The sequence below is a fragment of the Rutilus rutilus genome (assembly GCF_951802725.1).
Source record: "Rutilus rutilus genome assembly, chromosome: 23".
Lineage (NCBI taxonomy): Eukaryota > Metazoa > Chordata > Actinopteri > Cypriniformes > Leuciscidae > Rutilus > Rutilus rutilus.
In genome coordinates, this window is record NC_140233.1 from 4,096,665 (window position 1) to 4,167,500 (window position 70,836).

A 70,836-nucleotide genomic window follows, 5' to 3' on the forward strand; every position below is an offset into this window, starting at 1 on the left:
AGTGTGTGTGTGTGTGTGTGTGTGTGTGTGTGTGTGTGTGTGTGTGTGTGTGTGTGTGTGTGTGTGTGTGTGTGTGTGTGTGTGTGTGTGAGACCTGGAGGCGTGCTGGTGGATGAAGTGTTTCCTGTGCTGGGGAGGATGAAGAGGGACTGGATGAAGGAGCCCAGAGCGTTGACGATGTCTCTGAAGACTTTGGTGGAGTGTTGCTTCATGTCATACGACTGACAGAAAGACCTGCACACACACACACACACACACACGGTCATCAGATCTTTATGATCTCCAGAAGAAGTGAAATATCTCATGACTGCCAGCAAACCCAAAACATTATGTTGTAAAACTTGTTTTTAAATGATTACGTATGGATGGGGATGTTTAGGCACGTCACGCAAAGAATTGTGATGCAATTGATAATACATTTTTTCTCCCACCCCTATTATTAAACCCATAAAATATTACATTAGTATTACAAGACCTATCATAAAACATTCAACACAATTTTAGGTTAAAATGTATATGAATCTATAAAGGAAAGAGTTTTATTAGACGGTATACAAAAAGAGGCATTTTTAGTCACGCTTCACTAGTTTAAATGGTTCTGTGGTGAAATTTTTAAAAGTACAAATATTCTAGAGAGTGTGTGTGTGTGTGTGTGTGTGCTCACCGCAGTAAATGTGGCTGAACACACAGTCTGTGAACGGACTCCACGGCCACGGCTCTTAACCACTGCGGCTTCTCTCCGTCCAGAAACTTCACCAGCAGAGACAGGAAGATCTCACACTCCGTTACCTGCAACACACACACACACACACACACACAATGACAGCTGTAAACGCAGAAATCATTATTTCACAACACACCGATGCATCCAAACATCATCAGCAACTGCAGTGTTTGAACTCGAGAAAATGTTTCCCAGTGCAGAAACGCACCGCAAACACACATATGAAAATGCATGTGCAATAAGAAGCATTAAATAAACTAAAGATTTTAAAGGGGTGAACTGGATTTTCGTGTTCACTATTATGAGCACATTAACATATGGCAGCCTATACTTGCATATCAACACCTTTTTATTATTTGTGAACATTATGCAGTGGGTAGCCAATCATAAAAGAGCTAATTTACAAAATTTTATTTGCAAATTTTTAAGCAATTTTAAAGCCACTCACCTCAGGTGAATAGGGTAAGAAAATATGTAACTAATTAATATCACCTTATTTTCCCAGTTGATTGAATACATTAAAAATTGCAAATGTTTTTTTGTATGGCAAGTTTTCTGAAATGTTATGTGTAAATGATGCTTATCTAATTTAATATGCACCAATTTACATACATTTCCATAACAGAAATCTGATCATTGGATAAAGCCAGATTCCAAACAAAATCATTTTGTTGACATCAAAGGTTTTGGATCTCTCTTTTTCTCACTCTATGAATCAGAAAATCCTGAATAAAATCTAAAATCTAAATAAAGTGGGGTAAGAAAAATAATCTTAATTGAAACGGAAACAAGATTTTATTTCTTACTCCATTGGCGGATAATTTTTCTTGTTTTAAGCAAAAACTCACTTCATTTTAATTGTTTTCCCCCCATAAAAGAAGACATAACATCTAACAGCATTTTACTCATCTAGTAAATGCATTTTGATTTAAGTATTTCGACTGGAAACAACACAAAAATACTGAGTAAGAAGATCATTTTTTCAAGGTTTCTTGCAACCAAAAAGTCCTAATATTTCATTCATAATGGGCATTTTTTTCAGTGTGTGTACGGGCCGTGAGTGTGTGTACGGGCCGTGAGTGTGTGTACGAGCCGTGAGTGTGTGTACGGGCCGTGAGTGTGTGTACGGGCCGTGAGTGTGTGTCTCACCAGCAGGCTGTAGAAGTGTTTGATGAGCACTGAGACGACCCGCAGCAGTCTCATGCAGATTGGGAAATACGGTTTCTCCACGGGAACCGGAGACGCCGCGCTGGAACAGCTGCCCTGCCGGAACTTGATGTTGGGAGAGAACAGCTTGATGACCAGCGGACACACACGCTCCTTCAACAGGAAACTGAACTCCTGATGCTGCAGAGACGACACAAACATGGAGGTTAGGGAGCGATCGGAGGGTCAACAGCTGGGGAGTGTGTGTGTGTGTGTGTGTGTGTGTGTGTGTGTGTGTGTGTGTGTGTGTGAGAGAGAGAGAGAGAGAATGAGTTAGAGTGTTTGTGTGAGACTGTGTGTGTGTGTGTGTGTGTGTGTGTGTGTGTGTGTGTGTGTGTGTGAGAGAGAGAGAGAATGAGTTAGAGTGTTTGTGTGAGACTGTGTGTGTGTGTGTGTGTGTGTGTGTGTGTGTGTGTGTGTGTGTGTGTGAGAGAGTGTGTGTGTGTACGAGTTAGAGTGTGTGAGTGTCACTGTGTAAGTGTGTGTGTGTCACTGTGTAAGTGTGTGTACGAGTTAGAGTGTGTGACTGTGTAAGTGTGTATGTGAGAGAGTGTGTGAGTGAGTTAGAGAGTGTGTGTGGGTTTATGTGTGTGAGTGAGTTAGAGTGTGTGTGTGTGTGTGTGTGTGTGTGTGTGTGTGTGTGTGTGTGTGTGTGTGTGTGTGTGTGTGTGTGTGTGTGTGTGTGTGTGTGTGTGTGTGTGAGAGTGTGTGTGAGTGTGACTGTGTGTGTGTGTGAGAGTTTGTGAGTGAGTTTGTGTGGGTTTATGTGTGTGGGTGAGTTAGAGTGTTTGAGAGTGTGTGTGTGTGTGTGTGTGTGTGTGTGTGTGTGTGTGTTTGTGAGGGTTTATGTGTGTGGGTGAGTTAGAGTGTTTGAGTGTGTGTGTGTGTGTGTACGAGTTAGAGTGTGTGAGTGTGACTGTGTGTGTGTGTGTGTGTGTGTGTGTGTGTGTGTGTGTGTGTGTGTGTGTGTGTGTGTGTGTTTGTGAGGGTTTATGTGTGTGGGTGAGTTAGAGTGTTTGAGTGTGTGTGTGTGTGTGTGTGTGTACGAGTTAGAGTGTGTGAGTGTGTGTGTGTGTGTGTGTGTGTGTGTGTGTGTGTGTGTGTGTGTGTGTGTGTGTGAGACTGTGTGTGTGTGTGTGTGGTCATCTCCTCTTGTTTATTTGTATCATCCTCTTGTTGTGTTTTCATCAGGATGTGTGGTGTTTACCTGCAGGAAAACTTCAGGAAAGTCGTTCAAAACCGATTCCAGCAGCTCTAAGCCGAACGTGCGGGTCATCTCCGTCATTCCCACTAACCAGTAGGGGGCGTCGGCGTTCACCAACTGACACAAATCCTACAGAAAAGGGCATTTATATGTACGGTTCAGCACGAGTCCTTTTATTATAACCAACAAAGTATAAACGTGACGTCAGAAACACCAGCCATTTCAAAGCGTGTGTTTGAGACTGTCTTTGGTTCACTGCAGTTTTAAGGAGGAAATACTCAGCAATGCTGTCGACTTATGAATTTATACATGCTTTGTCTTAAAGCATATGAAAAACACCACATAGATGTATTTTCACCACAGGGGGACTTTAAGTGTTGGTGTAAATGCTAAATAATAGAACTGCCACTTTTTCTATAATGTGTAATGCGTTTCTTTCACATGGGTAGGGTGTACTTTATGGAAGCTTGTTTCCGCCACAGAATAAAACATTTTAAAAGATAATTGCGACTTTTTATCTCACAATTGCGAGTTTACACATGACTTTATATCATCTTTTTCCAATTCCAAGTCCAATTCCAAGAAAAAAAAAAGACTGACTTTTTATTTATTTTATTTTTTTACCTCAGAATAGTTTATATCTCAAAATTCTGACTTTATAACACGCAATTGCATATTATAAAGTCAGAATTGCGAGATATAAACATGCAATTCTGAGAAAAAAAGTCTGAATTTCGTGTATATTTCTCACAATTGCGAGTTTATATCTCATAATTCTGACTTTATATGCAATTGTGACTTTATATCATGCAATTTTGACTTAATAACACACAATTGTGACTTTATATCACGCAGTTCTGACTTTATAACCTGCAATTGCGACTTTATATCACGTAATTCTGAGATAAAAAGTCAGAATTGTTTTTATTTTTCACTCTGTGGCGGAAACAAGCTTCCATAGTACTTTGTACTGTTTGCCACCAAGGAAAACCATTTTTGACCCAGGAAAGACCCTGGAGTGCATGTTAAACCCCAATTGAAAGATGGCGCACCTGGAACAACATGTATGCGTCTTTAGCGCTGGGTCTCAGCGTGCTGACGGAGCGCCGGTTGCTGTTTCCCTGGACAGCAGGAGGTTCATCCATCAGACCTGCGGTGAACCGATACAAAACACATAAAGAAACAGGACACAGGGCTCGGGATACAAGAGGAAATGCAATGCAAACATTCCCACAGGCTATTAAAGTTCTCGTTCACCTTTGAATTTGTCATCCTCCGCCACCATCCGCTCAAACACCACGGTCACGACCTGTCTGACGGTGGCGGCCGCCGTGTTGTTGGTGATGTTATCTTTAGTGAAGTGCAGCCGGAAACACAGAACGATTGCCTGAGATGAAGCACAAAAGCAACGGCTGCACTTTATTTCACATGTACTTACAGCGTATCTGCCTAAGAAAGTCCCGGGGAATATAAGCAGGGTTTATACAGACACTGTGAAATGAAATACCAGGACTTTCAAGGACTTTTCAAGCACTACTTTTGGGGGTTTTCAAGGAATACAATCAGATTTGTGACCCTGGATCACAAAACCAGTCATGAGTCGCACGGGTATATCTGTGGCAATAGCCAACAATACATTGTATGGATCAAAAGTATCATTGGGTCAAAAATCATTAGGATATTAAGTAAAGATCATGTTGCATGAAGATATTTAGTAAATTTCCTACTGTTAATATATCAAAGTTATATTTGTGAGTGGATGCAGAAACATCGAGGACTTCATTTGGAGAATTTTAAAGCCAATTTTCTCAATATTTAGATTTATTTTAGGCACCCTCAGAATCCAGATTTTCAAATAGTTGTATCTCGGCCAAATATCATCCTATCCTAACAAACCAGACTAGGGATGTCAATTTTCACAAATTCCCATGATCGATCGTCGTTTCAATTAACGATCAATATGCGTCCACTGCAGTGGCATATGGCCGACAGCATGACAGGCTCTGCAAATGCAGCTCAAAACGCTATGTTCCTCACCAAATGAACGAGGTGGGTTTTTAATCTAAATAAAGGGCTAGTAGGATTGTAAAATGCTTCGATGTGATTGATCATTTAATTAAATGACTTATTTAATAATCAAATATAACGACTAATACAACGTGTCACCAACGCCGCCTCAGAAGCATGCTTGCTAGAATGTGTACACTCTTCCTGGAGCAACGCGATGAAACACGGTAGCTAATAACGGTAGTTAAAGGAGAACTCCAGTCAATTTTAACATTGAGCTCATTTTTTTGTACATTTGGAGTGCTGTCAATACAGAGAACAACGACAAAAATCGGTGTTGCCTACACCGTGTTATCCTCTTTTTAAAATTTGCACCCTGTTGACTTCAATGGGGCAAGTTTTAAACCTGCTTTTAGGCTCTTAACATCCTTGATGTGTCATTACAAGTGCACAGGTCATGTGAGTGATTCCTTCTGAGTGAACGCGGGTGAATCTGACTGCAGTAGATGTGAAAGATAAGAATAAAAATGATGTTATTTAAGCCAGCGCAAATACCTGTATTTACATCCTGTTTTCGGTCGAAGTCCAAAGTAGTCGATTGTCGAGTTCACGCGCGTGATCATAGGTAACTAAACCTATGGGCGTGACCTCGGCAATCGACTACTTTGGACTTCGACCGAAAACAGGATGTAAATTAAAATTGACCGGAGTTCTCCTTTAATAAAAGTGTTCTCATGTTATGTAATATGACAGTCCCAATCATAGTTATTATTAGTAGTGCATTAGAGATAAAGCAGATATGGATAGGCCTACGTAAAATAAACACAATATTACAACTTACATTTGCTCAAAACAAAAAGCTGCGAATGCACACGCAAACTTATAGTCATGATGATGAAGGTGTAAAATGGCCCCAAACATAACTCCGGTGTGTTCGCTTTACATGTTTTGCGGTTGAGCCGCACACACGCCCATGAACCTGCTTTTAAAAGTTTTATCGATTAAATGTAATATCGACAATTAATCGATCGTCGATTAATTGTTAACATCCCTAAACCATACATCAATGGAAAGCTTATTTATTCAGCTTTTGGTTGATATATATAAATATCAATATCAGAAAATTGACCCTTATGGTCCAGGGTCACATATCAGATTTATCAAACAATATTTTTAGTATTTTTTTATACAGCTATAAGGTATCCCAAAGCACAACTTACAACGTATTTAATAATATATATTAAATACAAAGTTTATAATGGCTATTATTGTGCAGTAAATTATATTTTATATTATAATGTTGGCGAACTTCGTATCGTGAAACGGTCTGATGGGGGTTTATCAGTTTATTTAGCATAAAAAAAAAGATTGTATTTGTGTTTTTGCGACAAAAAATAATTTAATATATATTGTATTTAAATAAGTCAAGCACTTTTCAAGTTCCTCTTCGTAAATATGGCTCTTTTCAAGGGTTTTCCAGGAATTCAAGTACATTAAGCACCTTGTATGAACCCAGTATAAGGTGAGTACGGTTAGGTTTAGGGTTAATACATAGTTATTATTACCCAGTATAACAGGTACATAGTATAGTATGTATATGGGGAACAGGACTGTACAATAAAGTGCTACTAAAGCAACATTGCTGACGATTGTGAGAGGTTTCGGGTACACTAGTTGAATAAAATGCATTTATGTACTTGAAAAACGAACTTTCCATAGTTATAAAAGGGTATTTTTGGTTTAGGACGTTCCTCCTGACATCCACTAGATCCTGCTTAGCATTAAACAGGCTTTTTTTATCCCACTGTACCTCTGAAACTTCAATATGCAAATCAGGATTCCCACAGCTTTTGAATTTCCATAATGTTTACGTGAACTTTCCTGTCATCTGTGATTAATGTTTGTGACGAATCATTATAAGTGATAATACATAACACAATATTTAAAGCTGATAATACGATAAATATTTATATTCGCTATAGAAACTTCCATGAATTTGTTTCATTCAAGATTTTTATTAACTTCCATGACTTTTCCAAACCTGGAAATCATTAATACTCCCTCATATGTTCATAGGCATATGTTTATGATCTCACAGTTGTGACATCATAATTCTTTATGATAAAATATGGAAATGAATGTATAATCCAACATTTAAATTTGTTTTGATAATTATTTACAAGTTACGTATAATTATTTATCATTATTTAAATTATTTATAAGTTATGACCGATAACCAATAAATTGCCGATGTTATAAATATATACTTACTTTGTTGTACTAAAGAAAATTTAAAGTTTATATTGTAGTTTATATTTATGTTTTATAGACTAAAAAGTTTATATTCAACAACTATAAGTGTGCTATAATACTATTAATAAATATATGCATTTTCAAATGAACATTACCTTGTGCTGTTTTACTGAAATAAACCATTCAGAATAAAAATAAAAAAGCTAATTGTGAGAGAAACTTTTATTTTTTATTTTATTTTAAAATAAAAAATAAGTTACAATGTAAACTAAAGTATTTAAAGTTGTTACAAAAAATAATTCTGAGATAAAAATGTCACAATTAAAGATTTTTCAAACATTTTCAAAAACAGGCTCAATATGGCTTCCAATAAAATTATATTTTATTATATTAAATATTATAAATATAAAAAAAAACAATAAAAAAAAAAACACTAACGTTGGTTGAAAACTGGTGCTGATATACCCCCAGTAAAAGTAATAAAAAAACTAATATCACAATTCAATTATATATTCCTTTTGATTTTTAGGCTAAATATTACCCTGACATATTGTTCCCCAATGACTTTCCTCAATCTTCCTACAAAAAAGCCCTCAGTGAAGGTCCTTTCACACTGGACGCGATTTTGACGCACGTTTTATTTTTTATTTGACGTTTTATTTTTTGATCAGCTGTGTGTGTAATGAGTGCTTCCACACCGAACGCGAATGTGTTGCGGTGAAAAGCGACTTTTTTTCGCTTCGATGTCGATTTTTTGTTACTTTTGCGGCGACAGAAAAGGCTTCAGCCAATCACACACTACAAGGACAACGATTTGAAAGATGATGTGTGGCGTAGCATTGCCAACCAACTCGGTTATCTCGACTGTGAGTGTGTTGTGTGATAGTTTTAGTCGTTGTGTAGTCCTGTGCTGTGTAGGCTAGCAGGCTAAACTACATTCGGGATAGAAAGCTAACACTATTATCGTCAAAGATAGAGACAGAGACCGTGTTTACTTTGAACATGTAATGCAGTGAGACTATTTAGGGCTGCTTTTAGTATACTATACATTCTTTGTGTGATATCTACAGTTTCTAGTCGAATGATTTTAACTTGTTACTTCGTGTGTTACACGTAATGTGTACTGACATTACAGAACGCACTGTGTTTAGTTGAAGACGCAAAAAAACTGGAAAAACCTCAGGGACACCTGTGTGAGGAAAAGGAGAGAGGAAAAGGAAACTAAAAGTGGACATTAGCATAATGCATATTGGGTGCACCCAAAACCTTCTTTTCTGTCTTTTAAAGAAATTGAAAAGCTCGTCTTCACTGGATGATGATGATGATGAAGTGTCCATGTTTTCTCAGCTGTCGGCGCGAAAGTTTTGGAATGTTGCTATTCGCTTTTTCGTTACGCGTCCGGTGTGAAAGGGCCTTGAGTCGTCTCCATCCCTCAGTGAGTGTGTGTTTTGAACAGTACCTTGGACAGGACCTCGTCATGTACGATGGTGTTGGTGGTGAGCAGCACCAGGACCGTCTGCAGCAGTTTGAGCTCCTCCAGGCCGTTCTCCATCAGCTGCCACAGCATGTTGATGATGTTCCCCGCCGCCGCCTGCACACACACACACACTCGTTAACTCAGAGGAACGCTGAGACTCTGGTGTCATTACTCTGAGACTCCAGCGTTCTCATTACTGTGGCAGTGCTGGGTATCATCTGGTACTCTGATATGCAGAACGCTCCTTATTGTTGATTTATGCTGAATATCAGCTTTAACTAGATACACAGCTGAGCTTCCTGGTGAAACTGCTTAGAAGTGTGTGTGTGTGTGTACGTGCGTGTGAGAGAGAGAGAGAGAGAGAGAGAGTGAGAGTGTGTGTTTGTGTGTGAGTGTGTGTGTGTGTTAGTTTGTGTGTGCGTGTATATGTGTGTGTGTGAGAGAGAGACTGTGTGTGTGTGTGTGTGTGTGTGTGTGTGTGTGTGTGTGTGAGAGAGAGTGTATATGCGTGTGTGTGTGTGTGTGTGCGTGTATGTGTGAGAGAGTGTGTATGTGAGAGAGTGTGTGTGTTTTGTGTGTGCGTGTATGTGTGTGAGAGAGTGTGTGTGTGTGTGTGTGTGTGTGTGTGTGTGTATGTATGTGAGAGAGTGTGTGTGTGTGTGTGTGTGTGTGTGTGTGTGTGTGTGTGTGTGTGTGTGTTCTGACCTCAGACACCACCTCATGTGACATGAGTCTCTGAATGGCAGCGAGACACAGTTGTGTGATTTTGGGTTCTTTGGTCCCGCAGCCCATGAGGAACGGCTGCACCACTTCAGAACTGTTCTCCTTCAGCGCTGAACACACAACACAACACGCTTCGTTAATCGCCACACGGGCCGCTCAGAACACACACTTCATCTACACCACATGCTCTCACCTGCCAGGATGTCTGTGTTTCTGGCAGCGATGGTTTTGATCTTGACGATGCCGGATTCTGCAGCCTAGAGACAAACAACAAACTCACGTCAGATCCTTTATGGAAAAACATGAATTGACGTATTGTTAAACCGATGTAGATAATTATGGTAACACTTTACAATAAGGTTCAGATTAGTTAACATGAACTAAGAATGAACAATACTTCTACAGCATTTATTAATCTTAGTTAATATTAATTTCAACATTTACTAATACATTATTAAATCAAAGATGAACAAACAATGAACAGCTGGATTTTTATTAACTAACATGAACAAAGATTAATAAACACAGTAACACATGTATTGCTCATTGATAGTTCATGTCAGTTAATACATTAACTAATGTTAACTAATGAAACTTATTGTAAAGTGTTACCATAATTATTTTCATGTTATGGAATAAAAAATAAAATAAAAAATATAGAAATACATTGTAAAATAAAAGAGAATTCAGAAGCGTGCTGTGGAAACATGAGTGAGTGTGTCAGTGCCGAGCCGTGATGCACACGGAGTTTAACAGGCCACAATGACTCTTTTCTCCCAGAACAGCAGGAAAACACGTCACACACACACACACACACTACGCTATCTGTTCGGCTGGCTGATTCCCTCTCTCCATTTCTGCTTGTCACATCTGATCATCCGTCTCTCTCGACTCCTCACACACTCCGGGGAGATCCACGGGCTGTTAAAGACACGAGACGCTCTGGTAACACACACACACACACACACACACACACACACAGCTGTCTGTCCTCTGTTTGACAGATCTGTGTTTGGTGTCCTCATCTGATGAGGTGAAGTGCATGATGGGCTCAAGGCGACGCGTTCTGCAGGAGAAAACCAATGTCTGATGTTTCGCAACAGAAGTTGTTCACCAGTTTATATGTCATCAACCACAGGAACCATCAATCCAAACGCAAAAAGAGCGAACATTTGCGCCAACCGTTATTTTGCATTTGTGAAAAATAAATGCAAAGACGCAATAGGTTTTTGTTTTTTATCCACTAACATTTGAAAAAATTTCTTGCAACAAAAAGTCATATTTTAATTTTTCCTTGCCATTTTCTTCTTCTGTCTGACACTTAAATGGCAGAGAATTAAACTCGCTGTATAGATTACAGCTATTATCATTAAATAACACTAAAACCATAATAAAAGCATTACTTGAAATTAAATTTAATAAAAAAACTAAAAAAATTTAGATAGTTGTTTTTTCATTTTCATTTAGTTTAAGTCGAAGTACTAAAATAGCTACAACAAAAAATACTATACAGAAACCTAAAAAATACAAATAAATGACAAAAATGCAACATAATAACTAAAACTTATTTACTAAAAATTTAAATAGAAAATCTAAAAAATAAAATCTAATTCAAATTATTGACAAAAACGGGGGTTGCAGGATTTTTGGTTGGAAATTTACCGGAAACTTCCAGCCCCTTTGCAACCTTAACACCCTAGCAACCACCCCGAGTACCCTAGCAACCACACAGCAACACCCTAGCAACCACAAAGCAACACCCTAGCAATCACCCCAAAATGCCTTAGCAACTGCATAGCAACACCCTAGCAACCACCCCAAATACCTTAGCAACCATACATCAACATCCAATCTAATCATTTTAATTTATCTATCCGTATATCTGTCTCTCTGTCAAAAATCCAAACTTTTAAAATTACTAAACTAAACTATTTCCACCTTAAAGCTGTTAAAACTACTTCAGCCGTGCTGGTCCGGCTCTCTCCAGCCAAACTTTACTCATCTAGTTATGCCTTGTGATGCATCTAATAATGCTTTGTATGATCTCATGAATAATTGTAACCACAGTTATAATACTTCTGCTACAGCTTTAATGCATTGAAATTCATGAGATGTAACAAGGAATCTGCACTTTAACTTTGGTTATAATTATTTATGGAAAGACGATGCATTAATCACAAAAACTGTCCATTTCCTATTTTCAAACTGCCATTTTATGAAGTGCCACGTGTAAAATTAGGAAGTTTCTCCTAATCTTTCATCCATCAGTCAGCAAACAAAAACCGGTCTGGTTCTCTAGAGACACAGTTGTGTTTCTCGACTCGGAGTCTCAGTGAATGAATTCATCCACAGAAATGAGTTCTGGGATGAATCTAACGCTGTTGATCGAGAGGCCGTAAACGCTCACATGCAAAACCACGAAACCATGGAGTCAGAGAAGTCAAAGCCTCTTTCTTTCAGAGGAACACAGCGTGTGTGTCAGCCTGAGATCTCCAGCAGTTCAACGGCTCCTTTCACATCTGGGAAAACCTCATGAGGTGTGCTCAAGTCCTGCTGGGAAGAGTCGGGAAGTCGTGTTTCAGTCGACGTCAGAGTCACAGGTCGGAGCGAGAGGAAGGTTTATCTTATTAATGAACTACACAAAACTACAGCGAGTTTTTAAACTTTACTTGAAGAGCAAATAACGAGCATCAGGTGTGCTCTGCTTTTTCATGTTTTTTACATAAAGCCCCTGTAAACTTCACTGTTACATATAATATTGTTGTATTACAATGCCATTATATTTAGTGCGTGCAATTCACTTATTTAGTTGTCACTCTATCACTCTCACTCACTCACACTCTCTCTCACTCACTCTCTCTCTCACTCACTCTCACACTCACTCTCACATACTCACTCACTCACTCTCTCTCTCTCACTCACTCACTCACTCACATACTCACTCACACTCACACACTCTCACTCACTCTCTCACTCACACACTCTCTCTCTCTCTCTCACTCACTCACTCACACACACACTCTCACTCACTCTCTCACTCACTCACTCTCACACACTCACTCACTCACTCACTCACACTCACTCTCTCACTCTCTCTCTCACTCACTCACTCACACTCACACACTCTCACTCACTCTCTCTCACTCTCTCACTCACACTCTCTCACTCTCTCACTCACTCTCTCTCTCTCACTCACTCACTCACTCACTCACTCACTCACTCACTCACACACACTCACTCACTCTCACTCACTCACTCACATACTCACTCACTCACACTCACTCACTCACACTCACTCACTCACTCACTCACTCACACTCTCACTCACACTCTCTCACACTCACACTCTCTCTCACTCACTCACTCACTCACACACTCACACTCTCTCACTCACTCACTCACACTCTCTCTCACACTCTCTCTCTCACTCACTCTCTCTCCCACACACTCTCTCTCTCACACACACTCTCACTCTCTCTCACACTCACACAAACTCTCACTCTCTCACACTCACACAAACTCACACTCTCTCTCACTCACACTCTCTCTCACTCACTCAAACTCACACTCTCTCTCACACTCTCTCACACACACTCACTCTCACACACACTCACTCTCACACACACTCACTCACTCTCACACACTCACTCTCACACACACACTCACTCACACTCTCTCTCTCCCACACACTCTCTCTCTCACACACACACTCTCACTCTCACACAAACTCACACTCTCTCTCACTCACTCAAACTCACACTCTCTCTCACACTCTCTCACACACACTCACTCTCACACACACTCACTCACTCTCACTCACTCTCACACACTCACTCTCACACACACACTCACTCACACTCTCTCTCTCACAATCACACTCTCTCACTCACACTCACACTCAAACACTCACATACTCACACACTCACACTCAAACACTCACATACTCACACACTCAAACACTCAAACACACACACTCACTCACTAACTTCAACAACTCAATTCATTGATTGCATTCCATCAGCACAGATATCTGGATAAATCAGTGATTTATGACCTTTGCCTGCATGTCATTCTGCTTTCAGATGATTGACAGCTGCTTTACGACACTTTGATGAACAGTAACAATGACATAACAGCCGAGTGTGTCTTTCGGACACCGTCACACAGATTTAAGGAGTGCCTAATAAACGCATTATTATTACAATAAACAGAAACTTGCTTGTCGTCGTCACACATCTTAAAACTATTTTTATTGGGGCAGAGGAAATATACTGATCTAATATAATATAAAATATAATAATCTTACAGCATTTGCTTACACCGTTATATATTAAGATATATTATTATTTGTATATATTTTTTACATGTGCATAGAAAATATATCTGCCAAATTCCATCTAATTTTTTTTTTTTTTTTTTCTAAGACGAATTTTATTTAATAGCCTATTTATTTCGCAACTTATTGCATTTGCTTAATCGTACCATTATATATGAAGATATGTTATAAATAAATTATTTGTAAATTTTTTACATGTGCAGAGAAAATATACTGGTCAAGTTTTTTTTTTTTTTTTTTTATCTAAAATGAATTGCATTCAATAATATTTATTTTGCATTTTATTGCATTTGCTTAATCATACGACATAAGACATTTGATATATTAATTATTTGTATATTTTTTTACATGTGCAGAGAAAATATACTGCCCAATTTCAAGCTTCTAATCTAACATTAATTTTATCTAATAACATTTAATTGACAATTTATTGAATTTGCATATTACGATATATATTATATATAAATTATTAACACTTTTCACATGTGCATTATGTACATACAGTCAAGCTCTTTGGAACCACAACATACACATATAGCTATTATTATTATATATATACATACAGTCACGCGTATGTAAACAGATACAGACGAACCAATAGATATAACGTCATTACATACGCATATACTCAGATATATGTAATGAATGCATATGTATATTATAGATCCACACATATATATCTATATGTACCTCTTTGACTGGAGGGAATTTCTTCTTGCACTCCATGGAGAGAGAGCGCAGATCCGCCTGCATGTTCTCCAGGAGTTTCTTCACCGCTTCAGGGCTGCTGGTCGACATCTTCACACTCATTCGACACTAATTCAACTCTTATTAATGATTAATAACTCAATTAAACCGAGCGGGATATGTTTCGGCTCCAGCGCGAGACACATAAATATCGCTCGGTGCCGCTTCACACATCAACAAACGAGTCTGTCTTCAGCCGCACGCGCTCTCGTGTGTCGCACACATGATCATAATCATGCTGATCGTTATGATCGAGAGGCTCTGTGTGATGTTTATGATCTATACGTGCGCTTCTCGCCTGAGTTTCATGTTTTTTTTCTTCATTCCTGGATCCCCATAATGCTTGTGCGGAAAATGACACGTCACGTCGGGCGTCACTTCCGTAAACACTGACCGGATCCGCAGAGAGAGAGGGAGGGGCTCTGGCGCCCCCGCGAGGCGCTCAGGGGAACTGCAATGCTTTCACAAAACGGAACAAAACACTCAGAAGTACGTGACATTCGATTATATTTTTTTAAAGTCCGATGCTGTTAAGTTTACCTCAGGAATTATACTTCAGCATACTGAACACTGAACTATATCTATAACACATTTAAACAGCTCTTAAATGCACGTAAATAATCATTATTGAGGCTATTTTCACAATATTATAATACTGAACTAAATCTATAACACATTTAAACGGCTCTCAAATGTAAATAATCATTATTGAGGCTGTTTTCACAATATTATAATACTGTACTAAATCGATAACACATTTAAACAGCTCTTAAATGCACGTAAATAATCATTATTGAGGCTATTTTCAAACTATTTACATACTTTAATGTTGATATGTTATCCTGTTTAACCTTGTGTTGCAATATTGTCATCAGAGAGATGCATTTACATTTGGATACTTGTGTCCAAAGTGACTTAGATGAGAAGTAGGGGTTAATACAAGAAATTTTACATTAGCATAAAACTGACTTTGATTTTATCCTGTTTTATTGTTGATATTGTATCACATTTAACCTCTAAATGCTATGATTTTGCTCCTTAGAGAGCATATTTAGCTTTATGCATGCTTGTGTTCATGCAAATGCAAATAAGGTTTAATTCTAAGAGGAAAAAATACTTTTAGCAAAGCACGTGCATTTCAATTTAGGGCTGCAACGTTAGGGTTAGGGTCATACTTTCATCCAAAGTGACTTCTGTGCATGAGAAGAGTACAAGTATTCACAAGGAAATTTTCCATTAACGTAAAATGAACGAAACCATTTCAATGTATGTTAATGCAACAGCACTGATCCGTTCCTGTCTGATTACAAATGCTGGATTAAATATCACGCAAACTAGCGCATACCAGTTTTTTTCTTTAATCGATGTAATGTACATGAGTAATACAGTATATCTGGCTCAAATGTAACACATTTACAAAGTTGTAAAACCAAAACTCAAGCTTTCTGTACAGGTTATATACACAAAGACTGCAGTTGGTCTGCTTACAGGACACTTCATATACGTCATCACAACATGTACCAGAGAACACACCCACATCTGATCAATCTGATTGATTTGTGCAGACGTTAAAATTTTACACATTTATCACACATTTGTTAAATTCTAGACGACAACCGTACTCTGCTTTTAATAAAGTTTCGCAATAAAAATACAAAATCGTGAGATACAATGATTTATATCCTAAAACACTCTCAAGTGCACAAAAGCATTGATCAATAACCCTGTGTAACACCGCGACCGTTTCACATCATGTATTCCTCCTCATTCAGATCTGCATTTAACATCTAACATCTTCATAGGCTTTTAATAACTAAGGCATTCTGAGTATAAAACCTCACAGGCTTTGCTGTATTTATAATGCACATCCACATGGATTCTAAAAAACACTGTTTTGCTTCCTTAGAAAGCAGATGCATTGATTGTATGAACTGAAACAGTCCTAAAGACACTCCAGTTTCGGTTTCCATCATCTATTTTGATTGCGTTCCTCTCTGCCACCGGCTGGGCAAAGGGTTTGATGGAGGAAATAGTTCACAGAAAAATGAAAGTTATGTTATTCACTGGACTCATGTCGTTCAAAACGTACTTTTTTCCCCTCTAGAACACAAAATAAAATACAATGAAATCACTGACTGGGATCTTTTGTGTTCCACTGAAGAAATGCAGATTTGGAATGACATGAGGGCGAGTAAACGATGAAAAATTAGCATTTTTGAGTGCACTTTTCCGTAATAAACAACACTAGAGCTAAACAGCTTATGCAAATCCTTCCATCCATCATTTGAAGATCCAAAAGGCTTTTGGGTGAATTGCAAAGGATCTTCCCGTTTCGATTCAAGGCATTGCGAACCTACTCAGATTGTCAACTTTTAAAAGTTCAACTTTTAAAGTGTCAATATTACTGAAAGCAGAAGAAATAAAGTCAAAGAAAAACAGGTTTGAAATTACATTATAAGAGCTGCACGATTCTGGATACATTGTTTAAAATAGAGATCACGATTCTCCCACGATTCTGAATAGACAACTAAACAAAACAGTTAAAATTTGAATAATAAAAAAAGAAAAATTGTATCGGGTTGAGTGAACGATTCAATGACTCACTCAAAAATACTTCACTTGTTTCATTACTGGGTGAATCAGCGTTTTTGAACAAATCTCTCTAATGAATGAATGATTCATTGACAAATATATTTTAACAGTCACTTGTCGCCACCTACTGGTGTAATGATGTAATTGATTCAATCTTTATTTAAAGCACCAAGTTACTTTCAAAGGGTGATTTACGCTTATAAATCAGAGGTTATATCCGAAACTATAATCTTTTATCCCAGTACTTCTGTGATCATTTGAACAAAAATTATATCCAATTAAAATTATATAATTATTATGAATATATAAAATAGCAAAAGTTACACAAATGTAAATTAAAAATGGATTTTAATTAATTAAAAATATAATTCTTGATATAATTTTGTGTAACTTTTGCCAGTATGATCAATTTAATGCAAATCCAATAAAAATTAAAATACATAATTATATAATTATTATAAATGCATATAAAGTGGCAAAAATTACACAAAATTATATAAAAAAAATGGGAACACATTTATAAATATATATATATCATTTTTTCTTCTTCCATTTTCTATATAATTTTGTGTAACTTTTGCCAGTCTGATCAATTTAATGCAAATCCAATAAAATTTATATAATTATATAATTATTATGAATATATATAAAGTGGAAAAAGTTACACAAAATTCTATATAAAAAATTGTAGAAACAATTTCTAAGAAACAATTGTATATATGTATATCATTTTTACTTTATTTTATTTTTTATATTATTTTGTGTAGCTTTTGCCAGTCTGATCAAAAAGTTAAATCCAGAATAGACATCAAACATTATGTTTTACTTTAAAATAAGTGTGATTATTTTACAGAAGTAAAACGGGTTGCAAACAGTGTTTCAACATTCTGCTGTCTATAATATTGACACTTACTGGCTTTAACCCTCTGAGCAACGAGAGCAAGCATGAAATCAGAAGGACCTTCAGATCCTCTCACAGACTCGAGAGGTCGAGGGTCATCCTGGCGTGTCGTAAGGCGTATTTGGCTGCCAGTACTGTGTGAGGTATCATGGGAAGGTTTTGAAGCACCACCCTCGGGGAAACATGCAGTGGTCCGTCACGGGACGGCCAGGCTAACAGTGCGACTCTTTCTCACTGACGGGTAAGTACCCGTCCTTGTTCGGGGCGTTTCGCTGGCGAAGAGTCTCGCCGTCGGCTGAGAAAATGGCCTGAGTTTTCTCCTGTTCCCGTCTGGATTTGGGCAGGTCCAGCGAGGGCGTGATGAGCTCGTTGAAACGCTGAGGATAAAAGAGTGGAATAACATAACAACCATTCTAATCCTGTTTTACAGGAACGTTTGCATAGTATGTAATTGTTCTCAATCAGTGTTGGGGGAAACGCATTACAAGTAACTTGAGTTACGTAATCAGATTACTTTTTCAAGTAAAACGCATTACTTTTTCAAATAAGTAACGCAACTTTTACTTTGTTTTCTCCTTTAATTACCTGACAGCTCTCTTGTCCACAGGCGTTGTGTGTGAACATGATGGTTATTGTAGTTCTAGACTAAATGTGAGCGTGCCTTTACTCATCTCACTTGCTCAAAAAAGATTCAATATTCCTCAAAATGAATAAAATCAGTGAAATGCAGAATCTGAATACTATGCAGACCTCCAATAACTAAATATGTTAAATAAAACATACATTTTATGGATTTAATCTCACTTTATTGAGGATTATTATTACACTTTGGTTGTGAAAGGGTCTTTACATTTGCCCAAAAATGTAACTTTTTTGTTATAAAAAAAACCCAGCCCAGGTGGAAAAAAAGTAAAGCAAAAGTAACGTAACGCATTACTTTTCTAAAAAAGTAACTAAATAACGCAATTAGTTATTTTTTAAGGGAGTAACGCAATACTGTAATGCATTACTTTTCTAAAAAAGTAACTAAGTAACGCAATTAGTTACTTTTTAAGGGAGTAACAATATTGTAATGCATTACTTTTTTTTTAAGTAACTAAGTAATGCAATTAGTTATTTTTTAAGAGAGTAACGCAATATTGTAATGCATTACTTTTCTAAAAAAGTAACTAAGTAACGCAATTAGTTACTTTTTAAGGGAGTAACAATATTGTAATGCATTACTTTTTTTTAAGTAACTAAGTAATGCAATTAGTTATTTTTTAAGAGAGTAACGCAATATTGTAATGCATTACTTTTCTAAAAAAGTAACTAACGCAATTAGTTAATTTTTAAGGGAGTAACAATATTGTAATGCATTACTTTTTTTTTAAAGTAACTAAGTAATGCAATAAGTTACTTTTTTAAGGGAGTAACGCAATATTGTAATGCGTTACTTTTCTAAAAAAGTAACTAAGTTATGCAATTAGTTACTTTTTAAGGGAGTAACGCAATGCCCTAAAGCATTACTTTTCTAAAAGAGTAACTAAGTAACGCAATTAGTTATTTTTTAAGGGAGTAACGCAATATTGATGTAATGCATTACTTTTCAAAGTAATTTTCCCCAACACTGTTCTCAATGCATTCCTCAAAATTTTTTGTATACAACCATAGCACACTATGTGGGACATTTCATCCCATAATGCAATGCACTTGACTGTGATTTCTGGTGTGATGCATGGCGTCGCTCACCTCTCGCAGTGAACCTTTAGCGGTGCTCAGTTTATAAGCGGCCCACAGTGGGATGCAGACCATGGAGGAGAGCGCCAGCAGCCAGCCCAGCGCGTAACCCCACCACGGGTACACATACTCGTTATTATACTTCAGAGGAGTGTATTTGATCAGGGAGAACGCAAACGTACCCTGAAAACATAAAACTAGATTAGAGCGCTGGATCTTAAAACTCGATTCAATTAAAACTTTAAAAGACAGAGTTTCTATAAATGCAGCAGTAACCAGAATCTATATATATATATATATCTATATATATATATATATATAGAGAGAGAGATAGATATAGATACATATAGATATAGATAGATATATATACATCTATAATGTAAAATGCAGATTTGATGCTTAAGAAACCTTTCTTGTTATTCAATATATTTTGCTGTACTTAAAGAAAGAGAAACTTTATTGAAATTTTTTGTTATTTTTTATAATTATTCTAATTTCTGACCAGTAGTGTGTATTTTCTGTATATACATATATATATATATTCTGTAAACACATATACATTCAGTTTGACAATGATAACGTCTGCTTGTTATTTGAAGAGGTTTAATAAAGGTTAAGAAAACCTTCAAATTCACTTATTTGGAAGTTGAATAAAGTATAGAAGGTGAAAGACTCACAAAACATGTGGCTGGAGTGAAGAAGAGCCAGCAGTACTTAATATACGGCCCAGGACGGTAACCAATCATGTCCTCGATATTGTCATAGAACCGATTAGCACCTGAGAATCAACAACAACAAAAAGAAAGAAAGAAAATGACCGATAAGAGATTACTCCTGTTTCTTATTATTTATGTAATAATTTAAATAATATGAATATGTAAATATTTAATAAATATACAGTCAAACCAAAATGTATTCAGACACCTTCAACATTTCTCACATTATCACAGTTTATCCACTATAGTTTCTAAAATGGTAATCAAATATGACAAGAACTCAGTTGATATTTGACTGGTTTTGTCCGTCCTTCTGTTAGACTGTCTCACACATGAATTATGTTGAATATCTGTCAGCTGTTGAATTTAACTACACAATTAGATAATACCAGTTTAGCTCAACCAGTGACCAAGCAATGCTTCATTTTGTTCAGTCTGTGTGTAAAAAGAGCATTAGCAATTAAAGAAAAAACACTTCAGCAAAACATGATCAGCTCAAAGTGTCGGAATAATTTTTATGAATGTTTCTGATAGTCACTGTATGAAGAATTATTTGGGTATAATATGTCACAGTTTGCTTTATTTTGCGATCCTCACTTACATAAATGAACGATAGTGTCCTGCACACACTAGTAACAATTCTTTTTTCTTTATTCATCAAAAATTGTTCACCAAATGCACAGAAAACAGAATAGCTATTATTTTTGTAATAATTTAAATAATATGAATATGAATATAAATATTTACTAAATATATAAATTTGGTATTTTTCTTGCTCTCTGCAGTAAATGCACAGCAGTGTAACAGACAATCTCACCGTATATCCAGGCAATGCAAACGGTCTCAAAAACAGCGACAAAGAGCAAACACATGCCACTGGCGGCGTAGTAATCGAACAGCTGGAACACGTACATTCCTCCCTGAAACACACACACACAGATCATAAAAATATGATATTCATAGACAGGGTTTGAAATGAACTTTTTCACTCACCGGCCAATTTGGCTACGAAATATTTAAGTTACTGGCCATTCAGAACTTCTACTAGCCAAAGGAAAAAAAAATCCAGATTAACTACATCACATATATTATTATATTAAATTATATATTATAAAATTTGGATTTCATACAATTATTTTTTATTTAAACAAAATCCTGTCATCCAGCATCTCCTCCCTTCCTCTTTCATCCTTTTCACCAAACATGTGTTTTAGGTGGACAGATCAATACAGTACAAAGAACATCAGAAACATGTAGGATGCTGGAAAATATGTTAATGTTAATGTTCTGTTCACCAAATGCTTTTTAATCTTCGCTATTGCTTCAATGCAAATGAACAAGTGCGCCGTTATTTGTTGCGTAGTGACGTGTGTGTTCAAGTAAGCCAGATATGAGCAGATTCTGCGCTATATGCTGTATTTAATATATCATGATGACTCACAAGTTTAGTATTTGCGCTAAATCTGCACAGATTTGATTTACACACGAACTTCCCCAGCAAAGTGAGTACACATAATAAGTAACACGCCTGATTGGCTCGTGATTTGACAGCGTGTTCATTTCAAACCCTGATTGGGAGAATGACACTGAAGTTTCAAGTTTGGTTTATGCTTTACAACAGCGGATAAAATAAATACAGGCAAAAGCAGTAGAAAACTAATTTCACAAATAAAATCAGAGACAATTTTCAAACTAAATAGTAAAACAACAGCCGGGGTTGGCGGGTGTTAATTTCCCAGATCTTCCCAGAGATGTTCCCAGGAGTGACACACACCTCCGTGAGCATGATGAGCCCCACGAGGAAGGACACGACGGCCACGGCGAGGATCAGCAACTCTCTGCGGTTCTTCCGGCGGAAGAAGGTCGGGTACATGTCCACCATAGCGGTGACCAGACTCTCCACACACACGAACTGCAGCAGAGGAAGAACACACACACCGCTCGACTCAACGCTCTGCTTTATGTGGACCACTGAAGTTTAATGGGCCATGATTATTGGTCATTTATTGCTTTGGACACACACTCTCACACACACTCACACACACACACTCACTCACTCACTCACACACTCACTCACACACACACACACTCATTCACTCACTCACTCACTCACTCACGCACTCACTCACACACACACACACACACACACACACACACACTCACTCACTCACTCACTCACGCATTCACTCACACACACTCACTCACACACACATACACACACACACTCACTCATTCACTCACTCACTCACTCACACTTAAACACACACACACACACACTCACACACAGACACACACACACACACACTCTCTCACACTCACTCTTACACTAACACACACACTCACTCTCTCACACACACTCTCTCACACACACACACTCACTCACTCATTCACTCACTCACTCACTCACTCACTCACTCACTCACTCACTCACACTCAAACACACACTCTCACACACAGACACAATCACTCATTCACTCACTCACACTTAAACACACACACACTCTCACACACAGACACTCACACACTCTCTCACACCCACTCTTACACTAACACACACACTCACTCTCTCACACACACTCTTACACACACTCTCACACACACACACTCTCTCAAACACACACACACACACACACACTCTTTCTCACACACACACACACACACACACACACTTACAGTACACAAACTCTCTCAGACACACACACACACACTTATAGTACACAAACTCTCTCAGACACACACACACACGCACACACACACTCTCTCTCTCTCTCTCTCTCTCACACACACACAATTACACTGTGTGCAAACATTTTGCTGTTATGAATCAGGAATATGCACACAATAAACAGTTGAAGAGCAGTGCATCTTCACACCTGACTGTCCAGCCCCAGGAGGACGATCATGAGGAAGAAGAAACAGGCCCAGAGCGGAGAGAAGGGCATCATGGACACGGCCCGCGGATACGCGATGAACGCCAGGCCAGGACCTGAAAGAGACCATGCGGAGAAACACAACAGAAATATTAGACCAAAACTTTTGTGTCATTATTTATGACACATTCTCTGGACATGTTTATGGATTTTTATGGACATCGTCTGAAACATGAACCCGTTCACATCGAGTGAGCAGAGCCGATTAAACAGACCTAGACACATTAACAGAAACGGTCATTTACAAACAAACGTGAATGTGTGCACTGGGACACAGAGTTACAGTGTGTCTGAGGGATAAAGGGCAGTTTCTAAAAATACCTGATTAGAAAAGTTTATGGTTCACTAGCGCAGCTTTAGCTTATTCTGTTTACTAGCGGCTTTAATTATTTTTTAATTAAAAATGGTAAAATACATAAATATATATATACATACAGTATATATATATATATATATATATATATATGTATGTACACATATAATATATGTATTTTACAATTTTCCTTTCAAGCTAATTAAAACCTGTAGTAAACCTGACAATTTTGCATCAGATTTTACATTTACAGATTTTACAATTACATTTTGGTATTATAAAATATATATTTTTATATAAAATTATATTAAACTGTGATTCTTGTGGCTTATAGATTTTTACTAGCTAGTTGACTATTATTATTATAAAATTTCAGGTATTGTATAAAATATATAATTTGTATGTAAAATATAAAATAAGCAAATTTAATAAAACTTGACAATTTGCATTGGCTCCAATTTATTTTAAAAGAATAATTATATAATTAATTGAAATATATATATATTAGCATTATATAGATATACAGTTAAACTAATTTTATTTAATATTTTATTATGGGCATTATATAAAAATATATATTTAGGAATATATTAAGAATATATAATAGACAAAATATTATATATATATATATATATACAGTGGTGGTCAAAATTGATGGCATCCCTGATAAATATGATAAAAAATGACTGTAAACAATAAATCTGCATTGTTTATCCTTTTGATCTTTCATTCAAAAAATTCACAAAAATCTCACCTTTCATTGAAGTAAAAGAACTGAAAGTGGAGGTAAATCACATTATGAAATAAATGTTTTTCTCCAAAACACGCTGGCCATAATTGTTGGCACCCTGTTATTAAATACTTTCTGCATCCTCCTTTTGCCAAGATACCAGCTCTGAGTCTTCTCCTATAATGCCTGATGAGTTTGGAGAACACCTGACCAGAGATCAGAGACCATTCCTCCACACAGAACCTCTCCAGATCCTTCAGATTCCCAGATCCATGTTGGTGCTTCTTCTCTTCAGTTCAGCCCACTCATCAGGTCAGGGAACTGTGACGGTCATGGCAGAAGCTTCATTTTGTGCTCCCTAACACATTTTTGTGTTGTTGTTTGTTTTGGACCGTTGTCCTGATGGAAGATCCACGGCCCATTATAAGATTTCTAGCAGAGGCCGTCAGGTTTTGATTTTTTATCTGTTTGTATTTGCTAGAATCCATAATACCATGTATCTGAACAAGATGTCCAGGACCTCCAGCAAATAAATAGGCCCACAACATATAAGATCCAGCAGTATATTTAACCGTAGGCATGGGGGACTCTTCATCCCTGTTTGCACCAAACACATCTGCTGGGTTTGCTGCCAAAAAGCCCTTTTTTTAGTTTCATCTGACCACAGAATCCGGTCCCTTTTGAAGATCCAGTCGTGTCTGACCACTGAATATGCTGGAGTTTATTTTTAGAGGAGCGAGGAGGATTTTTCCTGAAACCCTCCCAAACAACATGTGGGGATGTAGGGGTTGTTTGATCTTTTTTTTTTTTAGGCTTTCTGACCCCCAAGACTCAACTAATCTCTGCAATTCTCCATCTGTGATCCTTGGAGAGTCTTTGGCCACTCAAACTCTCCTCCTCACCGTGCATTGAGGCAATATAGACACACGTCCTCTTCCTGGCAGATTCGTAACATCTTTAGTTGATTATAACTTCTTAATTATTGCCCTGATGGTCAAAATGGGGATTTTCAATTCTTTAGATATTTTCTTACAGCCACTTTCTATTTTGTGAAGCTCAACAATCTTTTGCTGCACATCAGAACTATATTCTGTGGTTTTACTCATTGTGATGTGATGAGCAAGGGAATTTGGCCTTTGTGTTTCCGCATATTTAAACTCCTGTGAAACAGGAAGTCATAGCTGGACAATTTCATGTTCCTAGTCACCCTGGTGTGCTAAAAAAGGTAAATATTAATGGGAATATACTTCAGAGATATTTTTCTCATAAAAAAATTCTAGGGGTGCCAACAATTATGGCCAATGTGTTTTGGAGAAAAACATTTATTTTATAATGTGATTTCCCCCCACTTTCAGTTCTTTTACTTCAATGAAAGGTTTGATTTTTGTGAATTTTTTGAATGAAAGATCAAAAGGATAAACAATGCAGATTTATTTTTTACAGCCATTTTTTATCATATTTATCAGGGGTGCCATTAATTTTGACCACCACTGTATATATATGTACAGATATAATATATGTATTTTACAATTTTCCTTTCAAGCTAATTAAAACCTGTAGTAAACCTGACAATTTTGCATCAGATTTTACATTTACAGATTTTACAATTACATTTTGGTATTATAAAATATATTTTTTTATATAAAATTATATTAAACTGTGTTTCTTGTGGCTTATAGATTTTTACTAGCTAGTTGACTATTATTATTATTACATTTCAGGTATTGTATAAAATATATAATTTGTATGTAAAATATAAAATAAGCAAATTTAATAAAACTTGAAAATTTGCATTGGCTCCAATTTATTTTAAAAGAATAATTATATAATGAATGTTAATATATATATATATTAACATTATATAGATATACAGTTAAACACATTTTATTTAATATTTTATTATGGGCATTATATACAAATATATATTTAGGAATATATTAAGAATATATATATATATATATATATTCCTAATATAATTTAATATAAAAGTATATATTACCTTTATTTTAAATGTATTATTATAAAATATAAATATATTATATAATACCCATAATAAAATATTAAATAATATCTGTTTGTTAATTGTTTATGTATATAATGTTAGCTAATATATAATATTTAAATTAATCATACGGTCATTCTCTTTAAATACATTAGATGTATATTACTGTATATACATATATATATAACACAGGATGGGTGAAGCAGAACCCACCAGATTCGGCCACTTCTGAAATCGGGACGTTCTGTTCGTAAGACATGAAGCCAAGAATCGAGAAGATTGCAAATCCAGCAACAAAACTGGTTCCGCTGTTCAGGAAACACAGAGCCAAAGAATCCCTAAACACAGAAAACATCGTGTGTTATGAAAAACTGTCTGCAAATATTAAAGCAATTTAAAGTGATCAGATTTCAGAGAGTGAAACCACATGGACGTGATGAATCGCAGCACTGCACATTTCCTTAAGTTTAGAACGGTTGTATTACTTGCAGTCTGAGATCAGAGAAGCAAACGAGAAAAGCATTCGGCCCTATCGCACACTATAACCAACTCTCTGCAGAACATATCATCTGTTCTCTACGTACGCCCAGGCGTGCTGGAAGCAGTTTCATGCGAGGGGGGGCTGGGGGCTGGGTTGGAAAATATGTGACGTCATTATGTTGTGGCTGACGACAAGACATGACATTTCTCTGTACTGTATATGTGTTGTAGCCATTAAAGAAAACATTCAGTTTCATATTTATGTTTAAATATTATAGGCTAATGTTATTTTTTTATTTAATCAATGTTGATTATGAAAGTGAGCATATGCAGCATGAGAAAGATAAAGATACATCATGAGATGTGCAGTATGTCTGGAGGCATGGAGTGGGTAAGACATGATTTTGACCACTTCATTGAGTTTTGTTTTGTAGAAAGACTATTTTTAAAAGATTTTCGTTTTGTATAAATTGTATCTTAATTCTGATCAATGTTTTATCAACCAATTGCCTGTATTTAATAAATAAGAAGCAAATATATAGCAGACAATGTAATAAGGCGCCGGCACGATCGCTTGGATTGCACGTGAACTGGAGGGCGCCGAAACTCAGCTTGTGCCTCACAGATTTGAGAAATATGGGCTATCTATTATAGAAAGCTTGAAATGTCTACTTTTAAACGAAACTATTCAAAACGAAAAGAAATAGCCTACTCTCTGATTATGTAATCCATATGAAATGTGCATTTCTCTCTGGCGTTCATGGCGAGTCCGAATCGCCAACTTCATCTTTGTAGCGACACAGAAAACACCAGTTTATTAATAAACAATTAAATGTCTCCTTGCTATTTTTGACACATTCATACTTTTGCCGGTTCTTTGTGGCAATCTTTATGCGTGTGGTCGTGCGCTTGAGTGCGGCTATATTACGTAAACGCTCATTATCCTGTAGGCTATAAGTAATTAAATTCATATAAAGGGGCGATTTGTCCACTAATGGCTTAAATGAACAACTACTAGTCGACTAGAAAAAAACTTTAGTCGGAGGCAGCCCTTATTCCACATATTTTGGTACCAGCAGGCCATTCCGGGTTGAGCGAGCGACCCTGAGCGGAATATTCAGAAATGCGCTCTCCGCTCAATGGCAAATTCAAACTTTATTTCATTTTCTCCGTAGCTTGAACACTCACTACATTAGGCATAAGAGAGTTAGTTAACACTGTCCATTTATTTATTTTTATTTCACGTTTTTAACCCTCAGACGGTCTTCGTTTCGGAGTCACATCCTAGGCCTTCCCGGTCAGAAGTGACCGGAGGCCTAAAAATGAAACTTCCTCCATCCCAGTAAAACCAATGCAATTTATTTTTGTTCTATAATATTTATTCTTTTTAATTTTGTATTTTGAGATCATTTTATTGAATTTATGAATATTTATGCAATATTTATGGTCTATTTTTGCCATTGAAATTAATAAAAAAAATTATATAAATATATGTATTTTTTTTTTTTTTTTTATGCAGTATTTTAGTTTAATATAGAGTCTAGGCCTTCAAAAAAAATTTTTTTGAAGCAGATTAGCACCATCTGGTGAGAGTATGGAGAGAAAGCGTAGAACCATGGTGTAACCACTAGATGGCATCTACACACACACTACACACAGCTTTTCTCTATGGAGAGGCATGTGAATTCCCCAGCTGTTTATGGACACATTTACTTTTTTTTTTTTTACAGAATTTGTAACAAAAAGTGCAATTCATTCAATTATAACTTTATGTAAAATAATATGAAAGAATTATTATTATTATTATTTTTTTTTTTTTTTGTCAATTTCCCATTCATTTCCTATGGGGGTCATTTTTGACCGAAGACCACAAGTGTGACTATTTTTTTTATGACCACTTAGCATGCTCGAATCATGACCTAAATTCTTTTGTGTGTGCACATACCTAATGCCATACAAGTCACCAAGTTTTGTAACATTCCGATGAAGCTGTGATTTTTAAAAATTCAAAACAGATTTTTTGTAATCAAAATTTATTGGTGTTTATATGTATAAAAGTGTGTGTGTATGTGTGTGTCTTTTTTGTACTCTTGATGTTGTAGAGTGTCACCCCTTTACAGCGGTGTACTTTTTTTTAGGATTGAGGCCGATTTGTAGATTGTACACACAAAAATTCGGAGAATTTTGTTGTTTTTTGTCAATTTCCCATTCATTTCCTATGGGTCGGTCATTTTTGAAAATCGTCACTATTTTTTTTACGACCACTTAGCATGCTCGGATCATGACCTCAAATTTTTTTTGTATTCACATACCTAATGCCATAAAAGTCACCAAGTTTCATAACATTCCGATGAAGCTGTGATTTTTAGAAATTCAAAACAGAAAATGTTTCGGTCAGAAATGACAGAGGACCGTCTGAGGGTTAAAGTACAATATTATGTTAGTCCACAGCCCCCCACTTGGGGGTGCTGATGCTATGACGAGGGGGCTGCACCCCCCCTTCCCGCGCTACTGTGTACGTCATGTACAGATTGTATAGATTCACAGAACTGATGTGACCCTGGACCACAAAACCAGTCACATCGGTCATTTTTTTAAAATTGAGATTTATACATCACATGAAAGCTGAATAAATAAGCTTTCCATTGGTCTGTTAGCACAATATAAAACTATTTGAAAATCTGGAATCTCATCACATCTATCAAATCATTCTCCAAATCCATAAAACATTGGTTATCGTAAAATCAAATATGCTGCCATAATACAGAATAATGTGTTTGCATTCATCGCTATAGTGGTGTCTCTGTGTGTAGTTGATGCATTCAAATGTGTGTCTATACACTTTTACCCGTGTCTACTGTGTATGATACTTGTGTTATGTTTATGTTTTGTTTTTTTGCCATCAACCTGCCAGTTGTCCTGATTGGGAATAGTGGTTATGTTATTCTTACTTATCTATATCTAAGGCTTTCTTATTGATATGTATCTATTGTATTGTTGTAGTGTATTTATTGTTTCCTCTTAACCATCAACCTGCTGGGGACTGCCTGTATGGCTAAATCTGGCACATTTACATGTTGGACTTTGTACTCATGTTGATTAATGTGCGTTGTCCCTTTTAAATAAAGAAATAAGAAATAAGAAAAATAAGAAGAAATCTGAGGGTGCAAAAAAAATGTAAACATTGAGAAAATCTCCTTTAAAGTTGTCCATTTATGTTGGCGATTGTGCTGCATTCACTCACAAAAATAAAAGTTTTATATATTTACGGTAGGAAACTTACAAAATATCTTCATGGAACATGATCTTTACTTAATACCCTAATGATTTTTGGCATAAAAGAAAAATGGATCATTTTGACCCATACAATGTATTGTTGGCTATTGCCACAGAGATACCCGTGCGACATGTGACTGGTTTTGTGATCCAGGGTCACATATAATATCTACCGGTATATTATCTATCTTGGGTTTGGAATCGACTCTTATTTAGAATTTGGAATCAAATGATTCTAATGAGTCAGTTCTATTATAGTGAATCAATCTCATAGTTCACAACTAAATGTGAGGTTTAAAGTGTTTGATTGTGAGTGTAGTAAAAGAAACACATCATGTGGTATGTATTATTGATGTTGAATAGATAATGAACAGAAATGAGGGCAGGTAATGCGTGTGTCGTGTCCTCACCTGTAGCAGTTGTTGTTGTATTTGTTGTAGCTTCCGAGCGCGGTCAGGCAACCCAGACAGATGGCGTACGAGAAGAAGATCTGCGTGCCGGCGTCCATCCACACCTCAAAACACAAACACAGATCTTATGCTTTTAAAACAACTTTCACTAGTTCACACTTACAAATAAGTCAGATAGAATAAATGCGTATTTGGCGTGCTGTCCGAGGAGAGGGCTCCGGGCTCGGTATTCGGCCCGAACCCAGAGTACTCCCCCCGTATTCCTGGCTGTGAAAGAACAAGCCAAGAGTGAGGAGTCGGGGTGGTGGAGGGATGCTGAAAACTGTCAAGGAAGTTAGGTGAGTTGACAGAGTGAATATATATATATGCTTCCTCTCATGCTGATAGGGTAGACTTGGTAATTGTTTGATGAGTTGATTGATTGATTGATTGATTATTTGAACGTGCTCCTCCCGAACTTTGTTTATAAAACATCATTTAATATATACTGATGAACAGACAAATAAATAGAGAAAATAAATGTCCTTATTATTTGTTAGGCATCCATCTCTTATTCTCTTACTGTGCTCTCTAGCTTTTTGGATTCTCATGATTGTTAATTATTTTATTTTTTATTTATTTATATATGTTCAGCACTATTATTACATTTTGGGTATTATATAACATATAGATTTTTAATATAAAACATAAAATTGCAAGTCTAGTATACTTGCAAATTTTGCATTATTTAATTAATAAAATCTTATACATAATTTACATTATATACATATACAATTACATTTTATTAATTTCATTTTATTTAATATTTTATTTTGGGTATTATACAAAATATATATTTTATATAAAATTATATATATATATATATATAATATATATATAATATACTATATATATAGTAATAAATAATTGTATAATATATTTAATATATATGTAATATAATATAATATAAAAAAAATTTAAATAAAAAATAAAATAAAATAAAATAAAATGTATTTTTTATTATATATATAAAAAAAATAAAGAAAATATTTAATTGCAGGTATTATATATAAAAAACATTTTTTAGATATAAAATGAGGTTTTGAATATATATATATATATATATATATATATATATATATATATATATATATATATATATATATATATATATATATATATATATATATGTGTGTGTGTGTGTGTGTGTGTGTGTGTGTGTGTGTGTGTGACATGATTAGCAATTTAACTAATTTGGCTTCAGGTAATAAGCTTGAAAGGACAAGCTGAGAGACTAGAGCTGTTGTAGGATTCCTGGAGCTTGTGTAACCTATAGTTTATTAGTCTTAAAGTCCTGAAACGAGTTTAGACATGATCTGGGAAAAACATGCTGACGATAGTTTTGCTATTAGCACGTCAATCAAACACTCTGACATCAATCCCAGCGCTTTCTGTTATTCGTAACTTCATTCGTTCACGTGCCGCCACAGGCGATGTGACCGAATGAATGAATTAAAGCTCTTACGACACAAGATGCACAACGTGACACATGTCCTGTACAAGACTGGTGTAATCTCTGTCCCATTCAAACATCTGCTCAGAAGACTCTTTTTTTTTGCCGTCCAGCAGGTGAAAATCGTGCATCTAATCATAGTCCAGTCATTTTAAGCCAAAATGGGGGTCAACCTTGAACAAATTGCAACAGAAGCAAACTCAACTGATTTTGTATCCTCAATATGTCCTGAGTAAGGAAAAAAAAAGCCCTGAAGAATCCCATTAGGAAAAGACCCAAATATATCCTATTCATACGCCTATTCATTCTTTTTCTCACGTGAATAGGGTAAAAATTTTAACCTTTAGCTATCACCATGAAAATTACTGAGTTGATTAATTACATCAAGACAAACAAAAAATGTATTACAAGTTTTTTTTAAATGGTTTGTCAACATGGACAAACGGTGCATAATCTAATTACGTATGTGCTAATTTGCATAAATACCACAACAGATCTAAAAATAAGTGTTTTACTGTTATATGTCAACAAGATTCAACAGACATTTTCACCTGGCTAGACCCAATGTTTAGATCTGTTGTGGTATTTATGCAAATTAGCACATGCGCAATTAGATTATGCACCGTGTGGCCATGTTAACAAACAATTTCAAAAAAACTTGTAATACATTTTTTGTTTGTCTCGATGTAAGTAATCAACTCAGTAATTTTCAAGGTGATATCTAAAGGTTAAAAATTTTTACCCTATTCACGTGAGAAGAAGAATGAATAGGCTATATTTTGGTCTTTTTCGAAACTTTCCCCTAATGGGATTCTTTTTTTTTCCTTACTCAGGACATATTAAGGATACAAAATCAGTTGAGTTTGCGTCTGTTGCAGTTTGTTCAACCTTTTTTTTTGCATAAAATGACTGGACTATCACTTAGTTTCTTCTTCATGTGCTCCTGGCTACAGAACTGGTGTTTTTCCACAGGGAAAATTCCTCACACTCCCTTTAAAACCTCACATGTATCACCAGAAGTGTGCTGAAAACACCACTGATGTCCAAGTGACACACAACCCTTTGAGAATTTCTGACTAAATTCATCAGCTCAATTGTTCTCTCACAATTCCAACCTTCACAGAATTAAAATGTGTTATTAATGCCAATCCATGTTGATTTTAAAGGATCTGACCCATGATGGCCAAGTCTTTAGAGCCACAGATCACCGATTGGACTAATTGTTCACATAAACCCACAAGATTTTGTTGAACTAGACTCATTTTATACATCTAAGACCAAAAACAGCAACGGTTATCTCTCAAATCCAACCAAACATGTCAGAATTGACCAAAAAGATGCTTATTATGCATTTTTATTTGAGGCTGAAGTCAACAAATCTATCCTATAACATTTTACAGAATTATGAATGGGTTATGAATTTCGATTCATGTTGATTATAAAGAATCTGACCCATTATAGCCAAGTTCATGTAAACGCACTAGAATTTGTTGAATTTTTATACATCTACGACCAAAAAAAGTCAATGGTTTATGTCTCAAATCCAACCAAACATGTCAGTATTGACCAAAATAGGTTTATAATTAGACTGACCGATAATCGGTTTTACCGATATTTTCCCTGATGTTTAAGCATTTTTTCATAATCGAGTATCGGTTTTGTTTTATCGGATTCATCGATAAATGGTGATAATCCGGTCAAGTCCTGTCCCAATTAAGCTTTTATTTAAGAGTCACCTTAGTGACTTTATTTTTTGCACTCTTTCAAACTCCATTATTTAATTGATGTAGAAGTGTGTTTTGTTATGAATGCAAGGAGGCAGTGAAATTACAGTATAGAAAATAAGAGTTTTGTTCAGTTCAGTGCTGTTATAACTGTCAAAAACAGAAATAATACATATCGGTTCAGTATATCGGTTATCGGGCATATAAACATATAATCACAATCGTTATCGGTTATAAAAAGTCAATATCGGTCGATCTCTAATTTCAACATGAAATCTTGTTGAATATCCTATAACACTTTACAGAATTAAAATACCTTATGAATGCCACTTTTAAACAATTTAAACCATGATACTTAAGTTTTAGAAGCCTTAGATCGCCAATTAACCAACTTTGTCCAACCGTTTACTTTTCTAACTGAAGATTTCATTAACATTGGCCTCATTTGTATACATTTAAAGCCAAAAGATGTCAAAACAGCCATGGGTATCTCTCAAATCCAAGTTATGAATATCGATTCATGCTGATTTTAAAGTATATGATCCATTATGCTTAAGTTTTTGAGCCTTAGATCACTGATTTGACCAACTTTGTACAACCGTTTACCATTCTAGCTGAAGGTTTTTATACATTATCCTCATTTTTATACAAAAAATGTTTCTGAAATGCAGCCAAACATGCCCGTATCGACCAAAAAGAGGTTTTAATTCTTTTCCATCTGAGGCTGAAGACAAAATGAAATCTTGTTGAATATCCTATAACACTTTACAGAATTAAAATGGCTTATGAAAGCCACATCTAAACAATTTTAACCAAGTTTTAGAAGCCTTAGATCGCCAATCAACCAACTTTGTCCAGCCGTTTACTGTACATTTCTAACTGAAGATTGCATTAATGTTGGCCTCATTTGTATACATTTAAAGCCAAAAGATGTCAAAACAGCCATGGGTATAACATTTAGTTTAATTAGCCTCATTTTTATGCCTCTAAGTTGAAACGACGTCAACACAAACAATGCTATCTCTCAAATCCAACCAAAAATGCTTGTGTCGCTATACATAGATTTTCCAGAAGAGGTTTTAAGCGGTTCTTTCCGACGTTAAGGAATGCTGGGATACATCTGGGTGGCCGTGTCGTGGCCTGTTCTCAGATATCACGTGGGTTTGGGGGTCTTCTTGTGATGATGAGAAAATCAGATCAAAGGTCAAACGCACAGATGGACGCAATCAAAGAAGGACAGAAAACAACGTTCCCCTGCTGGGCGTCCTGCCCCGGGCCACGACTAGCACCTGGGTAGACAAATCACGTGACCTTTCGACTCGAGGCACTGAGTGTTTAAGAGAAAACAATGCGCTTGCGGAATTACAAAACACACTTGTGGACTCAATATTCCCGTTGAACACAAATACGACTTTTCAAAACCAAACTTTTGGTCTGCACTGTCATTTTGCAAGTGATGAATTTAAATAAAGTGCCCCTTTTACGCTGTTTTAAAGGTTCATAATTTTGTTTTGGATCTCCTATAATAGGTTCACCTGCATCCAAGGTAAAAAAACTCTTTAATATTCTCATTGCAGCATCAGCTCATTTCAAGAGTCTGAAATGGTTCGTTAGAAGATTCAGTCTCTCTAAACCCCTCCTTTCCGAGAGCTTGCTCTGCTCTGATTGGTCAGATGACCTAGTCTGTTCTGAATGGTATGCTCTGCTCTGATTGGTCAGATGAACCAGTCTGTTGTGATTGGTCTACTCTGCTCTGATTGGTCAGATGAATCAGTCTGTTGTGATTGGTCTACTCTGCTCTGATTGGTCAGATGACCCAGTCTGTTGTGATTGGTCTACTCTGCTCTCATTGGTCAGATGGCCCAGTCTGTTCTGAATGGTATGCTCTGCTCTGATTGGTCAGATGAACCAGTCTGTTGTGATTGGTCTACTCTGCTCTGATTGGTCAGATGACCCAGTCTGTCGTGATTGGTCTACTCTGCTCTGATTGGTCAGATGACCCAGTCTGTTGTGATTGGTCTACTCTGCTCTGATTGGTCAGATGGCCCAGTCTGTTCTGATTGGTCTGCTCTGCTCTGATTGGTCAGATGACCCAGTCTGTTGTGATTGGTCTACTCTGCTCTGATTGGTCAGATGACCCAGTCTGTTGTGATTGGTCTACTCTGCTCTGATTGGTCAGATGGCCCAGTCTGTTGTGATTGGTCTACTCTGCTCTGATTGGTCAGATGACCCAGTCTGTTTTGATTGGTGTACTCTGCTCTGATTGGTCAGATGACCCAGTCTGTTTTGATTGGTCTGCTCTGCTCTGATTGGTCAGATGACCCAGTCTGTTTTGATTGGTCTGCTCTGATTGGTCAGATGACCCAGTCTGTTGTGACTGGTCTACTCTGCTCTGATTGGTCAGATGGCACAGTCTGTTGTGATTGGTCAATTGCTTACAGAGTGTCTCGGAATCAAAATGCCTATAACCATATCTAAATTTCAGCTCTAGTGGCTTCCTTGATACACAGTGATACGAACAGTAATGATGGCGTAGGTTTTTCCGTACCAATTCCAGCGCGAGTCTCATCCTTTTGAAGTGCATCAAAGTGGATTCGCAGAAAACAGCGTCTTCTCGACATGAACAACATGAACCAAACCCTTCCAGTCTCAGCTAAAACTACAGTGTTTGAGGGGCAACTGACAACTCGTTTCAGAGTCGAATTTGATCTTTAAAACTATACATATTTTCTATGTTTTTGTGTTTTGTAGGACCTTTTATATTCACGAACAGCTAGATTACACACTACAGGAAAGGTAATATTCAGAAAAGCATAATGGGGCACTTAATTTAATTATATTAAAAATTATAATAAAATAATATCAATGAATTAAATGTATCTAAATATGAACATATATATGATATATATATATATATATATATATATATATATATATATATATATATATATATATTATATTAATAGGTAATTTTCATTGCCATTAAAGTGAAATAAGTGAACATAAACATACAAGCTTGATAAAAATGATCATTCTAGAAGGAAATTTCAGATGGCACTTAAGAGGCTTTTGCATCTGATCTCTTCATCATATATATAATTATATATTACAATAACAAAAGTATTAAATAATGGTAATGTAAGTATAATGTCTCAACAAGGTCAAACAGTTCCTTTCTAGTCATGACAAGTAGAATTTACATGTCAGAACTGTAGTAGTAAAGATGAAAAGCTGCGATACCTGCGGGTCCGCTAACCTTCCCAGGTCGGGATAAAGGTAGAACTGGATCCCACGGGACGCTCCTGGCAGCGTGACTCCTCTGATCAGTAAAATCAGCAGCATCGCATACGGGAAGGTCGCAGTGAAGTACACCACCTGTTGGGGGAAAGCAAAACAAAAAGGTACATTATTTTCAAAGTCCGCTTTGTAATTTTAATGAACTGATGGGGCAAAACTTGAAAGAAACCAACAGGTTTTTTGCACATGTACCTTGCCGGTGGATTTGACGCCTTTCCAGATGCAGAAATAACACATAACCCAGGCCAACAACAGACAGAGGACCAGATCCCAGTGCAGCGTTCCCATCTCCTCCATCCCAGAGGAGATCCGTAAAACCCTCCGTCTACAGAGACACAGACAAATCAGCTGGAGTCTCCTTCAAATCACGCTTAGCCTGCTAGAAAGCGGGTTTTGCTGATTTTCCAATAAAAGCTTGCTTCAAAGAATGGACAAGTTTATGTTTGATTTATCATGAATTTTAAAGTCAAGAAACTTGAAGGTATTCAAGCAAAACACAAAAACTTTATCTTATTCACCGTATCCCCCAGAGTTAGATAAGTCCACACATACCCTTCTCATCTCCGTGTGTGCCGTAACTCTGTCTGACGCATACACTGCTAGCCTAGCTTAGCACAAAGACTGGAGGTAAATGGCTCCAGCTAGCATACTGCTCCCAATAAGTGACAAAATAACGCCAACATTTTCCTATTTACATGTTGTGATTTGTATAGTCACAGCATGTACGAATAACAAGGTCACATGAGACACAGCCATCTTCTAACCGTATACACACTGGGAACTATATTCTCAGAAGGCGAAGCACTGCTACTTGGGCGCCGTGATTAGCGCAACACCTGAAAAGTTACTTCCGTCAACAAAACCAACGTGACTAGCTAGCTAGTAGCTACTCACTTATTGGGAGCAGTATGCTAGCTGGAGCCGTTTACCTCCAGTCTTTGTGCTAAGCTAGGCTAGCGGTGTGTGCGTCAGACAGAGTTACGGCACGCACGGAGATGAGAAGGGTATGTGTGGACTTATCTAACTCTGGGAGATACGGTGAATAAGATAAAGTCCCAAAAAGTCGGCGTGTTCCTTTAAAGCCAAAGTAGCTTGACATCTGAGGTATTCTGAGATCTAAAAAGTAAAACCAGCCTCATCTAACAGGGAACGTTCTTCCAGGAACATTAATAGAACGTTCATTCAAAGTGATCTGTTCCTGGAATGTTTTCTTTTAAATGTTACATGTTTTAGAATGTTCAAAGAACATTCAAAAGTAACATTCCAATAATGTTAGCACAATGATCAAATGGAATGTTAGAGTAAGAAAGAAGATGCAGGACATTGAAGATGCTCGTAAAAACTTACTCCCAAAACTCGATCACGGGCGATGTTGCGTTTTCAAGGTGACTTTGGTCAATGGAATCATTTCGTCTTTGGAATTCCATGCAGGAATCTGTGGAAAACGACAGGAATCTCTGGATTGTTGTTCTGGATCTATGCATTTCTGGAATGATAACATGACTCATGCGTCACCTGTGTTCCAGGTGTTGTTGCAGGACGACCACGGCAGATCCCAGGTGAAGGAGAAGGACAGATAAAATATTCCCCAGGCCAAAACTATGATATAGTAGAAGTTCAGCAGAGCCACGATCACCTGAGTGGCGTATCCGATGCCTACAGTGGAGAAAGACCGATCGTGAGTGACATCATCTTCCCATCATGAGTCACTTCATGATTTTTAAACAGAATCAAAATCAGTGTTTTTAGAGCAAACTAAAACAACTAAAACCATTTTCTGCAATTGAAATAAAGCTGGAATAAAAAAAAAAAATATATATATATAATTTGAAAAACTTAAACTTGGGAAACCGAAAAGAAAATTGGAAATGTTGCCCTGTAACTGTAATAAAATAAGTACTAAAACTACTTAAATTAAAACTGAAACAAAAAAAATAATTATTATATTTTTTAATAAAACAAATGGCAAAAGTACATAAAACTTCTATAACCTGGACTAAAATGAAAGCTGAAAATATATAAATAAATGTAAAATACTATAACCGTATATAAATAATATAGAAACTAAATACTAAATATAAAATACTAAATACTAAATAATTTTTAAAAATGAATACAATTAATATTAATTGAACAGATTATGTAAAAGCTATAACATTGTTCTACAATTTTAATGAAAAAATAAATAAATTCTACTGCTACTGTTTATCCTATGCTAATTACGGTAGTTTATATTTTACCATATATACGCTGGGAAAAAAAAATATTTTTCATAAATTCTCATAAATTCCACAAATAATTATGAAGAAACGGCACTGAATTAAAACTAAATAAGATATTTTCTTGTAAAATGTCTTCCAATAATCTGTTTTATTTACAAAATTCGATTTTTTTTTTTTTTACAGTGTATCTAACAGCAAAAAAAACAGAATTTTCATTGCTTCTTGAATTCTTCAAATAACTAACATGTGGAGTTAAACTGAAAGGGTTCAGACAAGAACTGATGCTTGACCTTCAAACAGCGGGCTGATCTTCCTCCAGCATGTGATTCCTCCCTGGCTGGTGAACTGACCCAGGGAGATCTCCAGGAAAAACACAGGAATACCGCAGGTGAAGAGGAAGATCAGGTAGGGAATGAAAAACGCACCTGGAAGAGGATAAAGACATCGATCATGAGGAGAATCTGAGCAGTTTGAGACTCTAGAGGAAAAACATGTGTTATTACTGCACAGTAAAAAACCTTGGGTTATTCTTTTAACCCAACCGTTGGTTTACGCATGTTGGGTCATTATGTTGGGTTATCTTTCAAATGTGTTGGGTCATTGGGTCATTTTTAACCCAACAATATTAAGTGAGTGCATGGGCTCTTTTTCTCAGGAGAAGCATCTGAGAATCTGAAGACTTCAGTGAACGTTCGAAATGTTCCCAAAGGCCCAAACGTCTCTGTATGGACACACGCTATGAGCTGATCAAACAACAGCTGTGACCTTTCACCTTCTGAACTGGCAACACTTTCATCAGGCCATTTGTCGGATCAATAGGTCAGTTTCACAAACACCTGGCAAACGTTAAAAGCATTCGGGATCTAGACTGTGTGTCGATCTTTATCAGAACCTACAGGATCCTCTATACCGCTATACGCTTTAAAAACCGGTTTAGAGAAACACAGTGTAGAAAAAACTTATAATAAATAAATAAATAATACAAATCTAAATAAATACATTTACAAATAATTAAGTACATTTGATTAAAATAAATAATATTTTTTTTATAAAAAAATTATAATAATAAAGATTAAAATTTTTATATATACATTATTAAATTTGATTTCAATAAATAAATTGATAAAATATATTTATTAATATTAAAATATTAAAATAAAGGAATAAAAATGTATTAAAAAATAAATAAATAAAGATTAAAATACATAACATCTGATTTAAATAAATAATAAATAATAAATGAATATATGTGATTTAAATAAATTGATTGATTACAAAAAATTACTTGTAAATAAAATAAGTAAATAAAATTTGATTTAATAAATGTATTATAAATGTAATAATAATTAAATGTATTATTTATTTACATTTAAATTTTTAAATACATTGTACATCTAACAGTACAATAGTGAGTAGAAAAAATTCAATAATGTAACAATAGAAAAATATTAGCAAAATAAATAAAATTCGATTTAAATAATAAATATATACATAATACATCTAACAGTACAATAACTAAATATTTAAAATAATAATAATAATATTTTAACATATTTATAATAGAGTATTAATTCGATCTTTATAAATGAAAATATATAGCTGCTTTTTTCCACATTGATGATCATCCTTGGGGTCCGTGGCATTTGAAAGATCTATTTTTATGTTAGATAATCTGATATATTTAAGATAAGTGAGTCTGGATGTAAAGCAGGGAAGCGTTCAGACACGTCCCACATTCTCTCTTCTCTTCAGTGAACTCTCTTTCTCCCAGAGGTGTGTTAATGAGTCAGGGATTCTCCGATTACACAAGACTTCAATCAGCACTAACACTGGACTGATGTAACACTGTTTACCTGCTAAATCTCCGTAGAGTGAATCATAAAAGCTGATGGTGCAACGTCACACGCATGACCTGCTGAGACCTTATCTGATTATATCTGTCGGGACATGTAGCATGATAATATATTTATATATTTTTAGACATGTATCATAGTAATGGTATGTTTTTAGACATATGCCATGATAATGCCTTACTACTTTAGACATGTACCATGGTAATACCACATTTGTGAACAACATTGTAATGTCATGTTTTTGGACATGCACGATGATAACACTTTGTTTTTTGGACATGGAAATGCATGATTTTTTTTCGGACATGTACTATGTTTTACTGGAAATTGACCATGGTAATACCCTGTTTTTGACATGCACCATGGTAAATAATATGCTTTTGGACATATATCATGTTACAGTAATACCAATTTACCAATTTAATTTATTTCATTTTTAATAATACCGATACCATGGTAGTACTATATGGTTCTTTTTGATGAATTTATGTAATTATTTTTATATTTACCATGGTAATACTATATTTTATATGGTGATGTGCCATGGCATAATGTGGATTTTTGGACATTGTATCATAGTAACACCAAGTTTTTGCACATGCATGCAAATATTTTTTGAGGTACATGATTATTATTCAGTATCAGTCATTTTTTTGGGCCTCCTCACCTCCACCGTTCTTATAGCAGAGATACGGGAAGCGCCACACGTTTCCCAGTCCGATGATTTCTCCGGCCACCGAGAGGATAAACTCCAGCTTGTTGCTCCACTGTCCTCGTTCTGTCATCTTCACCTCGGCGTGCGGGACGATCTCCAGCGGACGGTTCAGCCCGTTAGACGGGTCCATCTTGGTCGCGCTCTCTTTCTCTCCTGTAGAAATATAAAAGCGTGTTTAGAAGAAACTCGTGACTGCTATGATGAGATCGGTCAAGAGTAGCACTGTTATAATTAATCATTTGTGGTTCTGTCAGGACCACTATCGTCAAATATGATTGACAGTTAGCATACAGTTTGGATTGGCGGTATGGTTCTGTTCTGGGCGAGAACTCTGCGCATCCGTGCAGCAATAACCCCTCTTAGGGTAAACAGAACAGAACCAACATGAATGTATGCAGATATCATTAATTCAAGATTTTAAAGTACAATATAATTTGAGAATTTATTCTGATTCAGGGGGAACCAGAATGCCAAATCCTGACTGGGTGAGAGGTGGAGCTGGGAGGGTAATATTGCGGAGAAACGCGATAGCTGCTGATAATACTGAAGGAGCTTATATATGTATACAGTGATAGGCATCGTGTTCCTATAGGTAGATGTTTATCAGCTGAGAGTCACTAACATGCTTGACTAACATGACCTGCCAGAACTGAGGCTACGCTTGATTTATTTTGATCAATGAATGGTGTGATTAATTCAAACTAAATCTTTTAAACGATTGACAGCAGTGTTTTCATTCATGGTAAAAGACCAAAAGTTATTATCTGGTAAAACATGAAGATACGAGGCCCATTCAGACCAGATCCTTTCATAAACCAGTCTGAGCACAAAAGCCTGGCTGTTTATGTACATGTGGTGAACCCACTCAATTCCATGCATATTATTGCATGTTTTGTCATGATATCTGTAACCGTTGCATTCAGAAGCCACAAAACAAGTCATCTGTTATGGCTTAATGCAAATACAGCATGTGAAAAAACTCACAAGGACATAAAGGCCCTTCACTGACCTTAATATAAAATACATGTAGGCTTAAAAAACACTCACATTGCAACACCTTTGCATAGCAACACACAAAAAACTCTTAGAGTAGAATGCTTTTGCAACTGCATAGCAACATTTTAACTCAAGACTCCTTAACAACCACATAGCAACCCCCTAGCAACAGCATAGCAACATAACAAAAACACTCAGGACTCCTTAACAACAACATAGCAACACCCTAGCAACACAAAAAACAATACTTACTGTTGAATGCTTTTGCAACTGCATAGCAACATGTTAAAACACTCAAGACTCCTTGACAACTACATAGCAACACCCTAGCAACAGTATAGCAACATAATAAAAACACTCATGACTCCGTAACAACCACATAGCAACACCCTAGCAACTATGTAGCCACATGTTAAAACACTCAAGACTCCTTTACAACCACATAGAAACACCCTAGCTACTGCCTAGCAACATGCAAAACAACACGTACTGTAGAATGATTTTGCAACTCCCTAGCAACATGTTAAAACCCTCAAGACTTTAACAAACACATGGCAATACCCTAGAAACCGCATAGCAATGTTAAATCACTCAAGATTGCTTAACAACAACTTTGTAACACCCTAGCAACTGCATAGCAACATGTTAAACACTCAAGACTCCTTAACATCCACATAGAAACCACCCTAGCAACTGCATAGCAATATGTTAAAACACTCAAGACTCATTAACATCCACATAACAACACCCTAGCAACTCTATAGCAACACACAAAACAACTATTACTGTAGAACGTTTTTGCAACTGCACAGCAACATATTAAACCCCTCAAGCATCCTTAACAACCACATAGCAACACCCTAGCAACTGCATAGCAACACGTTAAAACACTCAGAGGACTTTAGCAATGACATAGCAACACCTTAGCAACTACATAGCAAGACACAAAACCCCTCAAGCCTCCTTAACAACCACATAGCAACACCCTAGCAACTGCATAGCAACATGTTAAAACACTCAGAAGACCTTAGCAATGATATAGCAACACCTTAGCAACTACATAGCAACACACAAAACAACTCTTACTATAGAACGCTTTTGCAACTGCACAGCAACATATTAAACCCCTCAAGCCTCCTTAACAACCACATAGCAACACCCTAGCAACTGCATAGCAACATGTTAAAAAACACTCAGAAGACCTTAGCAATGACATAGCAACACCTTAGCAACTACATAGCAAGACACAAAACAACTCTTACAATAGAATACTATTGCAGCTGCATAGCAACATGATAAAAACACTCAAGACTCCTTAACAACCACATAGAAAACTGGAAAGCAACATGTTCCAAAAACACTCAGGACACCTTAGCAACTGCATAGCAACACACTCAAATGGCACTCAGGACAGCAAATATGTAAAAAATTACTATGCATTACCGTGTTATGTAAATGATGACAGAACTCACCATCCCGTTCTAGAGAGCATTACTGGAGACAGCATCACATGACCCCAATGCATGCCATGATAGTGACAGATCACACGAGCATTGTGGGATACGGCTACCCAACACCCAGCACTGCTGAAAAGACTCTCTCTGTGAGCGAAACAGAAGACTCCCTCACTGTGTTCATATCTGTCAGCTTATATTAACGAGTCGGACTCATCTGTGCGTTTCAGTAGTACAAATCAAAGACATTAAACAATTCTGTCATCATTTAGCCGTAATGGCTTTCCTTCTTACGTGGAACACAAAAGGAGATGGTTTGCTGAATGTCCAGGCTATTGTACATCCAGTGAAAGAACTTTTTTGTCGTTGTTTTAAATACATTTCAGCACTTTTTCACTGAACTTTGTACCCTGAACAACTCTTGGTGTGAATCCTGAAACAAAACCAGCTGTAAAAAAAATATTTTCATTATTTGTAATCACAACTTTTTGATCTTTTGTCAAATCAACTTAGATAATTAATGTGGTTCAGATAACACAATATTTTGAGTTTCTGAGTTTCTATTGATTAAACCAATCTCCTTCATTGCATGAACTCAATTGTTTAATTTCAATGAACTCAAATTTTTAAGGCAACCAGGTAACTTAACTTTTTTAAGTTAAACCAACAATTTGTTTTTACAGTGAAGGAACCAGAATATCCCAAATTAATCAGAGGGACAAAAGTCTGTTCAACATGCATGAGGTTTCAAACATGCTGGACGTCCCGCAGAGTCAGAGGCCTTGAGAATGTGCTCTTTTTCTTTTGCAGAAACAGGAGGGGGAAGTGCCAGTGTCACAGTCGTCAGTGAAAACCGAACAGCATTACCAGACTGGTATAAATAGACGCTTGCATTAACAAGACACCTGAAGGAATGAAGGACTGGCAGCATGAGGCAGAACAGACTTCTGGTTTGTTTGGTAGATGAGGCGGTTTGATCTCAGTTTACTGACGTTTTCACTCTGCCAGAGATGAGATCACACATTAGTCCTATAGAGATGAGCTTCTGAGGGCCGTTTGCCCCTTAGGACGGAAAAAGTGACAAACAAATCTCAATTGTTTCTCAATAAAATTAGAAGGAGAGCAAATAGACTTTCTGTTTAAGTCTCCTTGTTCTCCTTAGAAAAACACCACAAAGTGACCACAAGACTTTCATAGAAAAGAAAATAGAAATGCTTCTCCTCAGTGGTACATGCTTGCATAAAACATACAGAACCATACAAACATATAGGACAAGAATCTTTTTTTTAAATATACATATTCTACCCTGGTAATCCAGAGTTCTCGCGAGAGCACAAGTTGAATTTGCTCAGCAAGTTACTCTGGTGTCGAGTAATGACGCTCATTAAATATGCCCTTGTATCCGAGCTGCACCAATCACAACGGGTTATCTGATATAGGCGGGCCAGAGGCGAGATGACGACAGCGCTGTGACGTCGAAGTCATTAGTAAACATTGCAAGATGGCTACGGACGAACACCAGTTGTTTGAAATGGCTTTAGCCGCTACAATGAACGAGTTAGACTTGGCTTTTTATCTAAAAGAGGAACAGAAGACGCCGCTCGAATCCTTCCTTTGCAAGAAGGGCGTTTTTGATGTTTTGCCGACCGGATACGGCAAGAGTATAATCTACCAGTTAGCTCCGCTGGTAGCTAAGCGATAACTTGTTGTGATTGGTCGTAGTGTTATCCAATTGCGTGCAGTCAGATTTTCAAATGCATGCTTGGTGCCGTCCCTCGAGCTGGGCAAGTTTCATTAGTCGATGCCAGACCATTAATCTTTCAGATTTAGGTCTGGATTTCCAGGCTATAAATATTCAGTAAAAAGCTGTGATATTATTGCACAGCCCCATAACTTAATATGTATATTCCCCCGTTATAAATTCTGATGTATTTCAGAATAGATCTCAAAAACATGTCAAATCATGCTCAGATTTTCTACAATACCAAACTCTGCATTCAAAACAGATTTATGCTGGGAAAAAAAAACTCTTTAGTATCTCAATTGTTTCTCCTAGATCTCAAAGAGATTAAACAGAGACCAAATTGAGTTTCTGCTTCTCAGATTGTTCTCTTTTAGAAAAAAAACACTGTAACCCCTTTATACTTTAGGATTGATCTCAAAAATGTCTCAAACTCTGCTCAGATTTCCCAAAGGTACAGTAACAAAGGAAAGAAGAACGGCACATAGATCTCTTTAATATCTCAACTGTTTCTGGACACTTTAATCAAATTAAACGGAGAGCAAATGGACTTGCTGAAGTCTCCTGCTTCTCAGATGTTTCTCCTGAGGAAAAACGCCCACTAATCTCATATATATATATATAATCTCTAGCGTTTCAAAAGAGATCTCAAAAATGTCTCAAACTGTTCTCAGATTTCCCAAAGATACCAAAGAAAAAAACATAGATCTACTTAAAATCTTGACCGTTTCTCGCAGGCACCAATAAGACCTAAACTAAAGTCTCCTGCTTTTCAGATGTTTCTCATGAGAAAAGAAACGCCTACTAATCTCACCTACAAATCATCTCTAGAGTTTCAAAAGAGATCTCAAAAGTTCCCCAAACTGTGCTCAGAATTCCCAAAGATACAAAAGTTAGGAAGAACGATGCACAGATCTCTTTAATATCTCGACTGTTTCTCCTAGTCGGCAATGAGATGCTGTTTCTCAAATGTTTCTCGTGAGAAAAGAACCAGTTAGTCTCACATATATCATCTGCAGAATTTCAAAAGAGATCTAAAAAATTTCTCAAACTCTGCTCAGATTTCTCAAAGATACCAAAGAAAAACTCAACATAGACCTCTTTAATGTCTCGACTGTTTCTCTTTCACCAATAAGACTGAAGTCTCCTGCTTCTCAGATGTTTCTCATGAGAAAAGAACCTGTTAAAGGGGTGGTTGATTATGATTTCACTTTTCTAACTTTAGTTAGTGTGTAATGTTAACAACATTACACACTAACTAAAGTGTTACTAACTAGATAAACAACATCTGCAAAGTTACGGCGCTCAAAGTTCAAAGCAAAGGGAGATATTTGCTTTTAAAGAAATCGCTTTTTAAGGACTACAACAAACGGCTGGTAGAGACTACAGGACAATCCTCCCGGATTAGTGACATCACCAACTCTAAAATTTACATAAACCCCGCCCCCAGGAATGCGATTTATTGATTATCAATACAAAATATGCTAATCAATGACTAGAAATAACTACACATCAGCTGCATAAGTTCATCAACTAACCATTCAGAAATGTTGTCTACATGTTGTCTCTTCTTCTTGAGTCTCTCCGTCTTTCTGACTTCGGGTTGAACATAAAAGGCTAAAAGTTGTAGAAATTTTCAGTGCAGTGTGTGTGTGAGAGGTAATCTAAGCTGCTAGGGACACAAGTTGTTGAAGCTCCGCCCACTGTGCCGGGAGCAGCAGCTCATTTGCATTTAAAGGGACAGACACAAAAACGGTGCGTTTTTGCTCACCCTCAAAAAGTGACAATTTTAACATGCTATATAAAAATATCTGTGGGGTATTTTGAGCTAAAACTTCACACACACACTCTGGGGACATCAGAGATTTATTTCACATCTTGTGAAAAGGGCATTAACCACCCCTTTAATCTCACAAATATCATTTACAGAGTTTCAAGAGATCTAAAAATGTCTCAAACTCCGCTCACATTGCCCAAAGATACCAAATAAAAACTCAACATAGATCTCCTTAATGTCTCATTTGTTTCTCCTAGACATAAATAAACACAAACGGACCAGCTGAAGTCTCCCGCTTCTCCTGAGGGAAAAACCCTGCTAATCTCACATATATCATCTCTAGAGTTTCAAGAGATCTCAAATGTCTCAGACTCTGCTCAGAATTTCCAAACATGCAAAAGGAAAGAAGAACGGCACATATATCTCTGTAATCTCAACTGTGAGATCGCTCATCTTAAAATGGCCAGCAAATGGACTTCAAAAGAGATCTCAGAAATGTCTCAAATTCTGCTCAGATTTCCCAATGATACCAAAAGAAAATACGAACTGCACATAGATCGCTTTAAAATCTCAACTGTTTCACCCCGACACATATGAGATGCAAACTGAGCTTTTGAAGACTCCTGCTTCTCAGTTGTTTCTCCTGAGAAAACGATTCCACTAAATAATCTCACATTTTTCATAACTAGAGTTTCAAAAGAGATCTCAAAAACATCTCAAACTGTGCTCAAGATAATAAAGTCTGCACTCAAAAGTGTCTCAAAATGATCTCAAAATCTCATGAGCAATGAAAGCAATAAAATGTGTGACATCCGACTACGATCATATGAGAATTAAGCTCTCGATGCAGGTAGATACTTGCAGGACGAATGACAAAGTAGTCTTTACAAAAGCTCACTTGAATCTCTGCCAGCTCAGTAAATCTCTCAACTTGCTGGCACAAAGCTGGAACTTACATGCAAAATGATCATCAAATAATCCTCATATTACACCACAGTCAACGTGGGGCCAAACGCCACAGGAGCGTTCATATATCACACGCATGTGTCACTTAAGATCTTCAGCTTGGCAGCTTATGTGGATTCTTCACTATTGAACTGATTTGTAAACATTTATATCATGGGTGTAGCTGTTAACAATCAACAAATTGAAAATAATGAGTTTAATTTGTGCTTTTGCGGCTTATTGTTCAATTATACGAGCAGAATAACATATATGTTATGATGGGGTATGTGGAAATCTGAACATGCAAGTGGGAAAATCCCAAAGGAATGAACTGCATAGCTAAAAAGGTCTACATATATCACACAGTGGCAGATTTGTGTAGATTCACGACTGAAATTCCTCATGCATCTGCATTCGTTTTGGCCACCTTTTTTACGCAAAGTGAAAAAAAAAATGAATTGCACATTTAGAATGAATGAAGTTGCTTTGCAGGCAATTGATTCCAAAGTTTAGACACACTATTGTTATTATGCTCATGATTTTACAACATTATGATCTAACAGCTTGAAATATGAAGCAATTCTATAAGTATAAAATACATTTTATACACAAACATACACAAAAGTTTGGATTTTTGTATGTTTTTGAAAGAAATTACAATCAACAAGGCTGAATTTATTTGATCAAAAATACAGTAAAACTGTGAAACATTATTACAATTTAAAATAAGTGTTTTCAATGTGAATATACAGTAAACTGTCATTTATTCCTGTGATCAAAGCTGAATTTTCAGCATCATTACTCCAGTCTTCAGTGTCACATGATCCTTCAGAAATCACTCTAATATGATGATTTGATGCTCAAGAATCATTTCTGATTATGTCGTGCTGCTTCATATTTTATTTTTCAGGATTGTTTGATGAATGGAAGTTCAAAAGAACAGCATTTATTTAGTCTTTACTGTCACTTTTGGTCAATTGAATGCATCATTGATGAATAAAATTAGCCTATTAATTTCTTACTGGCTCCAAACTTTTGAACAGTAGTGCAAATTGTGCATACATACTAAATGTCATTATAAAACTAATATTTTAGTGAAGGAAAAGCATCATGAATTGCTCATCACACTTCAACAGTGTTTAAAAGCATTTCAGGATGAATGAGAAAAGTTGGAATCTAGACAAACAAGAAGCTTGAATATAAAGGAGCTGTTTTACATGCTTTGCTCCCAAACTTTCAGAGTTTTAGTGACTAAAATGTAAATAAAAGAATAAATTAGGTAACACTTTACAATAAGGTTCATTAGTTAACATTACTTAATGTATTAACTAACATGAACTAACCATGAGCAATACATTTGTTACAGCATTTATTAATGTTAGTTAATAAAAACACAGTTGTTCATTGTTTGTTCATGTTAGTTCACAGTGCACTAACTAATGTTAACAAATACAACCTTTGATTTTGATAAAGTAGTAAATGTTGAAATTAATATTAACTAAGATGAATTAATGCTGTAGAAGTATTGTTCATTCTTAGTTCATGTTAACTAACGTAACTAATGTTACGCTAACTAATGAACCTTTTTGTGAAGTGTTACCCCCAAAAAAGTCAATAAGGAAAGATAGAAGCACTTCCACACTCCTGACAGAACCGTGCACGACAAAACTACAACAACAATCAAGTTGCATGCTCATTGAAAAGATATTCCAACTGTTTATGAAGTAAAAGAAGTCAAAAAATGTTTGTGACATTTGTCTGACTCCACAAACATGCATGCGTTACTCTTGAGTAATCATGACACAGCACACGAAAATCTGATAAAACTCACCCTTCATTAGGATGTTGCAGGGCAAGTGTCCTGTATATTGTCAGGTTTTGCTCTATAATGTGAAGGTTTTCTGGTTTGGTGAATCCCGTCAGTCAGTCAGTCAGTCCTGGATGGTCTAAGTCCAACTCCTCCCTCTCGCTCCCATTCACAAAACACTGAGACCGTGAGGCTTTGACGGATTGCATAACGCGCTCTCTCTCTCTCTCTCTCTCTCTCTCTCTCTCTCTCTCTCTCTCTCTAACATTTTCTCTCTCTCTCTCTCTCTCTCTCTCTCTCTCTCTCTCTCTCTCTCTCTCTCTCTCTCTCTCTCTCTCTCTCCGCTGAAGGACACCAGAGAAAGGAAACATTATGGCTCGGTCTCAAAAGACCACCCGGATCACACCAGCTTCTCAACAAATGAACAAATGGGGTTCAGACTGAATCTCTAGAGAGGATCATGGGACATATGCTTATAAATTGGTTAAAAGCAGGCATGTTTTCATGTTGTGTAAGAGACTTTTCTATTGGGATAAAAACGTATTTTTTATTCCATATAGAGATATCAGTGTTTTTTTGTGCCGTTTTGCTAGAACTGCATGATTACGCCACCCCCTGTGGTTTAATGTTGTTTATATGTCTATGTGGTGTTTTTAATATAAGACAAACCATGTGTAAATTCATAAGTCGACAGCATTGCTGAGTATTTTCTCCTTAAAACTGCAGTGAACCAAAGACAGTTTGAAATCGCTGGTGTTTCTGACGTCACAAACTACCTTGTAACCAATCAGATCAACGTGTGATCGTCAACGAGTGGATCTCTGAGCTGAGTGAGTGAGTGGAGGCGGGGCTCATTTGCATATTCATAGAACTGCCTATACTAAATGAGGCAAGGGTGTCGAGTTACATTCAAGACATTTTAAGGCAAGAAGAATTTTTTTCAAGGAAAAAACGTCTAAATATGTCATTTTTGTGATCAAAGGTGAGTTTTAAAGGATAAAATGATTGACTGCAGGGGGACTTTAAAAGATTGGGATTGCGATTGCAAACACCCACGCGTTCTTATTCCTAAATGACAATGAATCGGCTCTTTCTATTAAACCTTTGACGAGTACAATCACAGCGAACATTCAGATCTGAGCCAGAGAGAGCCGTTGTCAACCACACAGTATCCTTATATCTGTGTTACAAATATTCAAATTATCACAGAACTATTGGGATAAAAGTTTATAGTTCGGATATAAACACTGATGTCTACGTTAGCAATCTAAATAAGGCAAATCACCTTTTGAATGTAACTTGGAGTTTCAAATAAAGATTGTATCAATTACATCGTTACACCAGTAGGTGGCGACAAGAGACTGTTAAAATATGTATTTGTCATTGAATCATTCATTCAAGTGATTCGTTCAAAAACACTGATTCACCCAGTAATGAAACAAGTGAAGTATTTATAAGTGCATCATAGAATCATTCACTCAACCTGATACATTTTTTTTTTTATTCAAATTAATTAAACATTTTTAAATTGACTGCACTGCAGACCTAAATTACATGTTATTTTGTTTAGCTGTCTGTTCAGAATCGTGGGAGAATCATGATCTCGATTTGAAACAAAAACAATTGTGATTCTCAATTTATGTAGAACTGTGCATGTGCAGTTCTAGCAACAACAAACAGTGAACAAACACTCATAACACCTTATGCACCACATAGCAACACCCTGGCAACCACGCAGAATACACTAGCAACAATCCAGATCACCATAGCAACACCCTGGCAACCACGCAGAATACACTAGCAACAATCCAGATCACCATAGCAAACACCCTAAAAACACTCTGCAAAATGCCTTAACCAATTTCATAGAAAAACCCTGGAAATTCACCCTAGCAACACCCTAGCAACCATCTAGAACAATCTCACAGCCACACAGAAGTGCATTAAAAACCACTCTGAAGACCTTAGCAAGTGCATAGCAACGCAGTGGTAACCTCCCAAATACCCTAGCAACAACAAACAACACTAAAAACATTCAGAATACATTAGTAACAGCATAGCAATGCCCTGGCAACCACCCAGCAATGTTCTAACAACAACTTCGAACACCCTAACGACCACATAGCAATGCAAGCACCCTCACAAACCTGTGAATGCACTGTTTTCGATGTATTATTGATACTTTGGATGTTTTTCTTTTAATTCAGTTTGTCTGTGCATTCAAAACGGTTTGCTCATTCATCCATTCCTTTCTTTTCTCTTTCTTTGTGTCTTCAGTCGTTCCCTGCATACTGATGCTCCAGGAAGAGTGTTTTTCTTCCCAGCGACTCAATGATGCTCATTTAGGAGAATAAACCAAGCATTTCGCTCTCGCAGAAGACAGTTTTACGGCTCAGATGCTGCTCTTTCACAGCTCGGGAGATTTAATGGACATCTCGGTTATATTTGATTACGGCGTTCATCTAATCTCAGATTTTTCTTCTAAAATTCATAAAAACAAAGGCAAATGAGTCACTAGTTGTCATCCAGTAAGATTATAGAGCTATAAAATTAATGTGGAGCAGTTTAGATTATTTGATGAGAAATATTTGAGTTCATATCGAGACCCTTTTTTAAGTATACAAGTATATTTTTTAAGTATACTAATTTCAGCGTACTAGTACTATCCTTGTAAGTGTACTAGTTCCATACTTGGGACTAAATTGGCCAACATTTTAGTGTATAAAAGTTTAAGTAGTAAACTGAGTACACAGCTAGTTTTTTCTATGTATACTGCAACAAGTGAACTTATAAGTTTGCTAGTCAAATACTTGTAATGCATTTTTTTAGTTTATGAAAGTACAATTTGAAGTATACTCTCAGTAGATTAACAGTTTTAGACTGCAAGTATACTTGTAAGTGAAATTAACATACTTAAAGTTTACTATTTATATATTATTTATGCACTTTAAGTATACTATGTTCCTATTTAGGTATTCATTTTTATACTTGCAATATTAAGCTAATTTGAAGTAAATACCTAGTATGTGCACTTCACAAAAATTCACATACTCAGAATTAGATGTGTTTTCTTTATAGATCAATATTTTCACACAATGTAAGTTTATAAGACAGTATGTAAAACTAAGTGTTTAATAGGCTACTCAATCAAAAGAGTAAACACAACTACAAGCCAAGTATACTTAGTATACTTAATTTACTTTTTATGTATATCTCGATCTAGATTGAGTACATGTATAGACCAATTATAGCCTACTTTCTGTCAGTATAAGTCAAGTATACTTGAGAGTAATTTTAAGTATATTTCTGAGAAGTACATAAAAAGTAGACTGAAAGTATTGTTAGTTTAAAAGAAGCATACTAACAGCACACTTTTATGTGAATCTCTGACTTCTGATTGCAGACGTTTGAGTAAATGTGAGCAGAAAGTTTGAGACACATGTGAGATTACTGGTGTGTGTTTTCTCAGGAGAAACATCCGAGATTTCAGCAAGTCCATTTGCTCGCCATTAATCGTCTTGTTGTCTAAGTGAAGCGGGCAGCTGCACATGTTCCTTTATGCGACTTTAACAGCGTTTGGACACTAAACTATGCTAGAGGTGATCCGTCAGTGAAAGTACTCAGGGTTCCCTTTCACAGCTACTGATGCAACGTCTCGTTCTCTCTCTCAGGAAACAAGGCAGAGACATCCTCCGGGTCCAGCATGTTGATGCTATACAGGACAGCACTTTATATCTGTTTGATGCTCGCCTTCTTCTCAAAAAGTTGATGTAGTTGTGTACATTTTGCCTTTGACAAACCTAAAGAATATCATATGTGTGCTTGCATGTATAACCATCACATCTAAACTCAAAGTGTACAGTATTGTTACAGGGGATCATGTTCACTTCACCTCATGAAAGATAAATTAAACTTGGATTTTTTGCATGATGACATTTTTAGACAGTAAGATTGATAACCATTTTATAAATATTTTCTAATGTTTTCACTTATATTTAACGGCTCTTTGATATCAAGTCTGTATTTATTTGACATATTTAAAATAATTGTTTATTTATTTAAAAAACATTTACTTAAACATTTATGTTAAAAATATAAATATTTATTTAAAATTTATTTATATACTTTTTTTGGTGTGTAATTATTAACAAAAAGTATTTACTTAATTATTTAAAACAAAAATGTATGTATTTAAAATGGGAAAATATTTGAAATATTTGAAAATGCATGGGAAATTCTCACTATTGTAAAGCAAAATCTCATTTCATAACTGCAATGTGGAAAAAATTATGTTTAACTGAAACCATAATTTTTTCAGCATTTATACTGCACTAAATTTATACTGAATTTTAATATAAAAATGTTAAATCAACCGTTTTGAGTGTTTTAAAGTTAAAAATATACAGAAAATAAAAAAGATATATTTTTGCATTAAAGAAAAATAATTCCACAATACAACAAATTAAATCAAAGTATATTTTCTTTTTTTTTCTTTTTTTTAAATTTTGGGCTAAGATTTATTTATTTAGTTATTCCCACTTTTTGACCCACACATGCATATTCTTTTCGGACCCTGCAGTACATACAGTAGGAAATACAGTAATTTAGGTCTCCAATTAGGTTATAGTGTATTGAAATGCCGACTATCAGCATCACATGTTCTGAAGGATGTTTACAGATTATCCCTGCTCTCTGAGCATTTAATTACACACACATTCCTGCCTCGTCTGCTTTAAACAAGGAAAAAAAGGGATCTTGTCTGAACTTATTGTTCCACATTGTGATTTTGAAACATTGAGCATCAATAAAGAGGAACTCAGAGATGTTTTTCCTGAAAGTTCTCCACATCACTTCCACAGGTCACTGGCTGCTCTGTCTCTCCCGTTTAACATCACCTCGTCTTAACCGGGACAGGAACGCTGTTAATTATGAGTTTGAGCATGCAGGGTCCCGTTGAGCACAGTTCACGGTTGTACTGGGGTCCTAAAGACGCAGTGGGAGACTGCTTGCGTAAAAGATCCTGGCAGAGGAAAAACAGGACAGCGAGAAAGTGCTAGAGCGTCCTGAGCAGATGAGACGGGAATGCTGCTAAATTATGGGAAACTCACTATAGTGTCTCGAAGCAGCACTGAATTTTACTTTCTTTAGGGCTGTTTAACACGACACCAGTTTCAAATAAAAAAAATTTTATCGTTAATTTACACGAAAAACGGTATTCAGCGTTTTGTACATCGTTAACATGACAGCGATGTACAAAAACATCTTTTTCCGTTGTCAAAATGATCCCCTATAAGAAAAAGACTAAAAACGCTGTATTATTTATGCCAGGCCAGTAGGTGGCGATGATTTGCGTTTTTGTAGTTTACGATATCGTTTTCAAAAATTTGCGTTTTCAGTCACACAAAAAAGCATGTAAATGAATGGCCAAAACTTATAAGAAGTTTTCTGTTTTGATTTGAAAACGCTGTCGTGTAAACATACCCAAAGTGCAAGTTTTTGAAAACGATACCGTTATCTACAAAAAAGCAAATCTGTGAGAACAGTGAACAGTGTGTTCAGTCTGTGTGTTTCTTTACATAGTCACATCGCCATCTACTGGCCTGGCAGCAGAATACATTTACATTTATTCATTTATCTGACGCTTTTATCCAAAGCGACTTACAATTGCTATATATGTCAGAGGTCGCACGCCTCTGGAGCAACTAGGGGTTAAGTGTCTTGCTCAGGGACACATTGGTGTCTCACAGTGGATTCGAACCCGGGTCTCTCACACCAAAGGCATGTGTCTTATCCATTGCGCCACACCACCCCCGAAAACGACATTTAGTCGTTTTCACAGATCATTGTGAACTTTGATCGTTTTGAGAAAAACTTTTCTGTTTTTAGTACATTGTTGTCATGAAAACATACCATAAATGTATGTATATAAATACCACACACACACACACTTGTGAAAATGCAACAGTAATTACTTTTAAAGCGCATCAGACGAATCAGAGTGACTCAGAGCTGCGTTTCAGCCCTGGAGCCCTGGTTAGCGGCCGACTGGTACCAGCGAGGAGTGACGATGGGAGCTGTCTCGTACCGAAAGGTCATCTCGACGGACGCCTCCAACTTAGGTTTGGGCGCTCTCTTCGAGGGCAGACCGGTCTTTGGCCTGTGGTCAGACCGAGAGAAACGCCTTCATATAAACTGTCTAGAGATGATAGCGGTCGAGAACGCGCTGAAGCGTTTTCTCCCACACATACGGGGCCACCACGTTCTAGTCCGTTCGGACAACATGTCCGTGGTGTCCTACGTGAACCGCCAGGGCGGTGTCAGATCCAGGAACCTCTGCGATCTAACGAGCCTCCTCGTTTGGGCTCAGCACTCGCTAAGCTCCCTGAGAGCCGCGCATGTGCCGGGCCACCTGAACCACGGCCCAGACAGACTGTCCAGGGACAACATTCCCTCGGGAGAATGGTCCCTGCATCCTCAGACAGTCCAGCTGCTGTGGCGCCTCTTCGGCAAAGCGGAAGTCGACCTTTTCGCGTCAAAAGACAACGCTCATTGCCCAAACCTGGCCCAGCCTTCCACTGTATGCTTTCCCTCCGATCTCGCTGTTACCACAGGTAATCAAGAGAATCAGGGAAACGTGCCACTCGGTGCTCCTCATAGCCCCGCGATGGGAAAACCAGACCTGGTTGCCAGAGCTGATGCGGCTGTCACACGTGGCCCCATGGCCGATTCCGGTGAGGAGAGATCTTCTCTCAAGCCGGCGGCTCAATTTGGCATTCCCATCCAGAGCGCTGGTCTCTGCATGCATGGATAATCAACGGATACCCGTTGCCTTGCCAGAAGGGGTCGTGAACACGATCACGCAGTCTAGAGCTCCTTCTACGAGAAGGTTATACGCGTCTAAATGGTCTGTGTTCTCCTCATGGTGCACCGACAAAAATCTAGACCCACGTACTTGTGGGGTCTCGCGGGTGCTTTGCTTCCTTCAGGAGCTGTTGGACGAGGGCAGGTCCCCCTCCACGCTCAAAGTGTATGTGGCGGCTATTGCAGCGTTCGCAGTGCCAACGCGCGGCCAGTCAATAGGAAGGAACGAGCTCATCATCCGCTTCCTCAGAGGAGCCAGGAGGATGAATCCCCCGCAGCCCCCATCGGTTCCTATTTGGGATCTTTCTTTGGTCCTAGAGGCCCTGGAGACACATTCCTTTGAACCATTAGATTCCGTGGATCTAAAATACCTTTCACTCAAAACCGTTTTTCTGATAGCCCTGTCATCAGTCAAACTCGTGGGGGATTTACACGCGCTGTCCGTTAGCTGCGTGTCTCGAGTTTGGACCGAATGACTCTAAAGTCATCCTCAAACCAAGACATGGTTATGTCCCCAAGGTGATTGGCACTCCCTTCACAGCGCAGGTCATCTCTCTATCGGCTCTGCCAGCATTCGGTAGCGAGGGCGATAATAACCTCCTCTGCCCTGTCAGGGCGCTGAGAGTTTACATTATGCGCTCAGCCGCCTTCAGGCGCTCTTTGTTTCGTTTGGTGGGCGCACCAAGGGTCTCGCCGCCTCGAAACATAGCCTGTCCAGATGGATAGTGGACGCTATCGCAGCAGCTTATCTGTCAAAACACCTGCAGTGCCCTCTGGCATCAGGGCTCATTCCACTAGAGGCATGGCCTCTTCGTGGGCTTGGTCCAGCGGGATTTCTATTCACGACATTTGTATGGCGGCAGGCTGGGCCTCCCCCTCTACATTTGTTAGGTTTTACAACCTGAAAGTTCCCGCCTTGCAGGCTAAACTTTTGTCAGTCTAAGCGGTGTGTATGTTCTGCCCAGAGTGATCGTGCGCAGGCTACTCTCACGTGACTTAGCTCTCCTGGTTGAGCTGCACTATAAGGGTTGATGTTCTTAATATAGACAGGGAGCGCCGCTCTGTATTCCCCTACGGTGTGCTTATGTACATGTGCTGATTCCTACTTATTTGTGTTTCCCCTGGGACTCATGTAGTGGATGCTTGGCGCGCACGGTGTTGACAAGGGGTTCCCATAGCGTAAGCAACTTAGGCAATACTAGAGAACCTCTCGTAAGAGAACGTACTCGGTTACCTAATGTAACCTCGGTTCTCTCTAGAAGAGGGAACGAGTATTGCGTAACCTGCCGTGCTCGCGCCCTGAGCTGATTTCGCTTCAGTCGATGAAAACCAGGGAAGCAGCCCCCGAGCCCTTCCTTATATACGCTAAGCCACTCCCATTCTGGCAGGCTCTGACACGTGAGGCGACTCATTGGGGCGTGACGTCACGCGGGGCTCAGTGGTTGGCTGCTGCAGTTGCCGCAGGGCAGCCTATGAGCGCGTTAGACAGCCCGCTCTAGGTCTGCTAGCTGCTGCACTGCGTTGACAATAAATACAAAAATTAAGGATAATTTTTTGGCTTCATATCTCGAGAAAAGATGACTTTACCTGTAGCGTAAGCAACTTACGCAATACTCGTTCCCTCTTCTAGAGAGAACCGAGGTTTCATTAGGTAACCGAGTACGTTATCCAAATAACAGTTAAACATTAGCCTATTCATACATAGTTCATGATTTTTTTTTTTTGTTGTTTTTTAAACAATTGAGTTGGATATTTATAAATCTAACATTTTTAAATGTAATACTTGTTTCAGGACGTTCAGAGAACATTAATAAAAAACGTTTTCATAACTAGGAATGCCAGCAAAATGTTCATAGAAAATATAGGCCTGCTTGTTAGCTGGGATATAGTTCTAAATTAAAAATCATAGATAATATGATAAAAAAAGAAAAGAAAAAAACGATGACAGCCAATCAGAGTCCTGCTTTAAAGAGCTCGAGGATTTAAAGAGACAGACGGCAAAACTGCAATATATAAGCGATATATAGGCTATATATATATATATATATATATATATATATGTAACGGAGTTTAAATAATGCTGTTAAATTCATGCATTAATTGGGAAAACTCGACATTGGCTGTTGCGTCCCTTGCATTTGCTTGCGTGATATTAAGGGCGGAGCTACGTCACCAGCAGCAGAGTTTCACATCTCTCGCTGCTGGTAAGTCGCATCAATAAGCGCTGCGTCATAAAAACTGAGTTTAGATTGTTTTCGAGTGTAAGGTTGGACTTTTAAACTACACACAAGTTTACTTCATGTGCCTGTCAGCCCCTAGTTCTATCAGTCGAGTCAAATGTGTTATTTGCGATGATGAAATGTGATGAGAGTGTGTGTGTTAACCTGCTTGTGAACTCCGAATCTCTGATTTCATTTAAGATCTATGAGCAACATTGATGCGTGATGCACTGTCCTTTAACCAGCTTTTGGTCCTGTTTGTCCCAGGTATGTTTTATATTCGGATTTGTCATGTTCTGTGTAAGAATATATTAGTCGAACTGAGTGTTAGCATTATCACATGTGCTATGTGCTCTCACGTGCTCGCACGTGCTGAACTGTGTAACTGCGCCATTTTAGGTGGCCGTTCTTTTCTTTCTGTATTCCATTTTATACAAAAATATACAAAATGATGGTTGCTTAAATTTAGTTCTCTGCATTTATGTGAATTGATGAGAAATGACAACAGAGAAAGTGATGTATATTTTATTTCTTTAATGTATGTTTTATTTTGAGTTTAATTCCACTATACGATCACTTTGTAAAAATGTATTCAGCAGAGTTTCACATCTCTCGCTGCTGATCTATGAGCAACATTGATGCGTGATGCACTGTCCTTTAACCAGCTTTTGGTCCTGTTTGTCCCAGTCTGTCTGTTCCAGGCCCAGTAAAGATCTTGAGTAACCATCCACCTGCTCTCAGTGTGATTCCATCCACACACAAACACACACAGTCACATTGGTGCCATGACCCGTTGTTTCTTCAATCAAGATGTTTCCTGAAGCGGCCGAGGGTTCATCTTAAAGTTTCCGCTGGAGTCAGGTGGACACAATTTTGTTCAGGAACAGTGTTTTTTTTTTGAAAGGAAAGAGACTATTTTTTTTATATAGAGACTGCACTCAAGCAATTTGCAACATTTGCTAAGGACAATTTGCTTTAGAGACAACAGCACATTTTAGGTTTTTGATTTATTGTATTAATTTTTTTTTACAAGTACTGATATTCATTATGAGTGGTTTTGATAATTATCACACCCCAGTCTGTGGTAGTAAAGGTAGAGGGTGGGGTTTATTGAAAGTGCCAAAGACATTACAGTTCAGTGGGCCTGGTGTACAGAATGAAGCTCATGTAGCCATAGACAGTAACACTTCAAGTTCAGATCCATTAGTTTGTGAGGGCCTATCCACAAGTTATGAATCAGATGCTTCAAGAGGACAGCAGGGTGTGTTTTCGTCTACTCCATACCCTAATTCACAGCCACCAAATGTAATCACTGCAATGACTGACATAATCAGCCAAGTTGGTCAGCAAATTGCTGATAGCATTGTCACCAGACTAAGCCCAACACGTAAAGTTGATGCACATTCAGTTGACAATTCTTCCAAAAATGTGACTGCAGATGGATCAGCTTCACAAATGCTGGACCTGATACAAAGCCAGTTGTCCTTTTCCAGAAATGTTAGAGAACCTCCTAACTTCAGGGGAGAAGTTTCTGATGCTGTTGACTTAAATGAGTGGATAGATATCATGAGAGACTATATAAAACGCAATAATTTGAGGAAAGAGAATCAAGCGGAGGAGATTATGGCCCATCTGAGAGGCAAAGCAAGGGATGTGGTCAAGTTTGGCATAAGAAACTGTGACATTGACATTGTGCATAACCCTGATGCAATCTTTAGTATTCTCAGGAAACACTTCGAAGCTGCTCCTTGTTCTCCTCTCCCACTGGCTGACTTTTATACCACCTTACCCAGACCAGATGAGGATGCCTATGAGTACTGGATCAGGCTAAACCGTGCAGTTGACGTCGCTGCTGAGCGCTTGAAAGAACAGGGTAAAGTACTGGATTGTCCAGGAACAGAGGTAACACGCATGTTCATCAGACACTGCCCGTGTAAAGAGCTTGCCATCACCTTTCGTTCTAAAACAATTGCCGCATGGTCTGTGCGAGAGGTCCAAGATATTTTGAACGAATATCACTCTGATTCCAGTCTTGCACCAGCAGTAAGAAATGCAGCACCCACTAAAATTCCTGTGAACAGAACTGAAGTGGAACTGTCATCTGCAGTACTTCCAGCTCCTTCTGATGTCCAGCAGTCCAGGTCTCTGGAAGCATCTGCTTTAGAGCGAGTCATGAGCTTATTGGAAAAAGTCCTGTTAAAAGAATCTGCCAGCAAAGAGCCAAGTTCACGCGTGAAGCCCAAAGTGAGTCTACCTCGAGTAAAAGGCCTCAATGACCTGCCATGCACTGTCTGTTCGAGCCCTGATCATTCTGGCCTCACGCATTGTCTTGAGAAAAAGTTGTGCTTCCAGTGTCACTCTCCTGACCATTCCCGCTTTGTCTGTCCTGAGAGAGTGAAATCTCCGTCTTCTCAAGGGCTGGGAAACTAGAAGATCTGCACTCAAGGGAGGACGGTGTGGATCGTGATTTCATTCCTCCAAACCAGTGTTGTATGAATGACCCAACCTCAGTTTATAGACTTTCTAGTTCTGTTGAGCCTGCAGGGAAAACTTTAATTTTTCAGAACACGCACAGAGTACAGCGAATTGATAGTCTGTTTTACACACCGGCAACAGTATGGGGCGACCTTCAGCTGAAAGCTATGGTTGACAGTGGCTCCATGGCATGCACAATGAGTGAAGCTGCTGAACGTCTCTTGTTACAGTACAAGCCTGATTTACGAAATTTCCCTGCCAGTGATGTTGTCATAATTGGTTGTGGTGGACAGCGTGTTACACCGAAAGTGATGTATGAGCTTGAGCTCTCAGTTTATGCCTGCAAGATGGTTGTTCCAGTTTTAGTGGTTCCAGGGCAAACCGACGATTTGATCCTGGGCAGCAATGCTATCAAGTGGCTGATTCAAAAAATGAAAGAGACCGACGGATACTGGAGACTCGTGTCCAGCCCGGTTAACTCTGAAGATGTTGAATGTCACCAATTCCTGTCTCTACTTTCAAATGTGGAACGATGGAAGGGTGAAGACATACCTGATAGAGTGGGCACTGCTAAGTTGAAGGAGAAAATAACTCTAGAACCGCACCATGAACATCTCGCTTGGGCTCAGCTTCCTGAGTCAACAGCTGTTTCTGTGGGGAGCACAGTCATTGTTGAGCCAACCCTCTGTAAGTGCCGTCCAAGGAACGTGATCGTAGGGAGAGTCATCACACCTATGTGGGGCAGTAGATGGGTGCCGTTCAAAATAATGAACCCTACAGACAAAGTAATCATTCTTAAGAAAAACACAAAGATTGTGGATGTTTTTACTTGTATTGCTGTGGAAGAGTTGTCTACACCTGAGTCCCTGAAGAGTAACGTTCAGTGTGCTGCAAGTCCTGTAAATCATGTACGGACCAGTGATGAAAGGAGAAACGTGCTGGATAAATTAGAACTGCGGGATCTGGATCTGGATCATTGTGAGGTGTCAGAGGAGTGGAAGGATAGACTTCTGAACCTCATTGAAAAGTACGAGTCAACCTTTTCACGTGGAAAAATGGATTGTGGAGAAGCCACCGACTTTGTTCACAAAATCCACTTGGTGGACGAGAAGCCATTTCGACTCCCTTACCGACGTGTAGCCCCCAGCCACTATGATAAGCTGCGCACTTCCTTGAATGAGATGGAAGTAAAAGGCATCATAAGGAAGTCTCAAAGTGAATATGCATCGCCGCTAGTTTTAGTGTGGAAAAAGAATGGTGACCTTCGTATTTGTACAGATTTTAGATGGCTGAATGCGAAGACAGTGAAGGACGCTCACCCACTTCCACATCAAGCGGATGCACTCGCAGCTTTGGGAGGTAACGTTTTCTTTTCAACCATGGACTTGACTTCTGGCTTTTATAATGTCCCCTTGTTTGAAGAGCATAAGAAGTACACTGCCTTTTCCTCTCCTTTCGGCCTCCACGAGTACAATCGTCTACCTCAGGGTTTGACCAACAGTCCAGCAACCTTTATGAGGATGATGATGTCCATTTTCGGGGATGAAAATTTCACAAGCCTTCTCTGCTACTTGGACGATCTGATGGTCTTTGCTCCAAGTGAGCAAATAGCTCTTGACCGACTGGAACTTGTTTTCTCACGCCTGTCTAAGCACAACTTAAAGCTAGCGCCAAAGAAGTGTATGTTCCTCAGGAGATCTGTCAGGTTCTTGGGACACATTGTCACTGGGAATGGTGTCCAGACCGACCCAGAAAAGGTGAAGGTGATCAGTGACATCCAGACTACTGACCTCATGGAAGCGGATGGCATAACCCCTTCTCAAAAGAAGATCAGATCTTTCCTGGGTATGATTTTATATTATCAGCATTTCATTATAGACTGTTCTGCTAAGGCGAAACCTCTTTTTAGTCTCTTATCAGGTCAGTCACAGAAAAGAGCTCAGAGGAAGTGTGGTCGGATGAGGAAGCCACTCAGTGTCGTGAAGCTTTCACCCGAGGATTGGACTAGTGAATGTCGTACTGCTTTCGAAACTTTAAAGCAAGACTTACTGCACAGTGTTACTCTAGCACACCCAGATTTCAGTCATCCCTTTATTCTCTCTGTTGATGCTTCATTTGATGGCATAGGAGCTGTGTTATCTCAGGTGCCCCCTGGGGAGAAAATTGCACGTCCAGTCGCTTTTGCCAGCAAAACGCTCTCCAAGTCTCAGATGAACTACCCAGCACATAGACTCGAATTTCTGGCTTTAAAGTGGGCCGTTTCTGACAAGTTTAGCCACTGGCTAAAAGGGAGACATTTCACTGCATGGTCTGATAATAACCCCTTGACCTATATTCTAACCAAACCCAGATTGGATGCGTGTGAACAGCGATGGGTGGCGAAGCTCGCTGCTTACGACTTTGACCTGAAGTATGTGCCAGGCACGAAGAACGTTGTTGCAGATGCCTTGAGCAGAGAGCCCTTTGTCAAGTCTTGTGTCAGCCATCGTCTGTTGAAAGAACCATACATTTCTCTCTTGGATGAGGTAAATGGTGTTGTTACTGGAACCGTGCAAGATGCCTTCCGTGTCACTAACAACTGTCAGAATGTGCAGGCTACCAGTGACGACGAAACAGAGAACGAGTTGCAGGATGACGTGAATGACTCATGTCCTGGATCTATTGATGCTGCTGAAGTTTCTGCTTTTCTGGGTGCTCACTGCGATGGTGGAGTTAGTCCATTGCCCGTGACAAGTCCAACGTCACTCCAGCTCCCTGATGAAGATCCGTCTGTTGCAATCTCGTTTTCCAGACTTGCAAATCTCCAAGAGCAGGACAACATAGTCGGTAGAGTCATCAACTATGTTCTGAGACATAAACGTCCTTCAAAGAGTGAGAAAGCAAAGGAGCCTAGCTCTGTGACAAACCTTTTGAAGCACTGGAAAAAGCTAAAGATTCGTAATCGTGTGCTGTACAGAGTGAAGAAAGATCGACTGATGAATAAGAAACTCTTTCAATACGTTGTACCGGATTCCCTAAAGCATGATGTTCTCCGTGGTGTTCATGACTCAGCTGGACATCAAGGTGGTGCAAGAACTCTCTCCCTTGCAGCTGAAAGGTTCTTTTGGCCAGGAATGAGTAGAGACATCAAGCTTTATGTGAAAAACTGCCAGAGGTGTGTTGTCGGAAAAACACCAGAGCCAAATGCTCGTGCACCCCTTGAGCATATCCGTACCTCTGAGCCTATGGAACTAGTATGCATAGACTTTTGGAGTGCTGAACAGACTTCAGGGAAGGTCGTCGATGTCCTAGTAGTGACGGATCACTTTTCTAAGATGGCACACGCCTTTCCCTGTCACAACCAGTCGGCTAAGCAAGTTGCCCATCGCCTTTGGAATGACCTCTTCTGCATTTATGGATTTCCAAAGAGAATACATTCGGACCAGGGTGCAAATTTTGAAAGCAAAATCATTAAGAACTTGCTTGAGATGGCTGGTGTTCAAAAATCACACACCACACCATATCACCCTATGGGTAATGGTCTGGCAGAACGTTTCAATAGGACCTTGGGTAATATGATAAGAGCTCTCCCAGTGAAATCCAAGGCGAGGTGGCCACAGCTTCTAAGAACGTTAACCTTCAGTTACAATTGTACTGTGCATGAAACAACCGGGTTCGCTCCTTTTTATCTTATGTTTGGGCGTATCCCGAGGCTGCCGATCGACATCATGTTTCAGCATGTCCTTTGCGACGAGAGGGTGGTCAGCCACCATGAGTTTGTCACTGCACTGAGAAGAGATCTGAGCGCAGCTGCAGAAATTGCCCGGAAACACAGTCTCAAAGAGCAGAACCGCCATGCCATTCTTTACAATCGGAAGGTCAGAGGTTCACCCTTAGCCGTGGGAGATAGAGTTTTGCTGGCTAACCGTGGAGAGAAAGGCAAGAGGAAAGTTGCGGACAAGTGGGACTCTGTTCTGTATGAGGTTCAATCAGTGAGACCAGAGATTAATGTGTACAGGATTACGGATGTTCAGACTGGCAAAGAAAAAGTGGTGCACAGAAATCTGTTGCTTCCAGTTAATTTTTTATTCTGGGATGATGGTGAGGAAGAATCAGTTCGATCAGATTCCACTGGTGCTACCCATGGCAGTGCTCTCGATTCCGCTCTGATGGATGATCCTGATCCTGTTTCAAAAACATCAGAATGGTTAATGCAGACGGATGGAACACATGACGGTGACGAAATGCAAGATGCCACCTGTGGTGAAGTTTCAGACATTCCTGATGAGATGACTCCTGAGTGCTTTGGCAATGATCAGTACAGTGCAGAACCTGAAAATGTTCCTGAACCTGCTGAGAGTATAAAGAGTTTACCTGCAACCAAGCCAAATGAGTACCCCAGTTGTTTGCAAGAACCTGATAACAGACTTGCCCCTGTCATTTGCAAACAGCCCACAAGTACATATACAGGCCACATCACTACACGATTAGGGAGATCAGTTAAGCCCCCTAACAGACTTATTTGTGAAATTGATAGTCAGAAAATTGTGGAAAGTGATTCGCACAGTGATGCACAAGTTATTTTTCAAGGAACTAACTTTGTAGTGGAGTTGTTAAGGAACATTTTTGTTTAAAATGACTGAGTTTAAATGATGAGTCATATCTAAGAGTCGACTGTGATGTTAAGAGAATGACTTTGAAGTGAGTTTCTTCTCTGAGAAAGAATCAGAAGTTTGTTGTTTGTATCAAAAGATATTTGAAGAGCAGAGATACATTTGTAACCACTAGGAGTGTGTAGACTGCACCTCCTATAGTCTGTGTTAAGTGTGGAACCTGGTACCATTCCATTCTTTCATACTTCCTGGGGAAGAGATAAATTCTGACATACTGTATTGTAAAGCTCTTTTACTCACACCTATTTCTATTTTCATTACTTTTTTTTTTTTCTCTGCAATCTTTACTGTATATTTAGTTTGTTACATATTCCGGTTCTAGCCCAATTTAGCAGAATTTAAGGGGGGTGTATGTAACGGAGTTTAAATAATGCTGTTAAATTCATGCATTAATTGGGAAAACTCGACATTGGCTGTTGCGTCCCTTGCATTTGCTTGCGTGATATTAAGGGCGGAGCTACGTCACCAGCAGCAGAGTTTCACATCTCTCGCTGCTGGTAAGTCGCATCAATAAGCGCTGCGTCATAAAAACTGAGTTTAGATTGTTTTCGAGTGTAAGGTTGGACTTTTAAACTACACACAAGTTTACTTCATGTGCCTGTCAGCCCCTAGTTCTATCAGTCGAGTCAAATGTGTTATTTGCGATGATGAAATGTGATGAGAGTGTGTGTGTTAACCTGCTTGTGAACTCCGAATCTCTGATTTCATTTAAGATCTATGAGCAACATTGATGCGTGATGCACTGTCCTTTAACCAGCTTTTGGTCCTGTTTGTCCCAGGTATGTTTTATATTCGGATTTGTCATGTTCTGTGTAAGAATATATTAGTCGAACTGAGTGTTAGCATTATCACATGTGCTATGTGCTCTCACGTGCTCGCACGTGCTGAACTGTGTAACTGCGCCATTTTAGGTGGCCGTTCTTTTCTTTCTGTATTCCATTTTATACAAAAATATACAAAATGATGGTTGCTTAAATTTAGTTCTCTGCATTTATGTGAATTGATGAGAAATGACAACAGAGAAAGTGATGTATATTTTATTTCTTTAATGTATGTTTTATTTTGAGTTTAATTCCACTATACGATCACTTTGTAAAAATGTATTCAGCAGAGTTTCACATCTCTCGCTGCTGATCTATGAGCAACATTGATGCGTGATGCACTGTCCTTTAACCAGCTTTTGGTCCTGTTTGTCCCAGTCTGTCTGTTCCAGGCCCAGTAAAGATCTTGAGTAACCATCCACCTGCTCTCCGTGTGATTCCATCCACACACAAACACACACAGTCACATATATATATATATATATATATATATACACACACGATAATGTCCGCTGGTTTCAAATAGTGCCCTATTAACGTTATGGGGGTGTTTTCAGACACAGCCCATGTTTTTCAACACTGTTCTGAAGTGTGTGTCAAATGAGATCAACAGGGACCTCTAGTGTGAAACTGCAGCATTACAGCCCAGAGTCATCAGTGTCCTAATTCATTATTCATGATATATAATGAGAAAAACTGTGAATGATCTTCATATGAAGGTTAAGTATTCATAATATAATGGATATTCAGTATGAGCACCACATCTGTAAAACAACTGAGTCTTAATAAACAAATAGCAGAAGTCTCCACATGACACAGTAATGCATTAACTTTGTATAGGCCTATAATTTTTTATCAATTATTTTAACATAGTTTATATTTGATATGTACAGAAAATGTATATATTTGTATATTAAAATATATAAATCGTAAAAAATAATATACTCAACATATATTTAATCTATTTTATTATATAATACAGTATATGAGTCTACACACACACACACACACACACACACACACACACACACACACACACACACACACACACACACACACACACACACACACACACACACACACACACACACACACACACACACACACACACACACACACACACACACACACACACACACACACACACACACACACACACACATGCATACTTATCATTTATGGGTACTCCTGGCTTAACCTATACTTTATGTGGTTAATAATAAACTCACAGTAATATTTAACTCAAGGTTAGGTGTTCAGTTATAATCTACAAATCAATAATACCATACCATAATCTGCCTGCATGTCCTCTTGTTGGTTCAGTTGTGTCCAGTCAGGCAACTGTTCAATACTACCACAAGAGGGCAGAAGACTCACTGAGAATGTGTCCTGTTTAAAATAAGGCCTTACAAAGTAGAACCATTTTCATTATAATTAGTGAAGTGACACTAGAGGCTCCAGATGTGGAATGTCAATGTGACTCGCATTATCTATTTCAAATAAAAAAATTAATTTATAAATTTAAAATACATGTTTTTAACAAATGCATATTGTTTAAAAATAAATAAAGATCAAACGTGAATAAATGCATAAATGTAGTTTCTTTAAATAAAATAAATATTTTTAAATAAATAAATATATACATTGTTGAATGCCTCAATAAATATTTTTTCAATAAATATTTTCCCATTTTTATTTTAAATAATTACACACAAAATAAGTATATAAATACATTTTAAATAAATATTTCTATTTTTAACACAAATGTTTCAGTAAATGGTTTTTAAATAAATACACAAATATTTTAAATATTTATTTTAAACAAATACATTTAAAAAATAATAAAATTCATAAATACATTTTTAAATAAATAAATACAAATATTTTTATTTAAATAAATACCTTTTTATTTTTAATAAATAAATACTTTATAAAATAAGTATATAAAATATATTTTTTTAATTAACATTTTTAATTTTGTTTACATAAATGTTTAAATAAATATTTGTAAATAAATAAACAATATTTTTTAATAAATACATTTTAAAAATATGAAATAAATGTTTAAATAAATGAACAATTTATGTATATAAATAAATACAGATACATTTTTAAATAAATAAATGAACAATTTATGTATATAAATAAATACAGATACATTTTTTAAAGAAATAAATAATATTTTTTTATTTAAATAAATACAATTTTATTTCAAATAAATAAATAAATAAATACTTTTTAATAATTACACACAAAAATAAGCATATAAATATAATTTAAATAAATAAATATTTATCATTTTGACAGCCGGGGTCATGATGGCATAGAGCCTTAAACTACTTTTAATGTTAAATAAGTTTTCTAAACTCTGACTAGGGTTCATGAGTCTATGATAGTAACCAGCAGTCTGGCGTTGGTGTGATCGACCCACGTCAGGCCTCTCAGGGGGGGGCACATCACAGGGCCCGTCCCCACCGGGACACACATCAGGGGGGGGCACATCACAGGGTTTACAGCTCCTCTCACACCCGTCCCACGACTCCCAACACAGGCCAGTCTAAGAAGACGGTTTTATAACCGGTTTTATAACACATTTATCCCAAATGTAGCTGACATCCAATCAGAGAGAGGCAATGAGGATCTGTGAGAGCCACAAAGCTAGAAAACACAGAGAAATCTCACCTTCATATAAGCACTTGTTCTGGAGAAAGTTTTTAAATAAATAAATAATATGTATATATATATATATATATACAAGATATTTTTATTTAAAACAATTACATTTATACATTTTAAAAATAAATAAATATGTATATGAGTATATAAATATATTATTATGCAAATAAGTATATAAATAGCCTACATTTTTTTAATAAATAAATATTTTTGTATTTTGGTTAAATAAATATTTTTTTTATTTTTTTGAATATTAAAATTAATATTTGGGAAAAAAAAGTTTTTAAATACATATTTTTAAAATAAATTAATATTTTAAATACATATACATTTACAAGAAATAAATATATACTTTATAAAATA

The 70,836-nt window shown here is 37.4% G+C and overlaps 2 protein-coding genes across 5 annotated transcripts in view; both read right to left on the minus strand.

Annotated features, from left to right (window-relative positions):
• The window catches only part of mon2 (MON2 homolog, regulator of endosome-to-Golgi trafficking), a 50,175-nt gene extending 35,110 nt beyond the window's left edge, over positions 1-15,065 (minus strand). For 2 of the 4 annotated variants that reach the window (XM_084396277.1, XM_084396276.1), the window contains exons 1-10: positions 14,621-15,065; positions 9,788-9,851; positions 9,577-9,704; positions 8,854-8,985; positions 4,392-4,521; positions 4,187-4,284; positions 3,138-3,263; positions 1,874-2,071; positions 665-789; positions 95-234 (exon numbers count right to left, since the gene is read on the minus strand). In XM_084396277.1, coding sequence (XP_084252403.1) covers positions 95-234; positions 665-789; positions 1,874-2,071; positions 3,138-3,263; positions 4,187-4,284; positions 4,392-4,521; positions 8,854-8,985; positions 9,577-9,704; positions 9,788-9,851; positions 14,621-14,740 — 1,261 coding nt within the window. In that variant the 5' untranslated portion in view covers positions 14,741-15,065. The remainder of the gene's footprint in view (positions 1-94; positions 235-664; positions 790-1,873; positions 2,072-3,137; positions 3,264-4,186; positions 4,285-4,391; positions 4,522-8,853; positions 8,986-9,576; positions 9,705-9,787; positions 9,852-14,620) is intronic. The other 2 variants (XM_084396278.1, XM_084396279.1) reach the window with 1 other exon arrangement.
• Positions 15,066-18,020: 2,955 nt separating this feature from the next.
• Positions 18,021-50,940, minus strand: slc6a13 (solute carrier family 6 member 13). The gene is made up of 15 exons (XM_084396830.1): positions 50,794-50,940; positions 42,002-42,202; positions 39,772-39,906; positions 38,775-38,915; positions 38,607-38,694; positions 37,452-37,584; positions 37,203-37,337; positions 30,747-30,850; positions 26,794-26,918; positions 23,479-23,591; positions 22,380-22,517; positions 21,423-21,525; positions 20,567-20,667; positions 19,902-20,072; positions 18,021-18,547 (listed from the first exon to the last, which is right to left on the minus strand). The coding sequence occupies exons 1-15, from the start codon at positions 50,798-50,800 to the stop codon at positions 18,383-18,385; spliced, it is 1,860 nt and encodes a 619-aa protein (XP_084252956.1). The 5' UTR covers positions 50,801-50,940; the 3' UTR covers positions 18,021-18,382.
• Between the last annotated feature and the right edge of the window lie 19,896 nt (positions 50,941-70,836).

Excerpts from the sequence above, each read along its gene's own strand:
- slc6a13 (XM_084396830.1), bottom strand. Across the intron at positions 37,338-37,451 it reads GCGTCAAATCCACCGGCAAG|GTGGTGTACTTCACTGCGAC; the intron begins GTACATGTGCAA and ends TTCCCCCAACAG. Across the intron at positions 30,851-37,202 it reads GAAGGTTAGCGGACCCGCAG|GTGTGGATGGACGCCGGCAC; the intron begins GTATCGCAGCTT and ends TTGTGTTTTGAG.